The sequence below is a fragment of the Schistocerca piceifrons genome, chromosome 2 (assembly GCF_021461385.2).
Source record: "Schistocerca piceifrons isolate TAMUIC-IGC-003096 chromosome 2, iqSchPice1.1, whole genome shotgun sequence".
Lineage (NCBI taxonomy): Eukaryota > Metazoa > Arthropoda > Insecta > Orthoptera > Acrididae > Schistocerca > Schistocerca piceifrons.
In genome coordinates this window covers 94,870,137-94,942,225 of record NC_060139.1, presented here as the reverse complement: position 1 = coordinate 94,942,225, position 72,089 = coordinate 94,870,137, and the positions used below count along the sequence as shown (strand labels likewise).

At 42.2% G+C, this 72,089-nt stretch overlaps 12 non-coding genes across 12 annotated transcripts; 8 read left to right on the top strand and 4 right to left on the bottom strand.

The window, feature by feature from the left end:
* Positions 1 to 21,577: 21,577 nt before the first annotated feature.
* On the top strand, positions 21,578 to 21,649 carry Trnaq-uug. Its single transcript has one exon. It is a non-coding gene; the product is annotated as a tRNA-Gln (tRNA).
* Positions 21,650 to 27,887: 6,238 nt separating this feature from the next.
* Trnaq-uug lies at positions 27,888 to 27,959 on the top strand. The gene has a single exon. It is a non-coding gene; the product is annotated as a tRNA-Gln (tRNA).
* A 1,225-nt stretch (positions 27,960 to 29,184) lies between these two features.
* On the top strand, positions 29,185 to 29,256 carry Trnaq-uug. Its single transcript has one exon. It is a non-coding gene; the product is annotated as a tRNA-Gln (tRNA).
* A 507-nt stretch (positions 29,257 to 29,763) lies between these two features.
* Positions 29,764 to 29,835, bottom strand: Trnap-ugg. The gene has a single exon. It is a non-coding gene; the product is annotated as a tRNA-Pro (tRNA).
* A 3,851-nt stretch (positions 29,836 to 33,686) lies between these two features.
* Positions 33,687 to 33,758, top strand: Trnaq-uug. The gene has a single exon. It is a non-coding gene; the product is annotated as a tRNA-Gln (tRNA).
* Positions 33,759 to 34,894: 1,136 nt separating this feature from the next.
* On the top strand, positions 34,895 to 34,966 carry Trnaq-uug. The gene has a single exon. It is a non-coding gene; the product is annotated as a tRNA-Gln (tRNA).
* A 507-nt stretch (positions 34,967 to 35,473) lies between these two features.
* Trnap-ugg lies at positions 35,474 to 35,545 on the bottom strand. Its single transcript has one exon. It is a non-coding gene; the product is annotated as a tRNA-Pro (tRNA).
* A 3,851-nt stretch (positions 35,546 to 39,396) lies between these two features.
* Trnaq-uug lies at positions 39,397 to 39,468 on the top strand. The gene has a single exon. It is a non-coding gene; the product is annotated as a tRNA-Gln (tRNA).
* Positions 39,469 to 39,975: 507 nt separating this feature from the next.
* On the bottom strand, positions 39,976 to 40,047 carry Trnap-ugg. Its single transcript has one exon. It is a non-coding gene; the product is annotated as a tRNA-Pro (tRNA).
* Positions 40,048 to 43,898: 3,851 nt separating this feature from the next.
* On the top strand, positions 43,899 to 43,970 carry Trnaq-uug. Its single transcript has one exon. It is a non-coding gene; the product is annotated as a tRNA-Gln (tRNA).
* Positions 43,971 to 45,106: 1,136 nt separating this feature from the next.
* Trnaq-uug lies at positions 45,107 to 45,178 on the top strand. The gene has a single exon. It is a non-coding gene; the product is annotated as a tRNA-Gln (tRNA).
* A 501-nt stretch (positions 45,179 to 45,679) lies between these two features.
* On the bottom strand, positions 45,680 to 45,751 carry Trnap-ugg. The gene has a single exon. It is a non-coding gene; the product is annotated as a tRNA-Pro (tRNA).
* Between the last annotated feature and the right edge of the window lie 26,338 nt (positions 45,752 to 72,089).

The following is a 72,089-nucleotide window of genomic DNA, read 5'->3' as shown; positions in this document are numbered from 1 at the left end:
TTGATTAAATAAAATTAATGTAGTCGAAAATATAATAAATAGGGAGAATCATATGAGAGGGGATATTTGAGGGATTTGGATTGAATTCCCCATCAGAAGTAGTCGTTAATTTACTATTTTTTGGTTTAAGAGACCATTACTTACTTTCAATCATCTGATGTATTTCAAGGTGTACTAATTATTTAGTTATTTTAGATTGACACTCTAATGTTATATATTTTAACTAACTCCTTAGATTATCTTAGATAATCACTTGATAAATAAGTTTACTGAAGTTCTTTCAATTACAATTGGTATAAATCTGTGGTTTGCTCCACAGATTTCTGAGCATTGTCCAACGAATAGTCCAGGCCAGTTTATTGTAAATGTTCCTTGGTTTAGTCGACCTGGCGTTGCGTCAAATTTAACTCCTAATGCAGGCACTGCTCATGAGTGTAGAACATCTGATGCTCTTGTTAATACTCGTACTTCTGTATTTATTGGTAAAATTGTTCGGTTATCTACATCTAGAAGTCGAAATCCGTCGTTTTCTAGGTCTTGTTCTGGTGTTATATAAGTGTCAAATTCTACATCTATAAAGTCTGAATATTCATATCTTCAATATCATTGTCGTCCAATTGTTTTAATTGTAATTATTGCGTCTACTGAATCATCAAGTAAGTATAGTAGTCGTAATGATGGTAGTGCAATAAAAATTAGTGTAATTGCTGGTAGTGCTGTTCAGATTGTTTCAATTAAATGTCCGTGAAGTATGTTTCGGTTTGTATAGGCAATGAATAATATGTAACTTAGGGCATAGCCTACAATTACTGTAATTAATAATATTACGACCATAGTATGATCATGGAAGAATGATAGTTGCTCCATTAATGGTGAAGCTCCATCTTGAAGGGATAAATTTGATCATGTTGCCATTAATTAATTTTTCTAATAAAAGGTCAAACCTTTATTTGTAGAGCTTAAATCTACTGCACTAATCTGCCATATTAGAATCTAGAAATTAATGGTAGCTCTGAGTAACTGTGTTCCGCAGGTGGGTTATTTTGTAGTCATTCTGTTGATCTTCTTATATTAGCTCTAAATATGATTGCCCGGTTTGTAACCATTCTTTCTCATATAATTACAATGAATATAATGATTCCTACAATAGAAATTGTGGACCCGATTCTTGATACTACATTTCATGATGTATATGCGTCTGGATAGTCTGAATATCGTCGTGGTATTCCTGCTAGTCCTAGGAAGTGTTGAGGGAAAAATGTTAAGTTTACTCCAATAAATATAATTGTAAATTGGATTTTTAATCATGTATTATTTATAGTTAATCCTGTAAATAATGGGTATCATTGAATAACACCTCCTATGATTGCGAATACTGCTCCTATGGATAACACATAATGGAAGTGGGCTACTACATAATATGTATCATGTAATACGATGTCAAGTGATCAATTTGCTAATACTAATCCTGTTAATCCACCAATTGTAAATAGAAAAATAAATCCTAAAGCTCATAATAATGGTGGATTGAATTTGAATTTAGTTCCATATAGTGTAGCTAATCATCTGAATACCTTGATTCCTGTAGGTACAGCAATAATTATTGTTGCTGATGTAAATTATGCTCGTGTGGCAACATCTATTCCTAATGTGAATATATGATGTGCTCATACAATAAATCCTATTAGTCCAATTGATAATATAGCATAAATTATACCTAATGTTCCAAATGATTCAATTTTTCCTCTTTCTTGACATACAATGTGAAAAATAATTCCAAATCCCGGTAGAATTAAAATGTAAACTTCTGGGTGCCCAAAGAATCACAATAGGTGTTGATATAAAATTGGGTCACCTCCTCCCGCAGGGTCAAAGAATGATGTATTTAAATTTCGATCTGTTAATAGTATAGTAATAGCCCCTGCTAATACTGGAAGCGATAAAAGGAGGAGAAGGGCTGTAGTAGCTACAGATCAGACAAATAAAGGTGTTTGATCTAGAGTTATACTTTCTGATCGTATATTAATTGCTGTTGTAATGAAGTTTACTGCACCAAGAATAGATGATACACCTGCTAAGTGAAGTGAAAAAATAGCTAGGTCTACAGATGCCCCCCCATGTGCGATAGCTCCTGCAAGAGGAGGGTAAACTGTTCTTCCTGTACCAGCACCATTATCTACTATAGAAGATGTAATAAGAAGGGTAAGTGAAGGCGGTAGTAATCAAAAACTTATATTATTTATTCGTGGGAACGCTATATCTGGTGCACCAATTATTAATGGTATGAGTCAATTACCAAATCCACCAATTATAATAGGTATTACTATAAAAAAAATTATTACAAATGCGTGGGCTGTAATAATTACATTATAAATTTGGTCATCTCCAATTAGAGATCCTGGTTGACCAAGTTCAGCACGAATAAGTATTCTTATTGATGTTCCTATGATTCCTGCTCACGCTCCAAATAAGAAGTATAAAGTACCAATATCCTTATGGTTTGTTGAGAATAATCATTTTTGCGGTAAGATGGCTGAATTTAAGGTGGTAGACTGTAAATCTACTTATGAGATGTTTCTCTCTTACCATACTTTAGGTCTTATATTCAATTATGATTCTAGACTGCAATTCTAGAGGTGTAAAATTTTACTAAGGCCTAAAAGATTATTCTTTTATTATAACTTTGAAGGTTATTAGTTTGTTTAACTTAAGTCCTTAGTATAATGAGATTAAGGTTGATGTTGAGATTAATCCTATTGTTGAAATTATTACTGTTATAGGAAGAATAATTCTTGATTTTTGAGACTTTATTTTTATAGATCACGAATTTTCTGTGTATGATATAATTAGGGCTGAGAATCTAATATGTATATAATAATAAAGTGTAATTGTAGTTAATACAACCATAATTGTTATAATAGTTGTTATGTTATTTTCCATCAATGATTGTATTACAATTCATTTTGGTAGAAATCCACGAAATGGTGGTAAACCACCTAAGGATAAAAGGGATAAAAATATTATGAATTTAGTTTCAGTTTTTATATTTCTGGCTGATTAGATCTGATTTATAAAAAATAGATTTATTTGCTTAAATAATAGGACCATAATTAATCTTAATAGTGAATAAATAATAAAGTATAGTTCTCAAATGTTATCTCTAACTGTTAGGGATCTAATTATTCACCCTAAATGTCTAATTGAGGAATATGCTAGAAGTTGTCATAGCGATGTTTGATTTAAACCACCTATTGCCCCAATAATAATTCTTAGAATAATTATTGTTCAAATGAAAGTTCTTAGTTGAATACAATAAGATAATACTATTATTGGGGCAATTTTTTGCCATGTTATTAGTGTTAAACAGTTATTTCATCTTGAAGCTCCTATTACTTCTGGAAATCAGAAATGAAAGGGTGCAGCCCCGATCTTTAATAATAATCTAGATCTAATTATTATTGATGGAATAAATTCTGTTTCTCATCCTATTAGATACTTTATTTGAATCAGCAAAATTGAAAATAATAGTATTGTCGATGCTATTGCTTGGACAATAAAATATTTAATTGATGATTCATTTATTATTATATTTTTATTTCTTGTTAGGAGCGGAATAAATGAAAGTAAGTTGATCTCAAGTCCTATTCAAACTCCAAATCAGGAGTTTGATGAAATGGACAGGATCGTTCCTATCATTAATGTTGATAGGAAGAGAAGTTTTGTAGAGTTGTTGGTCATTAAAAAGGAGAGGATTGATACCTCTATAAATGGGGTATGAACCTATTAGCTTGTTTAACTTACCTTTTTACATTAAGGTGTATGATGCACGTTAGTTTTGATACTAAAGGAGGTAGTTTAATTCTGTCTTATGTAATTTTTAATGAAGGTAATTATATTTATTTGATTTACCCTATCAAGGTAAACCTTTAATCAGGCACTTCATTTATATTTAATATATAAATTAAACATTTTTTTTATAAATTTGTTTATGTATTATTTTGGTTATTTCTAATTAATTTATCTCGGTTAGGATAATCTGAATATATATTAAATATAATAAATAATTTATATTAATATATTACATTTAATTAAATTTAAATACCTATAATGTTATTTTATAATTATTAAATGATTATTTTAATACATTTATTTACCTAGGATCATAACTACTTATGTTTTTAGCTTAAAATAGGAAATTATATTATAAATTATATAATAATATGTAAATTAATATTAAATATTATTATAATTGGATATAATAAATATAATGAATATTATTAAATATAAAATTTTATATTAATATAAATAATTATATTAATTATAATAATGTAATTTAATATATTATCTATAATTAGATTATTTAACTAATTAATATTTAAGTTAACTTAATATAAAGTTAATTTTATATTAATACCATATTACATTAATTTACATAATTATATTAAATATATTTATTATATTATTTAATCTTTCTTTATTATTAGTGAAAAGAAAGATTAAATAAGAAAGAATATAATACATTTATTGGTATACATGTTCCATATTAATCTTTATTTATATATAATAGAGAAGTTGTTGTGGTCATTCTAGGGTGCGTTTCTTTTTTTTTGTCATTTCTTTTCTTTTTTTTCTTTAAATATTTGAATCTTTTATTTTTTCTTATTTTTATAAATTTTTAAATTTCTTATTTTGTTTCCAAAAGTTTTGTTCTTGCTTATTTATTCACTTTTTCTTTGTATTATATGTAAGTTTTGTTAAACTAAATGTTCCATTTTGCAGTAATTTGATTTAATTATCAAGTGATTTTGGATTTAGCAATTGATTTAGTATCAGCATAATTTGTGCCAGCAGCCGCGGTTAATACGATTGATACAAGTGAATATTATTGGTTAAAACAGTTATTTATATTTTAGGGTTAAAATATAAATTTGTAAGGTGAAATGTTAAAATTTATTTATAGCTCTTTTTATGAATCTGTGAAATTTGAATAATAAACTAGGATTAGATACCCTATTATTTTAAATGTTAATTATATTTACCAGGGTACTATTAGTTAAGGTCTTTAAACCCAAAGAATTTGGCGGTATCTCATTCCATTCAGAGGAACCTACCCCATGATTGATAATACACGATTTACTCTACTTAATTTATTTGTTTGTATATCTCCATTATCAGAGAATCTTTTTAAAGTTATAATTCTCAAGATTTATAATTATAAAATATTTCAGGTCAAGGTGCAGCTTATAATTAAGAGGAGGTGGGTTACAATAGATTTTTGTTTATAACGGATTTGATGGTGAAATACTATTAATGAAGGTGGATTTGATAGTAATTTAATTTATTTAATTTAACTGATATTGGCTCTGAGGTGTGTACACATCGCCCGTCGCTCTCATTATTGATTATTCTATTTTATTATTTTAATTTAGCTTCAATTTAGATGAGATAAGTCGTAACATAGTAGATGTACTGGAAAGTGTATCTAGGAAGAGTTTCAAGATATAACTTATTAGTAAAGTGTTTCATTTACACTGAAAATTTTTCTGTGCAAATCAGGATATCTTGATTATTTATTTTATTATATTTATTTTTTGTTTATTTAATTATTAAATAAAAATAATTTTGTCGAATTTTGTCTTAGTATATTTTGTAGAATTGATTTTTTGTATTATAGTTTATTGGTAATGTAATTGCTTTATGAAATATTATTTTAAATTTTTTAAAAGTAGATTTTATTTATTGTACCTTTTGTATCAGGGTTTATCAAAATTTTAGTATTTACTTTACTTGTCTCGATTTGGGTTGATTTATAAATAATTTATAGTTAATGTATCATAATTATTATTAAATTATTTATAGAAATGAGATGTTAATCGTTTCCCAAGATATCTAGTTTCTTAAGAAAAAATTTAATTTTTTGAAGTTAATTGTTTTTATTTAATTTTTTAGGTATAAATATTAATTTATCTATTCTTTAAGGGATAAGCTTTGAAGTTAATAACCTGTAATTTGTTTTATAAAATATAATAGTAAGCTTTAAACCAGCTATCTCTAAGATTACGTTTTAGTTCATTATTTTTATATTTGATTTTATAATTATTTTAGGCTTTTTATTAAGATTATAAATTCAATTTTGAAATTTTTTTATAATGATAGAATTGGTATATTTATTTGTATATAATTTTTACCTTGTTAATTTATTATAAGGAACTAGGCAAAATTGATTTCCACCTGTTTATCAAAAACATGCCCTCTAGAAAATACTTTGAGGTCTGGCCTGCTCACTGAGCAGATTTTTAAAGAGCCGCGGTATTTTGACCGTGCAAAGGTAGCATAATCATTAGTCTCTTAATTAGTGGCTGGAATGAATGGCTTGACGAGAAATCAACTGTCTCTTAATAAATTTTTGAATTTAACTTTTGAGTCAAAAGGCTTAAATTTTTCTTTAGGACGAGAAGACCCTATAGAGCTTAACATTTTATTTTTATATAGTTTCTTGTTTGTCTTTCTATATTTAATGATAATGTTTTGTTGGGGTGACATGAAGAATAAATAAACTCTTCATCATTAAATCATTTATTTATGTTTGTTGTTTTGATCCATAATTTATGATCATGAGATTAAGTTACCTTAGGGATAACAGCATAATTGTTTTTGAGAGCTCATATCGACAAAGCAGATTGCGACCTCGATGTTGGATTAAGAAAAATTTTGGGTGCAGTAGCCCGGTAATTAGGTCTGTTTGACCTTTAAATTCTTACATGATCTGAGTTCAGACCGGCGTGAGCCAGGTCGGTTTCTATCCTAAGATTATTAATTCATATTAGTATGAAAGGACCATATGGTTGAAATATTTTTTATTTTATTGATTAATACTAATTAAATTACTATTTTGACAGATTAATGTGTTGAATTTAGAATTCATTTATGTAGATTTTTTCTACAAATAGTATTGATACTTTATGATTTATTTATGTTTATTTTGAATTTTCTTCTATTAGTTATTTGTGTTTTAATTAGTGTTGCTTTTTTAACTTTATTAGAGCGTAAGGTTTTAGGTTATATTCAAATTCGAAAGGGTCCAAATAAAGTAGGTTTTGTTGGAATTCCTCAACCCTTTAGTGATGCTATCAAGTTAATTTGTAAGGAGCAGCCAATTCCTATTATATTTAATTATTTACTTTATTACTTTTCTCCTGTTTTTAATTTAATAATTTCCTTGGCTGTTTGAGTGATTTTCCCCTACTTAACTTATATATGTTCTTTTTCTTATGGGTTTTTGTTTTTTTTATGCTGTACTAGATTAGGTGTTTATACTGTTATAATTGCTGGTTGGTCTTCTAATTCAAATTATTCTTTACTAGGTTCTCCTCGTTCTGTTGCTCAAACAATTTCATATGAAGTTAGTTTGGCTTTAATTTTATTATCTTTAATTATTTTAATTGGTAGTTTTAACATGTTTGATTTTATAAATTATCAGCTTTATTGTTGATTTATTATTATTTCTTTTCCTATAGCTTTAGCTTGTTTTGCTTCTTGTTTAGCTGAAACTAACCGTACTCCTTTTGACTTTGCCGAGGGTGAATCTGAGTTAGTTTCAGGTTTTAATATTGAATATGGTGCAGGAGGTTTTACTTTAATTTTTTTAGCTGAGTATACTAGAATTGTTTTTATGAGAATGTTATTAGCTTTAATTTTTTTAGGTGGTGATTTTTATTCTTTTATATTTTTTATTAAGCTTGCTGTTATGTCCTTTGGTTTTATTTGAGTTCGTGGCACATTACCACGTTTTCGTTACGATAAGTTAATGTACTTAGCTTGAAAAAGTTTTTTGCCATTATCTTTAAATTTTTTTATTTTCTTTGTTGGTTTAAAGATTTTATTTATTTCATTTATTTAGTGAAATTTTTTAAGAAACGTTAATAGAAGAGTTAAACTTCTAGTTTTATGTTTTCAAAACATATGCTTTTCCTAAGCTAATTAACTTATTATTCCTTAATTAGTTTATCTCATGCGTTTGCAACATGCACATTAATTAAGAAGTATGTAAAGTAAATAATTGTTAAGATTTGTCCTGTTATAATGTAAGGTTCTTCAACAGGCCGTTTTCCAATTCATGTTAATAAGCATACAACAACTACTATAATTCAGAATAAAATCTGGTTGATAGGATAGAATTGAATACCTCAGAATGGTGTTTTATTATAAAATGGTAAAATTATTAAGATTCTAATTGATAAGAATAATGCAATAACACCTCCGAGTTTATTAGGGATTGACCGTAGAATTGGGTATGCAAATAAGAAGTACCATTCTGGTTGAATATGGACGGGAGTTACTAATGGGTTGGCAGGTACAAAATTATCTGGATCTGCTAGGAGGTAAGGATTAATCAAGCACAGTATAATTAATAATGATGTCATTAATACAAATGTAATAGAGTCCTTGAAAGTAAAGTATGGGTGAAATGGGATTTTTTCAATATCTCCATTTAGCCCTAAGGGGTTATTAGACCCTGTTTGGTGGAGGAAAAATAAATGAATTGCTGCTATTGCAGCAATAATAAATGGTAGTACAAAATGAAATGTAAAGAATCGATTTAATGTTGCATTATCAACAGCAAACCCTCCTCATACTCATTGAACTAAATCTGTTCCTAAGTATGGGATTGCTGATAATAAATTAGTAATTACTGTTGCACCTCAGAATGATATTTGACCTCAAGGTAAAACGTATCCTGTAAATGCAGTTGCTATAACTAAAAATAGGATTACTGTACCAATTATTCAGGTGTGTATGTATATATAAGATCCGTAGTAAATTCCTCGTCCGACATGTAAATAAATACAAATAAAAAATATAGAAGCTCCTTTTGCATGTAAGGTTCGAATAATTCATCCATTATTTACGTCTCGGCAGATGTGAACTACACTACTAAATGCTATTTCAATATTTGATGTATAATGTATAGCTAAAAATAGTCCAGTTACAATTTGAATTACCAAACATAACCCTAGTAGGGACCCAAAATTCCATCAAAATGAAATATTTGTTGGTGTGGGTAAATCAACTAAAGAGTTATTAATGATTTTAATTAAAGGATGTCTCAATCGTAAGGGTTTATTCATTAGTAAATTATCTTATTTTACGAATAGGCCCCTGGTTAATGTTGGTGATTTTAACAACTGCTAATAGTGCTAAAAATAAATAAATTATTATTATTATTGTAATAATGAATGTTGGTCTATTAATTAGTTTTTCTAAAGATATTGTTATTTCTTGATAATTGATTGAATTATCAATATTTAAAGTTTCAGTATTTTTGAAAAAGTCTATAAATATTGTTATATCTAAAATAATTAATGTTGATATGATAAATATTCATATTGTTAAGGTAATAATTATTGTAATTGATTTAGGTTGAAATATTTTGTTTGATGCAATTCTCGTAATATAAATAAATAGGACTAATATACCACCAAGAAATGTTAAAAATAAAATATATGATAACCAATATCTTTCCCTTATTGTTCCTGTTATTAGTCCAACTAGAAAAGTTTGTAGGATAATGAAAAGCATTATTGATATTGGGTGTCTTAATTTAATAAAATTAATATTTATTACATTTGATAGTGATATAATTATTATTTTGATCATTTCAGGGGTTAGTTTCTTTAAAATATCGGTTTTGGGGACCGATGATGGATAGCTTTCCACCTCTGAAGTTTTAAAAGCGGGGCCAGACTTATTTCCGGTTTACAAGACCGGCGTTTTTTTTAAACTATTAAAACTAATGTTTATTTCTCTGTCTTTACTTCTTTATTGATTTATTTTGCTGGTGTTTATGTTTTTTCTTCTAAACGTAAGCATTTATTAATGGTTCTTTTGAGATTAGAATATATTGTTCTTTCTTTAGTTATGTTGGTTATTGTTTTTCTTATTGAGTTTGATTATGATTATTTTTTTCCTGTTATTTTTTTGGTTTTTTCTGTTTGTGAAGGTGCTTTAGGTCTTTCTATTTTAGTTTCAATAATTCATTCTCATGGTAATGATTTTTTTAATTCTTTTGGTTTATCTTTATGTTAAAGTATTTATTTATAACTATTTTTTTGATCCCTCTTTGTTTAGTTAATAATTGTTGATGGTTGGTTCATTCTTTAATGTTTCTGTCTAGTTTTGTTTTTATGATTTGTGTTTATTCATATGCAGATTTAAATATGATTAGATATTATTTTGGTATTGATTATTTTTCTTTTAGTTTGATTCTGCTTAGTTTTTGAATTTGTTCTTTAATAATTACTGCTAGAGGTTCAGTTTATTTAAGTTCTTATCATTCTAATTTTTTTGTTTTTATAGTTTTAATTGTAATGATTATGTTTTATTGTTCATTTGCTAGATTGAGTCTTCTTTCTTTTTATATTTTTTTTGAGGCTAGATTGGTTCCTACTTTACTTTTGATTTTGGGTTGAGGCTATCAACCTGAACGGTTGCAGGCTGGTGTTTATTTAATTTTTTATACTCTGGTTGCTAGATTGCCTTTATTATTAGTGTTATTTAGGGTTTATGATTTTTCTAATACTTTATACTTTCCTTTATTGGTTGATTTTGGTTCTTATTATTTTATATTTTATGTTTTTATAATTCTTGCTTTTTTAGTTAAGATGCCAATATTTTTGGTTCATTTGTGGCTTCCTAAGGCCCATGTTGAGGCCCCTATTTCAGGTAGAATGATTCTTGCTGGTGTTTTATTAAAGTTAGGTGGTTATGGTATTTTCCATGTTATAAAGGTTATTTCTTATTTGGGTTTCAAGTTTAATTATTTTTGATTGTCTTTAGGTTTATCTGGTGGGGTTGTTGTTAGATTTATTTGTTTTCGTCAGGTTGATTTAAAGTCTTTAATTGCTTATTCTTCTGTTGCTCATATAAGAATGGTTATTGGGGGATTAATAACTATGAATTGATGAGGTTGTATAGGTTCTCTTTCTTTAATGGTTGGTCATGGTTTGTGTTCTTCTGGTTTATTTTGTTTATCTAATATTATTTATGAGCGTTTAGGTAGACGAAGATTATTAATTAACAAGGGTATAATTAATTTGATGCCAAGAATGGCTTTATGATGATTTCCTTTGAGACGAGAGAGGAGTGGTTGAAGGGAGAGAGCATAAAGGGTCATGGATAAAGGGCTACCTTGCGGGACGCCACATTTAATATCAATGACCTTCGTTAGCTGGCCATTAATGTCAATCTTAGCAGAAATACCAGTCGTCATATTCTTAAGTACCAGCAGCGCCTTTTCATTAAAACTGAGTCGGCGCAGCAGAAGCTCTAAAAACGAATGGGACACACGATCAAAAGCCTTACTAAAATCAACAAATAAAAGCGCACAGGAAATATTGGTGACAGCGACAATCGACACGACATCACGATACCCCGCCAGAGGAGTCAATATGGAGCGCCCTGGAAAGCAGCTTTGACAAGGAGTTATCACAGGTGTAAGCAAGAGGGATAGACGTGCATTAACAGCACTAGCAGCCGTCTTATAATCAAATTTTAAAAGGGTTAAAGGACGAAAGTCACTAGCTGTCTTCAAACCAGCAGATTTTGGTATCAGGACAACCGTACCTCTCTTGAAATCGGCTGGAATTGTGCCACCATTCAAGATTTCATTTACAATATCCGTAAAAACAGGCCCTATAATAGTCCAAAAGCGAACAAAAAACTCCTTAGGAAGGCCATCCGGACCAGGAGATTTGTGAGATGGTGAACAAGCAATGAAAGCTGAAATTTCGTCTGCAGTAAAAGGAGCTAAAAATTCCATATTATGGTCCTCTGTTAAAACTGATGGGATAGCAGTTAAAATCTCGTCAACATCAAGCGGATCAGAATCAGCCACAGCATATAAGGTCTCATAGTAGCAGGTAAGTTCATGGGTTATTTGATTCTGTAAGGTAAGCCGGCGACCATCAGCTGCCATTAGGCCGTCAATCAATACACGTCGACGGTTCTTGTGGTGACGAAACAGATGGTACATGGAAGTCATTTCATGTGCTAAGGTGGACGGCGGTTTAGATTTAATCTTCAATCCTTCCATCTGAAGCCGTTTAATACTAAGGAGCTTGGCTTTAATTTTCCGAAACTCAGAAAGGTGGGCACATGTCATTCGAGAAGTATCATAAAGTTCGCGAAGCACCGAATAATAATACTCAAAAGTCAGTTTCAGATCTCGCGCTCTATTATAACTGTAGGGCATTAAAGTGCGACGTAGTTTTGGCTTCGCACAGTGGATCCACCAGTGAAGCTTAGACGGATAGTATCGCAGAGAACGTAAACACAAGTCCCACGCCGTCTGTATTAGAGGTTCGATGTCAGGGTCATCGAGCAAGGAGACATTTAATTTCCACAGCGGCCGATAAAGTTTAAGAGGCTGACGCCCCAAATTAATTATAACCGCAAGGGCACAATGATCCGTAAAACTGGCTGGAATAACATCTACATTTAAAACAGAAACACTAAGGGGATCAGAAATATACAATCGGTCCAGTCGACTACTTGACGTAGCAGTAAAAAATGTAAATTTAACTAAAGTGGGGTGTTTAACCTCCCACGCATCGCGTAGTCGTAGTTGACGTACAAGAGAATGTAGCTCGAAACAATAATTAAAATGAGGGGATTGGTCCTTAGCTTGTAATACACAATTAAAATCACCCCCCAATATCAAAGTCGCAGGATTTTTGCGTAAAAGATAAATCAGATCCTCTTTATAAAAACGAGACCTTTCCTGCCGTTTGCTGGAACCAGAGGGGGCGTAAATATTAACCAAGATTGTGTCAAATAACCGACAACCAATACCCCTTCCCGAGTCTAAGAGCTCAATTTCGGTAACGGGGATACCGTCACGAATTAGTAAGGCAGTACCTGTGGAAAACTCAGGCGCAAAATTTATAATAGTGCGAAAGCCAGGAACAAACAGGTGTGCAATGGAGACTTCCTGCAGGAAAACAACATCAGCTGCAGAGTCATAAATGAACTGCTGCAGAGACGCTAACTTCAGAGCAGATTGAATGCTATTTATATTTAAGGTAATAAACGTGTACGCCTGCAACATCAACCAAAAAAGGGAAAATGAACCCTAATTACACCACATTAGAAGCAACTACATCCAGATCATCAACATCAGACATGGCAGAGGGTGATTGCCCGGAATCAACGGAATCAGAGTCATCCTTTGCATGCTTGTGTTTTTTCCGCACCGCGTGAAGATTGGGGGGCACTTTCACCCGACGGCGTATCTGATGCACACCAGATTCAAGAGCAGGTGGAGTGGGGGGTTCGAGATCAGGCACGTCAACCAAGGCATCCGAAGGATTAGCAGGACGAGAGGAATCAGAAGAAGGAGCAAGCAAGGGGAAAACTGCATCAGGAACATCGGCACCGGCATCAGAAGGTGTAGGTATTGGAAGTGTAGGAGGTGGAGAGATAGGTGTGGAATCCGCTGAAGCGGAGCGCGCAGTTCTAGAAGCGATTTTCCGACAAACAGCTGTCTGCACCGAAGTGTCGTCAACATGTTGTGATGCATGTGTCGGGGGGGGGATGTCAACACCACCTCGACCGAATGTTGGGGCTCTTGCGCCGACGGCGTGACAGCATGTTTGACGTCACCAGGCAAAGCAGGAGACACAGTGGGAACAGAATCCGAAACAAGCATGGGAGATTCCGGAATTCTCTCGTCAGATTCGCAAACCGGCTGCGAAACAGCAGCTCCGTCATCAGTGCTACCGGTATCACTAGCACGACGGCGTTTGTTATTGGAAACAGACGGGATCGGTGTAGAAGCAGCCGATACATCTGGGCGAGTGGGTAACGGGGGAAAACCTGCATCAGAGGAAGGTGTCACCCGTTGTGAAGAATCTACTGCAGGAGGCTGACAGGAGACAGTGGAGGAAGCTGCTGGCACAAGATCGGCAACCGTTAATTTGCGGCGTTGTGCTAGCCCATTTTTAAGCACAAACACCCGCTTAGGGCAATTAACACGAACATGACCGTTTTCATTACATAGAAAACACGTACCAACTTGCCCCTCATAAGTAAGATGAACACGATAACCACATACAACCAGATGGGACGGTATATTCGACTTAATATGCATTTCAACCGATCTGATACCATTATAACATTGCAGCTTATGTTGTGCAGACCAACGTTCATTTCGAATGGACCGAACGGTACCATAACCAAGCAAAGCTTCCTTGAGATAACTGTTTTCAACTTCAGGGGGTAAATTATAAACCCGAACTGTGGTATACGTAATTTCCGCATTTGAAACAGTAACACAGCTGACAGAACCATCTCTATGACGGAACGACACTTGCTCACCATGTTTAAGTAAAATCTTATCTAGCAAAACCGGGTTCAACAATTTCACAAAAAACCAGTAAAGTTCTGTGTCAAAATACGCCGTATGTACCTGGTCCGATGTAATGCCAATCGTATCCACAATCCATTCGTGAATTTCCAACGAAGTTGGTTGAACATTCCTGGTAGCCTTGTTAAACTTAAAACTGAGAGTACACTTCCGCGGAAACAACCGGGAAGCCATAACACTTAATTAATGCGGCAATGCCGTACCCCTAGACCAACAGGCCGCACAAGTAAGCAGGTCTGCACCCCGCCATCTACTGAGATCTTGCCGCACTTGCTAGTTGCAGCATCCGATCTGGACCATATTCTCAAAGAGGTTTCTTAATCTGACACCTACAACATGCGCTGTGCTGAACACCAGTGTATGTGAATGCTGAAAGAGCCGCTTGAGTTGTGTGACAGTATTTCGACCGTGTGAAGTGCAAATGTTATCGTGTCACGCACAATCCGCCCACTACGTAGCGTTCTGTGTCAGCACGCAGTTTTCGACAGTACTCTGTGTCCATAGCTGTTTTCATAGCTAGGCTGCTTCCAGCACAAAGCATCCACCATACGAAAGTGACTGTTTCGCGATTTTGATTACCTGATCCTTCGACATCACTTCATGTACGAATACTGGCAAGAATTCTCGCTACATTCGAAGGTGCTCCTTCCACTTCCAGCCTACTTGGTTGCTTCATTTGCCACGCAAACACTTCCTGAGGACCCTACATGTAATAACATCGCATCTTATCGGCTTAATTACATGATACTACTGAATTAAGGAGCGCCACAGGCATCCGGTTCCATGGTGTAATGGTTAGCACTCTGGACTTCAGTTCCGTTTTAGACGCCGTGCAGTGTGGACGTGCCTAGTCTTCCGCTCCGTCGTAGCGTTACGTATAGTGGACTATCGTTTTAGTTTACGTGTTGTGTTGCAACTTCTGTGAGTGTTTCTCCGCCGTTGTTTCGTACCTTGTGTTACTTTCTGTCCTTATTTCAGTGTGTTGTGTGTAGCGGTTTCGACCGCATATTTTGAAAATGTCGTCCCAGGTTATTCCTCGTCAGGCTACAGTTAGATTTACTTTCGACAAGTCAACCCGCAATGTGCAACCTAGTTCCCTTGAGATTCATGATTGGTTGGTAGATACCTTTGGTGTTCATTCGGATCAGGTGCACACTGCTTATTTTGATACCGAACTGTATGTTTTCTTTGTTAAGTTCATGGACCCACTTCAGGTTGATAAAATTCTTTCTAAATATGGTCATCAAGTTCTCTTTCGGCATCGCCTGCAATGTTACAGTGGTATTCGTTCAGTCGAAATGCACGTTAAGCAGAATATTCCATCTCACCTGCAGATCGGTGGATATCGTGTCCATGTAACATATAGTGGTCAGGTTAGCACCTGTTTTTTGTGCAATGAAAGTGGTCACGTGCGTACTGACTGTCCGCGGAGGGTTTTTGTTTTAAAAAATTCTCTCGAACAGCGTCGCAAGTTAACGGTCGCTGACCTCGTTGCAGGTGGTTCTGCTCTTGGTGTAGCACAGTCCAGTGGTAGTAGCGCCCCGCCACAGGTTTTGCGCACCCCTGACACAGAATTTCCTCCTTTGCGTGCTAAATCTGATGTTGTTCCGTCTGTCCCTCAGGTGGGTGTGCCACTTTTGAATAATAAGAGGCGTCGCCCACACGATGGAAATAGTACGGATGAGGATCTCCCTGAGATGCCCCAGTCGGAGCGACCGGCATCCTCGGAGCCACCGTGTACTGTAGATGCTCCCTGCCCTCCTGAGGTAGCGGTTCCGGTGGCGGCTGCTGGCGCCCCTCCGGCCTCCGACGCAGCTTCTCTCGAGTCGGGTCGTCGGTCGGGCCTGTTGGCGCCGTCATCCGAACCGACTTCGCTGTCACAACAAGTGGTGCCGCGACAACTTCCTGCTTCGCTGCCCCATACCTCTGCCAGCGGAGCTGCTCCGCTTCCTTCCAACTTTGCGGCCTCGGACCTTCCTGTTCACGTTTCGCCTCCGTGCAATCCATGTTTGCCGGAAGCTAGTGTAGGTGTTGACCATTCCGTTTTGTCGGATGTTTCCCCCGCGACCCCGGATCCCGCATGTGGACCGGCGCGGGTGGTGTCGGACACAGAACTTGACCCTCCTACGTCACCGGCGGCTGAAGCTTCCTTGCCCGTCAGCCGACGCAAGTTACGCGTTCAGCCGAACGTTAATGCTGTTCGTAAAAAACCGAAGCGTAAGGGATCCGCGGAACGGGGTAGCAGTCCCCCTCCCTCGGATGCCTCCGTCTCCCCTGCTATGGACTGTGACGCTGGTGCGTCGGTGTAGGTGGTTTCTTTTCTCGCTATTCTCTCTATGGTTCAAGCATACACCTTTCTTACCTTAAATGTTAACCGTATTGAGTCCGACGTTCGCATTGCCTCTTTGCGGCAGTTTATTTACGACGCCTGTGCGGACGTAGTGTTTTTGCAGGAAGTGTTGTTTTCTGATCTCTCTCTACCTGGATTTCAAACTGTTTTTAATGTCGCGCCGGAATATTCAACAGGAACTGCTCTTTTCTTTCGAGAGGGCATTCCTATTACTGACATTGAATTCCTTGACTCTGGCCGTGGGATTGGTTGTCGTCTTTTTGATCTCCGCCTCGTTGTTTTGTATGCCCCCTCTGGTTCGGGTCACACTGTGGCTCGATCGCGCTTTTATAGAGAAGAGCTTATTTATCTTTTGCGCCAGAGTCCTCGGAGTCTCCTGCTCGGAGGCGATTTTAATTGTGTTTTACGCCCTGATGACCAGTCCCCCAATTTTAATTATTGCCGTGATTTACATGACTTAGTTCGTACGATGCATCTGCGTGATGTTTGGGAACACAAATATCCAACCCTGGTGAAATATACGTTTTTTTACCGCGTCCTCATGCAGTAGACTCGACAGATTCTATTTATCTGATTTTTTGTGTGATAAAATTCTTTCTGTCGATGTTATTCCTACTAGTTTTTCTGACCATTGTGCTTTTACTGCAACTGTAAATCTTAGTCACCAACCTGCAAAACTTTATCGTTCCCAATGGATGTTAAATGTTTCCCACCTTGCCGACAGTGCTATAGATGATGTTATAAGTGCGGTGTGGGAGCGATGTCTTCGCTCTGTTCCGCGTTACCCCTCTTTGCTGGTTTGGTGGACTGCGCTTGCCAAGCCCAAGATTCGTCAGACTTTGATTTTTTACTGTGCTGCAAGGGCGCGTGATTTTAAGAACACGTATGCATTTTACTACTCTGTCCTGCGTGAACTATATGACGCGGCGGGTACCTCTCCTCTGCGGATCCATGATGTTCGTCGTATTAAAGCCAAGCTCTTGAGCCTTAAACGACGACAGATGGATGGTCTGCGAGTTAAGTCGAAACCTCACTCTCTTGTTGAAGGTGAACTGACATCCTTGTACCACCTGCTACGGCATCAGACTCGTCGTCGTCGCTCCTTCATCTCTTCTCTTACGGTGGATGATGGACGGCAGCTTATTGCACAGGAGGAAATGGTTCGTGCTCTCCATCAGTATTACGCCAGTCTCTATTCTGCCGATGATTCTGGTGAGTCTCTTTCGGATGATGTCCTTGGGGATCTAGCTGCGACGATCACGCCTGACGCGAACGGCGAATTTCTCCGGGAATTCCAGGTAGATGATGTTTTCGATTTTATTGCTCGCTCTCCGTCCAGTAAATCGCCGGGTCCAGACGGCCTGCCTAAAGAATTTTACCTCCGTTTTTGGCCTCTTTTGGGTGGCATTTTTACGCAGATTTTAAATGAGATTGTCAGGGGGATGGATGTGCCTGCCGATTTTAAAATAGGTAAAATTGTTTTAATTCCAAAGTCCTCTGGTCGTTTATCTGCTGCCAATCTTCGTCCGCTCACATTGCTGAACTTTGACTACAAGACAGCTGCTAGAGCGCTCAATAGCCGATTATCTTCCCTGCTTCGGGGTGTGATTGGTGCACATCAATGTTGTTTTCATGATCGATCTATTCTGACACCAGTAGCCGATTATCGGGATGTTGTCTCGGTTGCGGCGGTTACAAACGTACATTGTGCCTTTGCCTTCCTTGATTTTTATAAGGCTTTTGATCACGTCAGTCATGTGTTTTTAGATCGTGTTTTAGGTACAATAGGTTTTAACGCTTCATCACGTGGTGTTCTTGGCAATTTGTATAGGGGAATAACAGCTCGGGTGTTAGTCAATGGGCAGCTGACGCCGCCCATTGCTATCCGCCGCGGGGTGCCTCAGGGTAGTCCGCTCTCTATGTCTTTATTCGTATTGTCCCTGGAACCGCTGCTTCGGACTATTGCTCTCAAGCTTCAGAGTATGTCCCTCTCTGGTGGGAAGCTCTCTATTAAGGCATATGCGGATGATGTCGTTGTTCTCCTCCGTCAACGTGATGATATCCCGTTGTTGAAAGGGGCAGTTGATGGATACTGTCGTGTCTCTGGAGCGCGTCTCAATCAGGGTAAATGTAAGCTCCTTGATATTCGAGAATTTCGCGAAGCTGATGTCCCTTGGGCCACTTTTGTCGATCGCCATACGTCCTTCGGGATTATCATTGATCGGTGTCCTCTAAAAATGGCGGCTCTCAATTGGAAATCTGTCACCGAGAAGATACAGGGGGCTCTGATGGTCCATGAGCAGCGCTCTGCTACCATTTTGCAAAAAGTCAGAATTTTAGACACCTACGTTCTATGTAAAGCTTATTATGTTGCTCAGCTGTTCCCACTCCCCATGATGGTGGCGAAAAGGTTGCGCCAATTGTCTAGCAGGTTTATATGGAAGGGCCATCTATTCAAGTTACGTTACGAGGTTATGACGAAACCGCGTATCTCCGGAGGCTTGGGCCTCTCTGACATTACTCGCAAGGCGTCTGCTTTGTACGTCCGCCGAACGACTCTAATTGTTACGCAAGAAGTGACTTCAATTACATCCAGGCTTTTTACTGTTGTGCGTCCGGCGAGCCTTGCTCCACCTGTCGATGTCGGACGCCTAAATTTTAAGTTGAAACACATTCGGGAATTTTACATTGCGGTGAGTTACCTCGGTGAAGTCTTCTTGCGGCGACCGGTGCCAACGACCAAGGGCTTGATTGCCCGCTGGGAGGGGCTGGCCGGTCCCAATCCAATAGAACTGGCGTCTCCATCCGTGTCCTGGAGGAACGTCTGGAAGAATGTTAGTCTGCCGATCCACTCTATGGCCGTGGCGTCCACGTGGTATAGGGTAATAAATAATTTGGTTTCCACCAATGTACGACTGCACCGTATTGGTCTTTCTGACACGGACACCTGTACTCGGTGTGGTCTCCTGGATACCCTTGAACATCGATTCACCTGCTGTGGGCACCTTGCTAATTGGCGTTGGCTCAGGAAACAACTTGCTTTTGTCACTAGGTCTGCTGAAGCCGCTTATACTATTGACATCATCGTCCGGCCCGATTCTTCCTTTTTTCCACGAACGAAGCTCAATACCGTCATGTGGTTGATTGGTCATTTCGTACATTTTGTCATCAGTTGTCATGAAGAGGATGGACACCTAGCGTTTCGGCAGTACATGCTTACTGCTTACTGGCAGCGCTTGCGATTGCCAGGCCTCCGTGATGATTTTGCACATATGCTTCGCCTGACATTTGAAAGAGAGTGCATTGGCTAAGGTCACCTGTGAGAGCCATTTTCTTTTATACTGTTTCTGCATTTGCCGCCATTATGTATGTTTCTTCTCTACACCAGGACTGAAGTTTTCGTGGACCTTTAGGGCGCCTAAGTTAAAAAAAAGAAAAAAAAAGGGGTATGATTCCTGCTTTGGGTGCCGGAGGTCCCGGGTTCAAATCCCGGACGAGCCCTGCCATTTTGACCGTGCTGAAGAGTAGGTGGAACTCAGCTCCGGTTGCAGCTCCTCAATGAAGAGTAGACGCCTGTTATAGCACATGGATATAACAAGAATGCGGCACCAGTAAAGTACGTAGGTAACTTTGAATCCAGCGATCCGAGTTCGAGTCTCGGTGGAACCTGACGCTGTGTTTTGCGATCGTTTCTAGAAATGTGTACGAGACGGTGGTTGGAATTGTATCTGCAGAAATGTAACTAGGATCATGAAATGCAAAATGTTAATAGCAGTCCACACGTGAATGGGGAACGCTCCAAATGCTTATGCTTTTGCTACTAGGATCAATAACGGGACGTAAGGGGTTCAACTGCGAGAAGACGACCTCAGCTGTTCCTCCCCGCAGGAAAGACATCTCACCGTTTTGGGTGCTGCATGCGCATGCATATAACAAACTTGCATGCGATGTACTAGTTCCTGGGGAACGAATGGAATCGTTGTACGTGCCACTCTTTACGTATAGATATAAGTAAGCGAAAACGGCTTAATCCAGCCACGTAGATTGCTTTCCATAAGACGCACCTGAGAGTCTCATGGGCCGGTGGCCCGACATGCAGTTTGTCCTGCTGCATGGCTTACTTTCAGAGACTCGCAAGTTTATCGTAGTGCTGGGTTGTCGCGAAATTGAAAAGTAGGGCCTGTTCGGGATTTGAACCCGGGACCTCCTGCACCCAAAGCAGGAATCATACCCCTAGACCAACATGCCGCACAAGTACGCACGTCTGCACCCCGCCACCTACTGAGATCTTGCCGCACTTGCTAGTTGCAGAATCCGATCTGGACCATATTCTCAAAGAGGTTTCTTAATCTGACACCTACAACATGCGCTGTGCTGAACACCAGTGTATGTGAATGCAGAAAGAGCCGCTTTAGTAGTGTGACAGTTTGTCGACCGTGTGAAGTGCAAATGTTATCGTGTCACGCAAAATCCGCCCTCTACGTAGCGTTCTGTGTCAGCACGCAGTTTTCGACAGTACTCTGTGTCCATAGCTGTTTTCATAGCTAGGCTGCTTCCAGCACAAAGCATCCACCATACGAAAGTGGCTGTTTCGCGATTTTGATTACCTGATCCTTCGACATCACTTCATGTACGAATACTGGCAAGAATTCTCGCTACATTCGAAGGTGCTCCTTCCACTTCCTGCCTACTTGGTTGCTTCATTTGCCACGCAAACACTTCCTGAGGACTCTACATGTAATAACATCGCATCTTATCGGCTGCATTACATGATACTACTGAATTTAAGATCGCCAAAGGCATCCAGTTCCATGGTGTAATGGTTAGCACTCTGGACTTTGAATCCAGCGATCCGAGTTCGAGTCTCGGTGGAACCTGACGCTGTGTTTTACGATCGTTTCTAGAAATGTGTACATGCCGGTGGTTGGAATTGTATATGCAGAAATTTAACTAGGATCATGAAATGCAAAATGTTAATAGCAGTCCACACGTGAATGGGGAACGCTCCAAATGCTTATGCTTTTGCTACTAGGATTAATAACGGGACGTAAGGGGCTCAACTGCGAGAAGACGACCTCAGCTGTTCCTCCCCGCAGGAAAGACATCTCACCGTTTTGGGTGCTGCATGCGCATGCATTTAACAAACTTGCTAGCGATGTACTAGTTCCTGGGGAACGAATGGAATCGTTGTACGTGCCAGTCTTTACGTATAGATATAAGTAAGCGAAGACGGCTTAATCCTGCCACGTAGATTACTTTCCATAAGACGCACCTGAGAGTCTCATGGGCCGGTGGCCCGACATGCAGTTTGTCCTGCTGCATGGCTTACTTTCAGAGACTCGCAAGTTTATCGTAGTGCTGGGTTGTCGCGAAAGTGAAAAGTAGGGCCTGTCCGGGATTTGAACCCGGGACCTCTTGCACCCAAAGCAGGAATCATACCCCTTTTTTTTTTTTTTTTTTTTTTTTTTTTAGTTTAGAGAAGAAACATACATAAAGGCGGCAAATCCAGAAACAGTATAAAAGAAAATGGCTCACACAGGTGACCTTAGCCAACACCCTCTCTTTCAAATGTCAGGCTAAGCATATTGGCAAAATCATCTCGGAGGCCTGGCAATCGCAAGCGCTGCCAGTAAGCAGTAAGCATGTACTGCCGAAACGCTAGGTGTCTATCCTCTTCATGACAACTGATGACAAAATGTACGAAATGACCAATCAACCACATGACGGTATTGAGCTTCGTTCGTGGAAAAAAGGAAGAATCGGGCCGGACGATGATGTCAATAGTATAAGCGGCTTCAGCAGACCTAGTGACAAAAGCAAGTTGTTTCCTGAGCCAACGCCAATTAGCAAGGTGCCCACAGCAGGTGAATCGATGTTCAAGGGTATCCAGGAGACCACACCGAGTACAGGTGTCCGTGTCAGAAAGACCAATACGGTGCAGTCGTACATTGGTGGGAACCAAATTATTTATTACCCTATACCACGTGGACGCCACGGCCATAGAGTGGATCGGCAGACTAACATTCTTCCAGACGTTCCTCCAGGACACGGATGGAGACGCCAGTTCTATTGGATTGGGACCGGCCAGCCCCTCCCAGCGGGCAATCAAGCCCTTGGTCGTTGGCACCGGTCGCCGCAAGAAGACGTCACCGAGGTAACTCACCGCAATGTAAAATTCCCGAATGTGTTTCAACTTAAAATTTAGGCGTCCGACATCGACAGGTGGAGCAAGGCTCGCCGGACGCACAACAGTAAAAAGCCTGGATGTAATTGAAGTCACTTCTTGCGTAACAATTAGAGTCGTTCGGCGGACGTACAAAGCAGACGCCTTGCGAGTAATGTCAGAGAGGCCCAAGCCTCCGGAGATACGCGGTTTCGTCATAACCTCGTAACGTAACTTGAATAGATGGCCCTTCCATATAAACCTGCTAGACAATAGGCGCAACCTTTTCGCCACCATCATGGGGAATGGGAACAGCTGAGCAACATAATAAGCTTTACATAGAACGTAGGTGTCTAAAATTCTGACTTTTTGCAAAATGGTAGCAGAGCGCTGCTCATGGACCATCAGAGCCCCCTGTATCTTCTCGGTGACAGATTTCCAATTGAGAGCCGCCATTTTTAGAGGACACCGATCAATGATAATCCCCAAAGACGTATGGCGATCGACAAAAGTGGCCCAAGGGACGTCAGCATCGCGAAATCCTCGAATATCAAGGAACTTACATTTACCCTGATTGAGACGCGCTCCAGAGACACGACAGTATCCATCAACTGCCCCTTTCAACAACGGGATATCATCACGTTGACGGAGGAAAACAAGGACATCATCCGCATATGCCTTAACAGAGAGCTTCCCACCAGAGAGGGACATACCCTGAAGCTTGAGAGCAATAGTCCGAAGCAGCGGTTCCAGGGACAATACGAATAAAGACATAGAGAGCGGACTACCCTGAGGCACTCCGCGGCGGATAGCAATGGGCGGCGTCAGCTGCCCATTGACTGACACCCGAGCTGTTATTCCCCTATACAAATTGCCAAGAACACCACGTGATGAAGCGTTAAAACCTATTGTACCTAAAACACGATCTAAAAACACATGACTGACATGATCAAAAGCCTTATAAAAATCAAGGAAGGCAAAGGCACAATGTACGTTTGTAACCGCCGCAACCGAGACAACATCCCGATATTCGGCTACTGGTGTCAGAATAGATCGATCATGAAAACAACATTGATGTGCACCAATCACACCCCGAAGCAGAGAAGAGAACCGGCTATTGAGCGCTCTAGCAGCTGTCTTATAGTCAAAATTCAGCAATGTGAGCGGACGAAGATTTGCAGCAGATAAACGACCAGAGGACTTCGGAATTAAAACAATTTTCCCTATTTTAAAATCGGCAGGCACATCCATCCCCCTGGCAATCTCATTTAAAATCTGCGTAAAAATGCCACCCAAAAGAGGCCAAAAACGGAGATAAAATTCTTTAGGCAGGCTGTCTGGACCCGGCGATTTACTGGACGGAGAGCGAGCAATAAAATCGAAAACATCATCTACCTGGAACTCCGGAAGAAATTCGCCGTTCGCGTCAGGGGCGATCGTCGCAGTTAGATCCCCAAAGACATCATCCGAAAGAGACTCACCAGAATCATCGGCAGAATATAGACTAGTGTAATACTGGTGAAGAGCACGAATCAATTCCTCCTGTGCAATAAGCTGCCGTCCATCATCCACCGTAAGAGAAGAGATGAAGGAGCGACGACGACGAGTCTGATGCCGTAGCAGGTGGTACAAGGATGTCAGTTCACCTTCAACAAGAGAGTGAGGTTTCGACTTAACTCGCAGACCATCCATCTGTCGTCGTTTAAGGCTCAAGAGCTTGGCTTTAATACGACGAACATCATGGATCCGCAGAGGAGAGGTACCCGCCGCGTCATATAGTTCACGCAGGACAGAGTAGTAATATTCATACGTGTTCTTAAAATCACGCGCCCTTGCAGCACAGTAAAAAATCAAAGTCTGACGAATCTTGGGCTTGGCAAACGCAGTCCACCAAACCAGCAAGGAGGGGTATCGCGGGACAGAGCGAAGACATCGCTCCCACACGCCACTTATAACATCATCCATAGCACTGTCGGCAAGGTGGGAAACATTTAACATCCACTGGGAACGATAAAGTTTTGCAGGTTGGTGACTAAGATTTACAGTTGCAGTAAAAGCACAATGGTCAGAAAAACTAGTAGGAATAACATCGACAGAAAGAATTTTATCACATAAAAAATCAGATAAATAGAATCTGTCGAGTCTACTGCATGAGGACGCGGTAAAAAACGTATATTTCACCAGGGTTGGATATTTGTGTTCCCAAACATCACGCAGATGCATCGTACGAACTAAGTCATGTAAATCACGGCAATAATTAAAATTGGGGGACTGGTCTTCAGGGCGTAAATCACAATTAAAATCGCCTCCGAGCAGGAGACTCCGAGGACTCTGCCGCAAAAGATAAATAAGCTCTTCTTTATAAAAGCGCGATCGAGCCACAGTGTGACCCGAACCAGAGGGGGCATACAAAACAACGAGGCGGAGATCAAAAAGACGACAACCAATCCCACGGCCAGAGTCAAGGAATTCAGTGTCAGTAATAGGAATGCCCTCTCGAAAGAAAAGAGCAGTTCCTGTTGAATATTCCGGCGCGACATTAAAAACAGTTTTAAATCCAGGTAGAGAGAGATCAGAAAACAACACTTCCTGCAAAAACACTACGTCCGCACAGGCGTCGTAAATAAACTGCCGCAAAGGGGCAATGCGAACGTCGGACTCAATACGGTTAACATTTAAGGTAAGAAAGGTGTATGCTTGAACCATAGAGAGAAAAGCGAGAAAACAAATCACCTACACCGACGCACCAGCGTCACAGTCCATAGCAGGGGTGACGGAGGCATCCGAGGGAGGGGGACTGCTACCCCGTTCCGCGGATCCCTTACGTTTCGGTTTTTTACGAACAGCATTAACGTTCGGCTGAACGCGTAACTTGCGTCGGCTGACGGGCAAGGAAGCTTCAGCCGTCGGTGACGTAGGAGGGTCAAGTTCTGTATCCGACACCACCCGCGCCGGTCCACATGCGGGATCCGGGGTCGCGGGGGAAACATCCGACAAAACGGAATGGTCAACACCTGCACTAGCTTCCGGCAAACATGGACTGCACGGAGGCGAAACGTGTGCAGGAAGGTCCGAGGCCGAAGAGTTGGAAGGAAGCGGAGCAGCTCCGCTGGCAGAGCTATGGGGCAGCGAAGCAGGAAGTTGTCGCGGCTCCACTTGTTGTGACATCGAAGTCGGTTCGGAAGACGGCGCCAACAGGCCCGACCGACGACCCGACTCGAGAGAAGCTGCGTCGGAGGCCGGAGGGGCGCCAGCAGCCACCACCGGAACCGCTACCTCAGGAGGGCAGGGAGCAGCTACAGTACACAGTGGCTCGGAGGATGCCGGTCGCTCGGACTAGGGCATCTCAGGGAGATCCTCATCCGTACTATATCCATCGTGTGGGCGACACCTCTTATTATTTAAGAGTGGCACACCCACCTGAGGGACAGACGGAACAACATCAGATTTAGCACGCAAAGGAGGAAATTCTGTGTCAGGGGTGCGCAAAACCTGGACTGTGCTACACCAAGAGCAGAACCACCTGCAACGAGGTCAGCGACCGTTAACTTGCGACGCTGTTCGAGAGAATTTTTTAAAACAAAAACTCTCCGCGGACAGTCGGTACGCACGTGACCACTTTCATTGCACAAAAAACAGGTGCCAACCTGACCACTATATGTTACATGGACGCGATATCCACCGATCTGCAGGTGAGATGGAATATTCTGCTTAACGTGCATTTCGACTGAACGAATACCACTGTAACATTGCAGGCGATGTTGGCTTGACCAGCGTTCAAGGCGAATGCTCTTTACATCACCATACTTCTGTAGACCCTCCTTAAGATAGACATTATCCACCTTCGGTGGAAGGTGGTAAACACAAACACTGGTGTACGTAATGGAAGCATTGGAAAGCAGCACGGTACTTGCAGAATCATCCCGATGCCGAAAGAGAACTTGATGACCGTATTTAGAAAGAATTTTATCAACCTGAAGTGGGTCCATAAACTTAACAAAGAAAACATACAGTTCAGTATCAAAATAAGCAGTGTGCACCTGATCCGAATGAACACCAAAGGTATCTACCAACCAATCATGAATCTCAAGAGAACTAGGTTGCACATGGCGGGTTGACTTGTCAAAAGCAAAACTAACTGTAGCCTGACGAGGAATAACCTGGGACGACATTTTCAAACTATGCGGTCGATACCGCTACACAAAAAAACACTGAAATAAGGACAGAAAGTAACACAAGGTACGAAGCAACGACGGAGAAACACTCACAGAAGTTGCAACACAACACGAAACAAAAACGATAGTCCACTATACGTAACGCAACGGCGGAGCGGAAGACTAGGCACGTCCACACTGCACGGCGTCTAAAGCGGAACTTACCCTAGACCAACAGGCCGCACAAGTAAGCAGGTCTGCACCCCGCCACCTACTGAGATCTTGCCGCACTTGCTAGTTGCAGCATCCGATCTGTACCATATTCTCAAAGAGGTTTCTTAATCTGACACCTACAACATGCGCTGTGCTGAACAAAAGTGTATGTGAATGCTGAAAGAGCCGCTTGAGTTGTGTGACAGTATTTCGACCGTGTGAAGTGCAAATGTTATCGTGTCACGCACAATCCGCCCACTACGTAGCGTTCTGTGTCAGCACGCAGTTTTCGACAGTACTCTGTGTCCATAGCTGTTTTCATAGCTAGGCTGCTTCCAGCACAAAGCATCCACCATACGAAAGAGGCTGTTTCGCGATTTTGATTACCTGATCCTTCGACATCACTTCATGTACGAATACTGGCAAGAACTCTCGCTACATTCGAAGGTGCTCCTTCCACTTCCTGCCTACTTGGTTGCTTCATTTGCCACGCAAACACTTCTTGAGGACCCTACATGTAATAACATCGCATCTTATCGGCTTAATTACATGATACTACTGAATTTAAGATCGCCACAGGCATCCGGTTCCATGGTGTAATGGTTAGCACTCTGGACTTTGTGTCCAGCGATCCGAGTTCGAGTCTCGGTGGAACCTGACGCTGTGTTTTGCGATCGTTTCTAGAAATGTGTACGAGCCGGTGGTTGGAATTGTATATGCAGAAATTTAACTAGGATCATGAACTGCAAAATGTTAATAGCAGTCCACACGTGAATGGGGAACGCACCAAATGCTTATGGTTTTGCTACTAGGATTAATAACGGACGTAAGGGGTTCAAATGTTAATAGCAGTCCACACGTGAATGGGGAACGCACCAAATGCTTATGGTTTTGCTACTAGGATTAATAACGGGACGTAAGGCGTTCAACTGCGAGAAGACGACCTCAGCTGTTCCTCCCCGCAGGAAAGACATCTCACCGTTTTGGGTGCTGCATGCGCATGCATTTAACAAACTTGAATGCGATGTACTAGTTCCTGGGGAACGAATGGAATCGTTGTACGTGCCAGTCTTTACGTATAGATATAAGTAAGCGAAGACGGCTTAATCCTGCCACGTAGATTGCTTTCCATAAGACGCACCTGAGAGTCTCATGCGCCGGTGGCCCGACATGCAGTTTGTCCTGCTGCATGGCTTACTTTCAGAGACTCGCAAGTTTATCGTAGTGCTGGGTTGTCACGAAAGTGAAAAGTAGGGCCTGGCCGGGATCTGAACCCGGGACCTCCTGCACCCAAAGCAGGAATCATACCCCTACACCAACAGGCCGCACAAGTAAGCAAGTCTGCACCCCGCCACCTACTGAGATCTTGCCGCACTTGCTAGTTGCAGCATCCTAGCTGGACCATATTCTCAAAGAGGTTTCTTAATCTGACACCTACAACATGCGCTGTGCTGAACACCAGTGTATGTGAATGCTGAAAGAGCCGCTTGAGTTGTGTGACAGTATTTCGACCGTGTGAATTGCAAATGTTATCGTGTCACGCACAATCCGCCCACTACGTAGCGTTCTGTGTCAGCACGCAGTTTTCGACAGTACTCTGTGTCCATAGCTGTTTTCATAGCTAGGCTGCTTCCAGCACAAAGCATCCACCATACGAAAGTGGCTGTTTCGCGATTTTGATTACCTGATCCTTCGACATCACTTCATGTACGAATGCTGGCAAGAATTCTCGCTACATTCGAAGGTGCTCCTTCCACTTCCAGCCTACTTGGTTGCTTCATTTGCCACACAAACACTTCCAGAGGACCGTACATGTAATAACATCGCTTCCTATCGGCTTAATTACATCATACTACTGAATTTCAGAGCGCCACATGCATCCGATTCCATGGTGTAATGGTTAGCACTCTGGACTTTGAATCCAGCGATCCGAGTTCGAGTCTCGGTGGAACCTGACGCTGTGTTTTGCGATCGTTTCTAGAAATGTGTACGAGCCGGTGGTTGGAATTGAATATGCAGAAATATAACTAGGATCATGAAATGCAAAATGTTAATAGCAGTCAACACGTGAATGTGGAACGCTCCAAATGCTTATGCTTTTGCTACTAGGATTAATAACGTGACGTAAGGGGTTCAACTGCGAGAAGACGACCTCAGCTGTTCCTCCCCGCAGGAAAGACATCTCACCGTTTTGGGTGCTGCATGCGCATGCATTTAACAAACTTGCATGCGATGTACTAGTTCCTGGGGAACGAATGGAATCGTTGTACGTGCCAGTCTTTACGTATAGATATAAGTAAGCGAAGACGGCTTAATCCTGCCACGCAGATTGCTTTCCATAAGACGCACCTGAGAGTCTCATGGGCCGGTGGCCCGACATGCAGTTTGTCCTGCTGCATGGCTTACTTTCAGAGACTCGCAAGTTTATCGTAGTGCTGGGTTGTCGCGAAAGTGAAAAGTAGGGCCTGTCCGGGATTTGAACCCGGGACCTCCTGCACCCAAAGCAGGAATCATACCCCTAGACCAACAGGCCGCACAAGTAAGCAAGTCTGCACTAGAGCTCTACATTTCGATGAAAACACCCGCTCGATCATTTCCCATTTCGTGCCGCTGCTCGACGGCTGGGAAAGGCTCACGCTACGATACGGCTGTGGCTGTCTAATGCACCATGTGGCCGGTTGTCCTCCACCTCTCGGTTATCGGTTGGACTGTCGAGCACTGCCGTGCGCTCGAGCGTACTCACAAACCCGGCCGGTGACAGTACAACCGCCGCGCGCTCTACAGTGCCGAATCGCATTAGAAACCGTGTGTAAACGCAGTGGACGACCTGGCTTTGAGCAGTGCAGACAGCGTTATGGATAAACCAAGGTCGTAAACGTTCCACTCATGAAACGAAGAGTAGTATTATGGATAGAATTAGGAGCGGCTCATTAGTCCTGAAGAAGAAAAACATGTCGGAAGAGGAGGCGAAAAGTGAAGCTTGGAAATCGTTTACACTTGTAGTGGGTCCTGTCACGCAGGCTTCTGCTGTTTTCGTGCAATGTACCACATGTGGTACCATACTTTCGTACCAGTCAAGCACAACAGGTATGATTCGGCACTGCAAAAGTAAATGCGGAGCAGGAGTCCACCGTCCACTTGCAGTACCAAGCAGCATAAAGAAAGTTGTTGTTGATAGGTTGGTCGATATGAGTGGAATAGATTTGCTACCGTTAAATACTTGTAGTAAGATTGGATTCAAGAATTATTCGCAGGAGCTCATCAATGTTGGCGCCACTTACGGCAAAGTCAGTATAGAAGATGTTCTTCCGCACCCTACCACTGTATCGCGGCATATTAAAGAAAAGGCAGACAAAATACGAGTGACAATGGTGCCCAAGCTAATATGTGCCTTAAAGAACAAAATGTACGCTTTAGACGCTGATCTGTGGTCAGATAACTACATGAAGAGAAATTTTTTGACTATGACGTCGCATTATGTGAATGATGAGTGGCAGCTAGAAACGCTTGTTTTGATAACAACCGAGTTTCCGGACGTACTTAAGAAAGGAGAGAACATACGGCACGAAATCGAAGAGCGGATGCTTGAGTTAGGAATTAACAAGAATGATCCTACGAAATGTTACTTTGTCACCGACCAAGGAGCTAATATGAAGAAGGCACTTGAATCTTACGACCGTTTGCCTTGCTTTGATCACTGCTTGATGACTGCGCTTCGTTACACATTTCAAGAGACGTGTTTAGAAGACGAAGCCGCTGAAATCCTGTCGTGTCTACTATCAGCAAGAGCTATAGTAGGCTATTTTAAGAGATTGGGTCACTCGGGGCGTCTGCGGCACTCTGTGAAGCAAGAAGCTGCAACTCGGTGGAACAGTATACTGTTAATGCTCAATTCAGTCATAAGTCAAATCGACGATATTCGAGATCTACTAGAATCCCGGGGGCAATCGACACTCTTAGAAACCTTCCAAGAAGGGTGCGTACGAGACGTTGTCGCTTTTCTAACCCCCTTTAAAGAAGCGAGTTTGGATTTGGAAACTGCAAAGATAACAACGCTGGAACGTGTGCTGCCGTGGTACAAAAGTCTGTTACATCATTGTGAACCAATAGACAGTGACAACGAGGTAAAAACACTTTCTATAGGTTACGATCCTTTATACAACTGTTGAATTATCAGAGTGCAGTTATGTATATTGAGTTTCCTTTTCAGCTCATGGTGAAAATAAAAAGGAGAGCAGCATACTTCATCACAGAGAAGTGCAAAATTGAGGCTATCCATTACGTTGCCACGGGTCTATGGCCACCACGGCGACATTTGAAGAAACTCACAGCAGACGAAAACCAAGCCGCGTATGCTGAAGTTCCACGATTGTACTCGGAACAGCCCGTAAATGGTAAGGTTCATTCACTGAAACCAATTAGTAAACATATGTTTGTTTGTCTAATCTGCCATCTTTCATTAGATCAACATTTATTACGTCTACAATGTGATATTTGGGAAAGGTTTCGCAACTTAAACATTCCACAATGCGTTTTGAAGTAATCTGTGCGATATATATAAAATGTCACCGTAAATATAGTCGTTTACTAACCAGTAATTCTAACTACGGTGTATACATATTTGAAGGTGACAGGAATATCTTACGGATGTTTTCATTCATGTTTAGAGTCAATTCAAGCAAACAGTGACCAAGTTCTTCCCATGAAAAAGTCCAGGATGGACTGGAGTTCGGATGAGGACGACGAAGGTGGACACACAGTTACTACCAATGAACTCGACAGGTACCTTTCGCTCTCCAAATCCGACTGTAGCTGTGCCGAAGGACAAATTTTTCAGTGGTGGAAGACGCACGCGGGGTTATTTCCAAGGCTGTCAGTAGTAGCCAGCAGAGTTCTCTGTATTCCTGCCACCAGTGCTGCCAGCGAGGGAAATTGTAGCCAGGCCGGTCACCTGCTGTCCAGCAAAAGATCGTGCCTGGTATCAGACAAGGTGGATGATCTCTTATTGATCCATCACAATTACGTATGTATTCACAACATACCACGTAACCACAAGGAAGGAAACATTCCTCAAACTCTATAAATGTATGATTCCACTTTCATTGACTTCACAGGAAGAAGTTCAAGCCGCCAGCTCTAGTAATAGCTCCAGGAACACAAGTGACACCTGTGTATCAGGGAGCACCAATGACGAAAATCGAATTGTATAGTCATGATTCACTTGTAACGTTATTAACAAGTCATAATTTGTTCAGAAATTAACGTTTGTGCAACAAAATTTCGTGAGTATTACTTTTAACTCCGTCATTCCTTCCCGATCCTGCATTCAAAATTAATACAACGTATACGTGGCCGAGTTTGGAGATAGGCTACACATAGTCCACGATTAGACTACTGTGTTCCCGTTTGTCTACCGAACGGAACAAAATACTAAATACAGACATTGCAGTTTTTAACGTTACAATTACTGGAATACGTGATAACCTCAAAGTCAAACTCCAATAGTCTGCAACATATTAACAAACATCAAATGTAACATATACAAGTGTATTATTTAGGTCATAGAACTGGTAGTAAACAACGAAAGACATTTGTAAAAGAAATAAGTGAGTGGTTAATGTGAAGCGGTGGCCTCTGATCTCAAGGAGTGTGACGAAGCGCCGCTCGCTGGCGCTGAGTCCACCGGTTACTGGCGACCGGCCGGGCGTTTGGCGCACTCGGCCGAGCGCTGGCGATCGGCTGCCCACAGCCGGCGGCAGAGGACGCTCGGCCGCATACTCCCGAGAGCCAGAGGGGCGAGCGGGACTCGCCGGTAAAAATCGGAGATAATGCAGACCTCTAGCCTGCACCCCGCCACCTACTGAGATCTTGCCGCACTTGCTAGTTGCAGCATCCGATCTGGACCATATTCTCAAAGAGGTTACTTAATCTGACACCTACAACATGCGCTGTGCTGAACACCAGTGTATGTGAATGCTGAAAGAGCCGCTTGAGTTGTGTGACAGTATTTCGACCGTGTGAAGTGCAAATGTTATCGTGTCACGCACAATCCGCCCTCTACGTAGCGCTCTGTGTCAGCACGCAGTTTTCGACAGTACTCTGTGTCCATAGCTGTTTTCATAGCTAGGCTGCTTCCAGCACAAAGCATCCACCATACGAAAGTGGCTGTTTCGCGATTTTGATTACCTGATCCTTCGACATCACTTCATGTACGAATACTGGCAAGAATTCTCGCTACATTCGAAGGTGCTCCTTCCACATCCAGCCCACTTGGTTGCTTCATTTGCCACGCAAACACTTCCTGAGGACCCTACATGTAATAACATCGCATCTTATCGGCTTAATTACATGATACTACTGATTTTAAGAGCGCTACAGGCATCCGGTTCCATGGTGTAATGGTTAGCACTCTGGACTTTGAATCCAGCGATCCGAGTTCGAGTCTCGGTGGAACCTGACGCTGTGTTTTGCGATCGTTTCTAGAAATGTGTACGAGCCGGTGGTTGGAATTGTATATGCAGAAATATAACTAGGATCATGAAATGCAAAATGTTAATAGCAGTCAACACGTGAATGTGGAACGCTCCAAATGCTTATGCTTTTGCTACTAGGATTAATAACGTGACGTAAGGGGTTCAACTGCGAGAAGACGACCTCAGCTGTTCCTCCCCGCAGGAAAGACATCTCACCGTTTTGGGTGCTGCATGCGCATGCATTTAACAAACTTGCATGCGATAAACTAGTTCCTGGGGAACGAATGAAATCGTTGTACGTGCCAGTCTTTACGTATAGATATAAGTAAGCGAAGACGGCTTAATCCTGCCACGTAGATTGCTTTCCATAAGACGCACTTGAGAGTCTCATGGGCCGGTGGCCCGACATGCAGTTTGTCCTGCTGCATGGCTTACTTTCAGAGACTCGCAAGTTTATCGTAGTGCTGGGTTGTCGCGAAAGTGAAAAGTAGGGCCTGTCTGGGATTTGAACCCGGGACCTCCTGCACCCAAAGCAGGAATCATACCCCTAGACCAACATGCCGCACAATTACGTACGTCTGCACCCCGCCACCTACTGAGATCTTGCCGCACTTGCTAGCTGCAGCATCCGATCTGGACCATATTCTCAAAGAGGTTTCTTAATCTGACACCTACAACATGCGCTGTGCTGAACACCAGTGTATGTGAATGCTGAAAGAGCCGCTTGAGTTGTGTGACAGTATTTCGACCGTGTGAATTGCAAATGTTATCGTGTCACGCACAATCCGCCCACTACGTAGCGTTCTGTGTCAGCACGCAGTTTTCGACAGTACTCTGTGTCCATAGCTGTTTTCATAGCTAGGCTGCTTCCAGCACAAAGCATCCACCATACGAAAGTGGCTGTTTCGCGATTTTGATTACCTGATCCTTCGACATCACTTCATGTACGAATGCTGGCAAGAATTCTCGCTACATTCGAAGGTGCTCCTTCCACTTCCAGCCTACTTGGTTGCTTCATTTGCCACACAAACACTTCCAGAGGACCGTACATGTAATAACATCGCTTCCTATCGGCTTAATTACATCATACTACTGAATTTCAGAGCGCCACATGCATCCGATTCCATGGTGTAATGGTTAGCACTCTGGACTTTGAATCCAGCGATCCGAGTTCGAGTCTCGGTGGAACCTGACGCTGTGTTTTGCGATCGTTTCTAGAAATGTGTACGAGCCGGTGGTTGGAATTGAATATGCAGAAATATAACTAGGATCATGAAATGCAAAATGTTAATAGCAGTCAACACGTGAATGTGGAACGCTCCAAATGCTTATGCTTTTGCTACTAGGATTAATAACGTGACGTAAGGGGTTCAACTGCGAGAAGACGACCTCAGCTGTTCCTCCCCGCAGGAAAGACATCTCACCGTTTTGGGTGCTGCATGCGCATGCATTTAACAAACTTGCATGCGATGTACTAGTTCCTGGGGAACGAATGGAATCGTTGTACGTGCCAGTCTTTACGTATAGATATAAGTAAGCGAAGACGGCTTAATCCTGCCACGCAGATTGCTTTCCATAAGACGCACCTGAGAGTCTCATGGGCCGGTGGCCCGACATGCAGTTTGTCCTGCTGCATGGCTTACTTTCAGAGACTCGCAAGTTTATCGTAGTGCTGGGTTGTCGCGAAAGTGAAAAGTAGGGCCTGTCCGGGATTTGAACCCGGGACCTCCTGCACCCAAAGCAGGAATCATACCCCTAGACCAACAGGCCGCACAAGTAAGCAAGTCTGCACTAGAGCTCTACATTTCGATGAAAACACCCGCTCGATCATTTCCCATTTCGTGCCGCTGCTCGACGGCTGGGAAAGGCTCACGCTACGATACGGCTGTGGCTGTCTAATGCACCATGTGGCCGGTTGTCCTCCACCTCTCGGTTATCGGTTGGACTGTCGAGCACTGCCGTGCGCTCGAGCGTACTCACAAACCCGGCCGGTGACAGTACAACCGCCGCGCGCTCTACAGTGCCGAATCGCATTAGAAACCGTGTGTAAACGCAGTGGACGACCTGGCTTTGAGCAGTGCAGACAGCGTTATGGATAAACCAAGGTCGTAAACGTTCCACTCATGAAACGAAGAGTAGTATTATGGATAGAATTAGGAGCGGCTCATTAGTCCTGAAGAAGAAAAACATGTCGGAAGAGGAGGCGAAAAGTGAAGCTTGGAAATCGTTTACACTTGTAGTGGGTCCTGTCACGCAGGCTTCTGCTGTTTTCGTGCAATGTACCACATGTGGTACCATACTTTCGTACCAGTCAAGCACAACAGGTATGATTCGGCACTGCAAAAGTAAATGCGGAGCAGGAGTCCACCGTCCACTTGCAGTACCAAGCAGCATAAAGAAAGTTGTTGTTGATAGGTTGGTCGATATGAGTGGAATAGATTTGCTACCGTTAAATACTTGTAGTAAGATTGGATTCAAGAATTATTCGCAGGAGCTCATCAATGTTGGCGCCACTTACGGCAAAGTCAGTATAGAAGATGTTCTTCCGCACCCTACCACTGTATCGCGGCATATTAAAGAAAAGGCAGACAAAATACGAGTGACAATGGTGCCCAAGCTAATATGTGCCTTAAAGAACAAAATGTACGCTTTAGACGCTGATCTGTGGTCAGATAACTACATGAAGAGAAATTTTTTGACTATGACGTCGCATTATGTGAATGATGAGTGGCAGCTAGAAACGCTTGTTTTGATAACAACCGAGTTTCCGGACGTACTTAAGAAAGGAGAGAACATACGGCACGAAATCGAAGAGCGGATGCTTGAGTTAGGAATTAACAAGAATGATCCTACGAAATGTTACTTTGTCACCGACCAAGGAGCTAATATGAAGAAGGCACTTGAATCTTACGACCGTTTGCCTTGCTTTGATCACTGCTTGATGACTGCGCTTCGTTACACATTTCAAGAGACGTGTTTAGAAGACGAAGCCGCTGAAATCCTGTCGTGTCTACTATCAGCAAGAGCTATAGTAGGCTATTTTAAGAGATTGGGTCACTCGGGGCGTCTGCGGCACTCTGTGAAGCAAGAAGCTGCAACTCGGTGGAACAGTATACTGTTAATGCTCAATTCAGTCATAAGTCAAATCGACGATATTCGAGATCTACTAGAATCCCGGGGGCAATCGACACTCTTAGAAACCTTCCAAGAAGGGTGCGTACGAGACGTTGTCGCTTTTCTAACCCCCTTTAAAGAAGCGAGTTTGGATTTGGAAACTGCAAAGATAACAACGCTGGAACGTGTGCTGCCGTGGTACAAAAGTCTGTTACATCATTGTGAACCAATAGACAGTGACAACGAGGTAAAAACACTTTCTATAGGTTACGATCCTTTATACAACTGTTGAATTATCAGAGTGCAGTTATGTATATTGAGTTTCCTTTTCAGCTCATGGTGAAAATAAAAAGGAGAGCAGCATACTTCATCACAGAGAAGTGCAAAATTGAGGCTATCCATTACGTTGCCACGGGTCTATGGCCACCACGGCGACATTTGAAGAAACTCACAGCAGACGAAAACCAAGCCGCGTATGCTGAAGTTCCACGATTGTACTCGGAACAGCCCGTAAATGGTAAGGTTCATTCACTGAAACCAATTAGTAAACATATGTTTGTTTGTCTAATCTGCCATCTTTCATTAGATCAACATTTATTACGTCTACAATGTGATATTTGGGAAAGGTTTCGCAACTTAAACATTCCACAATGCGTTTTGAAGTAATCTGTGCGATATATATAAAATGTCACCGTAAATATAGTCGTTTACTAACCAGTAATTCTAACTACGGTGTATACATATTTGAAGGTGACAGGAATATCTTACGGATGTTTTCATTCATGTTTAGAGTCAATTCAAGCAAACAGTGACCAAGTTCTTCCCATGAAAAAGTCCAGGATGGACTGGAGTTCGGATGAGGACGACGAAGGTGGACACACAGTTACTACCAATGAACTCGACAGGTACCTTTCGCTCTCCAAATCCGACTGTAGCTGTGCCGAAGGACAAATTTTTCAGTGGTGGAAGACGCACGCGGGGTTATTTCCAAGGCTGTCAGTAGTAGCCAGCAGAGTTCTCTGTATTCCTGCCACCAGTGCTGCCAGCGAGGGAAATTGTAGCCAGGCCGGTCACCTGCTGTCCAGCAAAAGATCGTGCCTGGTATCAGACAAGGTGGATGATCTCTTATTGATCCATCACAATTACGTATGTATTCACAACATACCACGTAACCACAAGGAAGGAAACATTCCTCAAACTCTATAAATGTATGATTCCACTTTCATTGACTTCACAGGAAGAAGTTCAAGCCGCCAGCTCTAGTAATAGCTCCAGGAACACAAGTGACACCTGTGTATCAGGGAGCACCAATGACGAAAATCGAATTGTATAGTCATGATTCACTTGTAACGTTATTAACAAGTCATAATTTGTTCAGAAATTAACGTTTGTGCAACAAAATTTCGTGAGTATTACTTTTAACTCCGTCATTCCTTCCCGATCCTGCATTCAAAATTAATACAACGTATACGTGGCCGAGTTTGGAGATAGGCTACACATAGTCCACGATTAGACTACTGTGTTCCCGTTTGTCTACCGAACGGAACAAAATACTAAATACAGACATTGCAGTTTTTAACGTTACAATTACTGGAATACGTGATAACCTCAAAGTCAAACTCCAATAGTCTGCAACATATTAACAAACATCAAATGTAACATATACAAGTGTATTATTTAGGTCATAGAACTGGTAGTAAACAACGAAAGACATTTGTAAAAGAAATAAGTGAGTGGTTAATGTGAAGCGGTGGCCTCTGATCTCAAGGAGTGTGACGAAGCGCCGCTCGCTGGCGCTGAGTCCACCGGTTACTGGCGACCGGCCGGGCGTTTGGCGCACTCGGCCGAGCGCTGGCGATCGGCTGCCCACAGCCGGCGGCAGAGGACGCTCGGCCGCATACTCCCGAGAGCCAGAGGGGCGAGCGGGACTCGCCGGTAAAAATCGGAGATAATGCAGACCTCTAGCCTGCACCCCGCCACCTACTGAGATCTTGCCGCACTTGCTAGTTGCAGCATCCGATCTGGACCATATTCTCAAAGAGGTTACTTAATCTGACACCTACAACATGCGCTGTGCTGAACACCAGTGTATGTGAATGCTGAAAGAGCCGCTTGAGTTGTGTGACAGTATTTCGACCGTGTGAAGTGCAAATGTTATCGTGTCACGCACAATCCGCCCTCTACGTAGCGCTCTGTGTCAGCACGCAGTTTTCGACAGTACTCTGTGTCCATAGCTGTTTTCATAGCTAGGCTGCTTCCAGCACAAAGCATCCACCATACGAAAGTGGCTGTTTCGCGATTTTGATTACCTGATCCTTCGACATCACTTCATGTACGAATACTGGCAAGAATTCTCGCTACATTCGAAGGTGCTCCTTCCACATCCAGCCCACTTGGTTGCTTCATTTGCCACGCAAACACTTCCTGAGGACCCTACATGTAATAACATCGCATCTTATCGGCTTAATTACATGATACTACTGATTTTAAGAGCGCTACAGGCATCCGGTTCCATGGTGTAATGGTTAGCACTCTAGACTTTGAATCCAGCGATCCGAGTTCGAGTCTCGGTGGAACCTGACGCTGTGTTTTGCGATCGTTTCTAGAAATGTGTACGAGCCGGTGGTTGGAATTGAATATGCAGAAATTTAACTAGGATCATGAGATGCAAAATGTTAATAGCAGTCCACACGTGAATGGGGAACGCTCCAAATGCTTATGCTTTTGCTACTAGGATTAATAACGTGACGTAAGGGGTTCAACTGCGAGAAGACGACCTCAGCTGTTCCTCCCCGCAGGAAAGACATCTCACCGTTTTGGGTGCTGCATGCGCATGCATTTAACAAACTTGCATGCGATGTACTAGTTCCTGGGGAACGAATGGAATCGTTGTACGTGCCAGTCTTTACGTATAGATATAAGTAAGCGAAGACGGCTTAATCCTGCCACGTAGATTGCTTTCCATAAGACGCACCTGAGAGTCTCATGGGCCGGTGGCCCGACATGCAGTTTGTCCTGCTGCATGGCTTACTTTCAGAGACTCGCAAGTTTATCGTAGTGCTGGGTTGTCGCGAAAGTGAAAAGTAGGGCCTGTCCGGGATTTGAACCCGGGACCTCCTGCACCCAAAGCAGGAATCATACCCCTAGACCAACAGGCCGCACAAGTAAGCAAGTCTGCACTAGAGCTCTGCATTTCGATGAAAACACCCGCTCGATCATTTCCCATTTCGTGCCGCTGCTCGACGGCTGGGAAAGGCTCACGCTACGATACGGCTGTGGCCGTCTAATGCACCATGTGGCCGGTTGTCCTCCACCTCTCGGTTATCGGTTGGACTGTCGAGCACTGCCGGGCGCTCGAGCGTACTCACAAACCCGGCCGGTGACAGTACAACCGCCGCGCGCTCTACAGTGCCGAATCGCATTAGAAACCGTGTGTAAACGCAGTGGACGACCTGGCTTTGAGCAGTGCAGACAGCGTTATGGATAAACCAAGGTCGTAAACGTTCCACTCATGAAACGAAGAGTAGTATTATGGATAGAATTAGGAGCGGCTCATTAGTCCTGAAGAAGAAAAACATGTCGGAAGAGGAGGCGAAAAGTGAAGCTTGGAAATCGTTTACACTTGTAGTGGGTCCTGTCACGCAGGCTTCTGCTGTTTTCGTGCAATGTACCACATGTGGTACCATACTTTCGTACCAGTCAAGCACAACAGGTATGATTCGGCACTGCAAAAGTAAATGCGGAGCAGGAGTCCACCGTCCACTTGCAGTACCAAGCAGCATAAAGAAAGTTGTTGTTGATAGGTTGGTCGATATGAGTGGAATAGATTTGCTACCGTTAAATACTTGTAGTAAGATTGGATTCAAGAATTATTCGCAGGAGCTCATCAATGTTGGCGCCACTTACGGCAAAGTCAGTATAGAAGATGTTCTTCCGCACCCTACCACTGTATCGCGGCATATTAAAGAAAAGGCAGACAAAATACGAGTGACAATGGTGCCCAAGCTAATATGTGCCTTAAAGAACAAAATGTACGCTTTAGACGCTGATCTGTGGTCAGATAACTACATGAAGAGAAATTTTTTGACTATGACGTCGCATTATGTGAATGATGAGTGGCAGCTAGAAACGCTTGTTTTGATAACAACCGAGTTTCCGGACGTACTTAAGAAAGGAGAGAACATACGGCACGAAATCGAAGAGCGGATGCTTGAGTTAGGAATTAACAAGAATGATCCTACGAAATGTTACTTTGTCACCGACCAAGGAGCTAATATGAAGAAGGCACTTGAATCTTACGACCGTTTGCCTTGCTTTGATCACTGCTTGATGACTGCGCTTCGTTACACATTTCAAGAGACGTGTTTAGAAGACGAAGCCGCTGAAATCCTGTCGTGTCTACTATCAGCAAGAGCTATAGTAGGCTATTTTAAGAGATTGGGTCACTCGGGGCGTCTGCGGCACTCTGTGAAGCAAGAAGCTGCAACTCGGTGGAACAGTATACTGTTAATGCTCAATTCAGTCATAAGTCAAATCGACGATATTCGAGATCTACTAGAATCCCGGGGGCAATCGACACTCTTAGAAACCTTCCAAGAAGGGTGCGTACGAGACGTTGTCGCTTTTCTAACCCCCTTTAAAGAAGCGAGTTTGGATTTGGAAACTGCAAAGATAACAACGCTGGAACGTGTGCTGCCGTGGTACAAAAGTCTGTTACATCATTGTGAACCAATAGACAGTGACAACGAGGTAAAAACACTTTCTATAGGTTACGATCCTTTATACAACTGTTGAATTATCAGAGTGCAGTTATGTATATTGAGTTTCCTTTTCAGCTCATGGTGAAAATAAAAAGGAGAGCAGCATACTTCATCACAGAGAAGTGCAAAATTGAGGCTATCCATTACGTTGCCACGGGTCTATGGCCACCACGGCGACATTTGAAGAAACTCACAGCAGACGAAAACCAAGCCGCGTATGCTGAAGTTCCACGATTGTACTCGGAACAGCCCGTAAATGGTAAGGTTCATTCACTGAAACCAATTAGTAAACATATGTTTGTTTGTCTAATCTGCCATCTTTCATTAGATCAACATTTATTACGTCTACAATGTGATATTTGGGAAAGGTTTCGCAACTTAAACATTCCACAATGCGTTTTGAAGTAATCTGTGCGATATATATAAAATGTCACCGTAAATATAGTCGTTTACTAACCAGTAATTCTAACTACGGTGTATACATATTTGAAGGTGACAGGAATATCTTACGGATGTTTTCATTCATGTTTAGAGTCAATTCAAGCAAACAGTGACCAAGTTCTTCCCATGAAAAAGTCCAGGATGGACTGGAGTTCGGATGAGGACGACGAAGGTGGACACACAGTTACTACCAATGAACTCGACAGGTACCTTTCGCTCTCCAAATCCGACTGTAGCTGTGCCGAAGGACAAATTTTTCAGTGGTGGAAGACGCACGCGGGGTTATTTCCAAGGCTGTCAGTAGTAGCCAGCAGAGTTCTCTGTATTCCTGCCACCAGTGCTGCCAGCGAGGGAAATTGTAGCCAGGCCGGTCACCTGCTGTCCAGCAAAAGATCGTGCCTGGTATCAGACAAGGTGGATGATCTCTTATTGATCCATCACAATTACGTATGTATTCACAACATACCACGTAACCACAAGGAAGGAAACATTCCTCAAACTCTATAAATGTATGATTCCACTTTCATTGACTTCACAGGAAGAAGTTCAAGCCGCCAGCTCTAGTAATAGCTCCAGGAACACAAGTGACACCTGTGTATCAGGGAGCACCAATGACGAAAATCGAATTGTATAGTCATGATTCACTTGTAACGTTATTAACAAGTCATAATTTGTTCAGAAATTAACGTTTGTGCAACAAAATTTCGTGAGTATTACTTTTAACTCCGTCATTCCTTCCCGATCCTGCATTCAAAATTAATACAACGTATACGTGGCCGAGTTTGGAGATAGGCTACACATAGTCCACGATTAGACTACTGTGTTCCCGTTTGTCTACCGAACGGAACAAAATACTAAATACAGACATTGCAGTTTTTAACGTTACAATTACTGGAATACGTGATAACCTCAAAGTCAAACTCCAATAGTCTGCAACATATTAACAAACATCAAATGTAACATATACAAGTGTATTATTTAGGTCATAGAACTGGTAGTAAACAACGAAAGACATTTGTAAAAGAAATAAGTGAGTGGTTAATGTGAAGCGGTGGCCTCTGATCTCAAGGAGTGTGACGAAGCGCCGCTCGCTGGCGCTGAGTCCACCGGTTACTGGCGACCGGCCGGGCGTTTGGCGCACTCGGCCGAGCGCTGGCGATCGGCTGCCCACAGCCGGCGGCAGAGGACGCTCGGCCGCATACTCCCGAGAGCCAGAGGGGCGAGCGGGACTCGCCGGTAAAAATCGGAGATAATGCAGACCTCTAGCCTGCACCCCGCCACCTACTGAGATCTTGCCGCACTTGCTAGTTGCAGCATCCGATCTGGACCATATTCTCAAAGAGGTTACTTAATCTGACACCTACAACATGCGCTGTGCTGAACACCAGTGTATGTGAATGCTGAAAGAGCCGCTTGAGTTGTGTGACAGTATTTCGACCGTGTGAAGTGCAAATGTTATCGTGTCACGCACAATCCGCCCTCTACGTAGCGTTCTGTATCAGCACACTGTTTTCGACAGTACTCTGTGTCCATAGCTGTTTTCATAGCTAGGCTGCTTCCAGCACAAAGCATCCACCATACGAAAGTGGCTGTTTCGCGATTTTGATTACCTGATCCTTCGACATCACTTCGTGTACGAATACTGGCAAGAATTCTCGCTACATTCGAAGGTGCTCCTTCCACATCCAGCCCACTTGGTTGCTTCATTTGCCACGCAAACACTTCCTGAGGACCCTACATGTAATAACATCGCATCTTATCGGCTTAATTACATGATACTACTGAATTTAAGAGCGCCATAGGCATTCGGTTCCATGGTGTAATGGTTAGCACTCTGGACTTTGAATCCAGCGATCCGAGTTCGAGTCTCGGTGGAGCCTCACGCTGTGTTTTGCGATCGTTTCTAGAAATGTGTACGAGCCGGTGGTTGGAATTGAATATGCAGAAATATAACTAGGATCATGAAATGCAAAATGTTAATAGCAGTCAACAAGTGAATGTGGAACGCTCAAAATGCTTATGCTTTTGCTACTAGGATTAATAACGTGACGTAAGGGGTTCAACTGCGAGAAGACGACCTCAGCTGTTCCTCCCCGCAGGAAAGACATCTCACCGTTTTGGGTGCTGCATGCGCATGCATTTAACAAACTTGCATGCGATGTACTAGTTCCTGGGGAACGAATGGAATCGTTGTACGTGCCAGTCTTTACGTATAGATATAAGTAAGCGGAGACGGCTTAATACTGCCACGTAGATTGCTTTCCATAAGACGCACCTGAGAGTCTCATGGGCCGGTGGCCCGACATGCAGTTTGTCCTGCTGCATGGCTTACTTTCAGAGACTCGCAAGTTTATCGTAGTGCTGGGTTGTCGCGAAAGTGAAAAGTAGGGCCTGTTTGGGATTTGAACCCGGGACCTCCTGCACCCAAAGCAGGAATCATACCCCTAGACCAACATGCCGCACAAGTACGCACGTCTGCACCCCGCCACCTACTGAAATCTTGCCGCACTTGCTAGTTGCAGCATCCGATCTGGACCATATTCTCAAAGAGGTTTCTTAATCTGACACCTACAACATGCGCTGTGCTGAACACCAGTGTATGTGAATGCTGAAAGAGCCGCTTGAGTTGTGTGACAGTATTTCGACCGTGTGAAGTGCAAATGTTATCGTGTCACGCACAATCCGCCCACTACGTAGCGTTCTGTGTCAGCACGCAGTTTTCGACAGTACTCTGTGTCCATAGCTGTTTTCATAGCTAGGCTGCTTCCAGCACAAAGCATCCACCATACGAAAGTGGCTGTTTCGCGATTTTGATTACCTGATCCTTCGACATCACTTCATGTACGAATGCTGGCAAGAATTCTCGCTACATTCGAAGGTGCTCCTTCCACTTCCAGCCTACTTGGTTGCTTCATTTGCCACACAAACACTTCCAGAGGACCGTACATGTAATAACATCGCTTCCTATCGGCTTAATTACATCATACTACTGAATTTCAGAGCGCCACAGGCATCCGGTTCCATGGTGTAATGGTTAGCACTCTGGACTTTGAATCCAGCGATCCGAGTTCGAGTCTCGGTGGAGCCTGACGCTGTGTTTTGCGATCGTTTTTAGAAATGTGTGCGAGCCCTAGGTTGGAATTGTATATGCAGAAATTTAACTAGGATCATGAGATGCAAAATGTTAATAGCAGTCCACACGTGAATGGGGAACGCTCCAAATGCTTATGGTTTTGCTACTAGGATTAATAACGGGACGTAAGGGCTGCGCGAATACGACCTCAGCTGTACCTCCCCGCAGGAAAGACATCTCACCGTTTTGGGTGCTGCATGCGCATGCATTTAACAAACTTGCATGCGATGTACTAGTTCCTGGGGAACGAATGGAATCGTTGTACGTGCCAGTCTTTACGTATAGATATAAGTAAGCGAAGACGGCTTAATCCTGCCACGTAGATTGCTTTCCATAAGACGCACCTGAGAGTCTCATGGGCCGGTGGCCCGACATGCAGTTTGTCCTGCTGCATGGCTTACTTTCAGAGACTCGCAAGTTTATCGTAGTGCTGGGTTGTCGCGAAAGTGAAAAGTAGGGCCTGTCCGGGATTTGAACCCGGGACCTCCTGCACCCAAAGCAGGAATCATACCCCTAGACCAACAGGCCGCACAAGTAAGCAAGTCTGCACTAGAGCTCTGCATTTCGATGAAAACACCCGCTCGATCATTTCCCATTTCGTGCCGCTGCTCGACGGCTGGGAAAGGCTCACGCTACGATACGGCTGTGGCCGTCTAATGCACCATGTGGCCGGTTGTCCTCCACCTCTCGGTTATCGGTTGGACTGTCGAGCACTGCCGGGCGCTCGAGCGTACTCACAAACCCGGCCGGTGACAGTACAACCGCCGCGCGCTCTACAGTGCCGAATCGCATTAGAAACCGTGTGTAAACGCAGTGGACGACCTGGCTTTGAGCAGTGCAGACAGCGTTATGGATAAACCAAGGTCGTAAACGTTCCACTCATGAAACGAAGAGTAGTATTATGGATAGAATTAGGAGCGGCTCATTAGTCCTGAAGAAGAAAAACATGTCGGAAGAGGAGGCGAAAAGTGAAGCTTGGAAATCGTTTACACTTGTAGTGGGTCCTGTCACGCAGGCTTCTGCTGTTTTCGTGCAATGTACCACATGTGGTACCATACTTTCGTACCAGTCAAGCACAACAGGTATGATTCGGCACTGCAAAAGTAAATGCGGAACAGGAGTCCACCGTCCACTTGCAGTACCAAGCAGCATAAAGAAAGTTGTTGTTGATAGGTTGGTCGATATGAGTGGAATAGATTTGCTACCGTTAAATACTTGTAGTAAGATTGGATTCAAGAATTATTCGCAGGAGCTCATCAATGTTGGCGCCACTTACGGCAAAGTCAGTATAGAAGATGTTCTTCCGCACCCTACCACTGTATCGCGGCATATTAAAGAAAAGGCAGACAAAATACGAGTGACAATGGTGCCCAAGCTAATATGTGCCTTAAAGAACAAAATGTACGCTTTAGACGCTGATCTGTGGTCAGATAACTACATGAAGAGAAATTTTTTGACTATGACGTCGCATTATGTGAATGATGAGTGGCAGCTAGAAACGCTTGTTTTGATAACAACCGAGTTTCCGGACGTACTTAAGAAAGGAGACAACATACGGCACGAAATCGAAGAGCGGATGCTTGAGTTAGGAATTAACAAGAATGATCCTACGAAATGTTACTTTGTCACCGACCAAGGAGCTAATATGAAGAAGGCACTTGAATCTTACGACCGTTTGCCTTGCTTTGATCACTGCTTGATGACTGCGCTTCGTTACACATTTCAAGAGACGTGTTTAGAAGACGAAGCCGCTGAAATCCTGTCGTGTCTACTATCAGCAAGAGCTATAGTAGGCTATTTTAAGAGATTGGGTCACTCGGGGCGTCTGCGGCACTCTGTGAAGCAAGAAGCTGCAACTCGGTGGAACAGTATACTGTTAATGCTCAATTCAGTCATAAGTCAAATCGACGATATTCGAGATCTACTAGAATCCCGGGGGCAATCGACACTCTTAGAAACCTTCCAAGAAGGGTGCGTACGAGACGTTGTCGCTTTTCTAACCCCCTTTAAAGAAGCGAGTTTGGATTTGGAAACTGCAAAGATAACAACGCTGGAACGTGTGCTGCCGTGGTACAAAAGTCTGTTACATCATTGTGAACCAATAGACAGTGACAACGAGGTAAAAACACTTTCTATAGGTTACGATCCTTTATACAACTGTTGAATTATCAGAGTGCAGTTATGTATATTGAGTTTCCTTTTCAGCTCATGGTGAAAATAAAAAGGAGAGCAGCATACTTCATCACAGAGAAGTGCAAAATTGAGGCTATCCATTACGTTGCCACGGGTCTATGGCCACCACGGCGACATTTGAAGAAACTCACAGCAGACGAAAACCAAGCCGCGTATGCTGAAGTTCCACGATTGTACTCGGAACAGCCCGTAAATGGTAAGGTTCATTCACTGAAACCAATTAGTAAACATATGTTTGTTTGTCTAATCTGCCATCTTTCATTAGATCAACATTTATTACGTCTACAATGTGATATTTGGGAAAGGTTTCGCAACTTAAACATTCCACAATGCGTTTTGAAGTAATCTGTGCGATATATATAAAATGTCACCGTAAATATAGTCGTTTACTAACCAGTAATTCTAACTACGGTGTATACATATTTGAAGGTGACAGGAATATCTTACGGATGTTTTCATTCATGTTTAGAGTCAATTCAAGCAAACAGTGACCAAGTTCTTCCCATGAAAAAGTCCAGGATGGACTGGAGTTCGGATGAGGACGACGAAGATGGACACACAGTTACTACCAATGAACTCGACAGGTACCTTTCGCTCTCCAAATCCGACTGTAGCTGTGCCGAAGGACAAATTTTTCAGTGGTGGAAGACGCACGCGGGGTTATTTCCAAGGCTGTCAGTAGTAGCCAGCAGAGTTCTCTGTATTCCTGCCACCAGTGCTGCCAGCGAGGGAAATTGTAGCCAGGCTGGTCACCTGCTGTCCAGCAAAAGATCGTGCCTGGTATCAGACAAGGTGGATGATCTCTTATTGATCCATCACAATTACGTATGTATTCACAACATACCACGTAACCACAAGGAAGGAAACATTCCTCAAACTCTATAAATGTATGATTCCACTTTCATTGACTTCACAGGAAGAAGTTCAAGCCGCCAGCTCTAGTAATAGCTCCAGGAACACAAGTGACACCTGTGTATCAGGGAGCACCAATGACGAAAATCGAATTGTATAGTCATGATTCACTTGTAACGTTATTAACAAGTCATAATTTGTTCAGAAATTAACGTTTGTGCAACAAAATTTCGTGAGTATTACTTTTAACTCCGTCATTCCTTCCCGATCCTGCATTCAAAATTAATACAACGTATACGTGGCCGAGTTTGGAGATAGGCTACACATAGTCCACGATTAGACTACTGTGTTCCCGTTTGTCTACCGAACGGAACAAAATACTAAATACAGACATTGCAGTTTTTAACGTTACAATTACTGGAATACGTGATAACCTCAAAGCCAAACTCCAATAGTCTGCAACATATTAACAAACATCAAATGTAACATATACAAGTGTATTATTTAGGTCATAGAACTGGTAGTAAACAACGAAAGACATTTGTAAAAGAAATAAGTGAGTGGTTAATGTGAAGCGGTGGCCTCTGATCTCAAGGAGTGTGACGAAGCGCCGCTCGCTGGCGCTGAGTCCACCGGTTACTGGCGACCGGCCGGGCGTTTGGCGCACTCGGCCGAGCGCTGGCGATCGGCTGCCCACAGCCGGCGGCAGAGGACGCTCGGCCGCATACTCCCGAGAGCCAGAGGGGCGAGCGGGACTCGCCGGTAAAAATCGGAGTTAATGCAGACCTCTAGCCTGCACCCCGCCACCTACTGAGATCTTGCCGCACTTGCTAGTTGCAGCATCCGATCTGGACCATATTCTCAAAGAGGTTTCTTAATCTGACACCTACAACATGCGCTGTGCTGAACACCAGTGTATGTGAATGCTGAAAGAGCCGCTTGAGTTGTGTGACAGTCTTTCGACCGTGTGAAGTGCAAATGTTATCGTGTCACGCACAATCCGCCCTCTACGTAGCGTTCTGTATCAGCACGCTGTTTTCGACAGTACTCTGTGTCCATAGCTGTTTTCATAGCTAGGCTGCTTCCAGCACAAAGCATCCACCATACGAAAGTGGCTGTTTCGCGATTTTCATTACCTGATCCTTCGACATCACTTCATGTACGAATACTGGCAAGAATTCTCGCTACATTCGAAGGTGCTCCTTCCACTTCCAGCCCACTTGGTTGCTTCATTTGCCACGCAAACACTTCCTGAGGACCCTACATGTAATAACATAGCATCTTATTGGCTTAATTACATGATACTACTGAATTTAAGAGCGCTACAGGCATTCGGTTCCATGGTGTCAGTTCCGCTTGAGACGCGCTGGAGTGAGGAAGTGTCGCGAGCTCCGAGTCCCTAGCGGTGTTTACGTTTTGCTGTTTGTCTCTCATCGCGTGTTGTGTTCCCGTTCCGTGTTTCAGTTTCGTGTTGAGTCGTTTGTCAGTTGTGTTTTGTCAAGTTTAAGTGCTATTCGCCCTTGGCGGGTTGATTAGCGACATGTCACGTTTATTTCCACGGAAGAATACAATCAAGTTTCAGTTTGACAAGTCCACCAGGTCCGTTCAACCAAGCTCCCTTGAAGTGCACGACTGGATTGTGGATGTTGTTGGCATTACATCGGAGCAAGTGCATACTGCTTATTACGATCTGGAGCAGTATTGTTTTTTCGTCAAACTGCTGGACCCTCTTGTGATGGAGCGTTTACTGGCAAACCATGGTGGCACGATCGACTTTCTTCACCGTGATGGAACAGTGAGTACTGTTACAATTTCTACTGCTGATCTCGAGTACAAAAATGTGAGAGTGTTTAACTTGCCACCCGAAGTAGAGAATTGCTATCCGCGAGAGGTCTTATCTGCATATGGCGAGGTTAGGACTATTAGGAATGAGTTGTGGTCTCGTGAACACCGGTTGCAATGCTACAGTGGAGTGAGATCTGTAGAGATGCATGTTAAAGTCAGCATTCCGTAACATATTATGGTTTGTGGGTACAAGCTACTAGCCACCTATGCCGGTCAGACGCCCACCTGTCATATTTGTAATGAGAGTGGGCATCTGCGTCAGGATTGTCCGCGTCGCGTATTTGTCCTGAAAAACACTCTGCAGAGGAGGCAGCGGCTGACGTTCAGTGACGTTCTGATGAATGGTAAAGTTGAACAGCCTGCTGATACTTCACCTTCCGCAATTAGTACCGAACCTATTACGCTCGATGGCAATCAACTTACGGCGTCGTCTGTCGACGCGCACTCTGACACGGCTGCTAGTGAACGGAACAATTCCAGTCAAAAGAGACCTCATGACTCAGTTAGTGACTCATCAGATGAGGAAGAATCTAACCAAGCGAACCCTGTTCAAAAGCAAAAATCCTGTTCTGGTGACTTCGGGTCAGAAGTGAACGTTATGGAAGTCGAATCCACGTCTCAGGGCGGGAATGTTAAGGTATCTGCGGTAGCTGTTGCGATGCCTGCAACTGCTACTGTCCAGGTTGGGACAGAAAGCTCTCCCAAAGCGACAGCAGAGGCCGAGGGGCAGGAATGTGAATCTTCTTTTCCCGTTACTGAGCGGCCTGATGTGGCGACTGCCAGTGACAGTTTCCAATACCGAAGAACGGCAACTTATGGCACAGGGTTTGCCAGGTCCCCCACGTGATAGTCACAGTAGGCAACAGGTTTCGCAGCATAAAGGTGTTTCTCAAACTCATGCCATGACTAAATGGTTCAAATGGCTCTGAGCACTATGGGACTTAACATCTATGGTCATCAGTCCCCTAGAACTTAGAACTACATAAACCTAACTAACCTAAGGACAGCACACAACACCCAGCCATCACGAAGCAGAGAAAATCCCTGACCCCGCCGGGAATCGAACCCGGGAACCCGCGCGTGGGAAGCGAGAACGCTACCGCACGACCACGAGATGCGGGCGTATGCCATGACTCAAGAACCTCAACGACGCCGGTTGAATCCTCCGCCGAACGTAACTCACAGTCGAAGTCAGATAAGGCGCGAAGCGGCTAAATTAGAAAGAAAATCACCTGAAGGCAAAGTAGCACCCCCCCAGGAGCACTTCGAGAACGCCGACGCCGATTGTCCTGCAGGTCCGCCCACGACCTCTATAGTTGCCACCGATGCACAAACTTAGCAGCATTACTACCTGAATTGAGCCTACATGATTATGTACACTTCGTTGGGCGTTCTTATACTCTCAGATGTATAGTGTACGGTGCCCCACATATGCGAATACAAGTGCGTGTCGCTAGTTTGACATAATGAGTCAAACTTATAACATTGTAACTCTCAATATCAACAGAACTACTTCGGACTTAAAAAAATTATCTTTGAAATAATTTATTTACGAATCGGGGGCGGACATAATTTTGTTGCAAGAAGTCATGTTTACTGGTTTTCATATACCTGGCTTTAACGCTTTTTTCAACGTCTCATCAGACGAAAGTACAGGAACTGCTATAATGAGTCGTGTCGGGATACCAGTAGTGATACTGGATAAACTTGAATCCGGAAGAGGCTTAAGTTGTCAAGTTTATGATGTCACGATTTTAAATGTTTATGTTCCATCGGGTACCACTAAAATGTCAGCGAGGGCCAAATTCTTCAATGAAGATGTTGTGTATTTGCTATGGAAGAATCCTATCAAGGTCATTGTTGGAGGTGATTTCAATTGTGTTGTCCATCGGAAAGACCAGACGCCACGTTTTAATTATTCTCAGGAGCTTCATGAATTACTTAAAACTATGCGATACAAGGATGCCTGGGAAGTCCTCTTCCCTACGTTAGTCAAATATACGTTTCTTACTTCGGCCTCATGTAGTCGCATTGATCGAATATATGTCTCTGAGAATATTAGCACTCACGTACTAAATGCGGACGTCATCCCCACGTATTTTTCCGACCATTGCGCTCTCTCCGTTTCCATAACATTGGTCAAGCAGTCCACTCGCGCATACCGCAACCAATGGACCCTCAATATCGCGCATTTAAAAGATGACGATCTTGAAGATTGCGTTCTCGACACGTGGACGAAATGTTTAAGATCAATTCAGAATTATGGAACCAAAACCGAGTGGTGGGTCAAACTTGCTAAGGTGAAGTTGAGACAAACATTAAAAAATTACAGTTTTCACAAAAGTATGGCAGAAAAAAGGACTATTGAATTCTACTACACGGTTTTACGAGAACTCCATGAACAGTCACATGGGTCAGACACTCACCTAGCACGGATCAAACGAGTAAAAGCCAAAGTTTTAAGCATCACACGGAAACGGTTAGACGGATTGAAAATCAAATCAAAAGCAAAATCTCTCTTGGAGGATGAAACAACCTCAATGTACCATTTGATGAAACATCAGTCTAATCGGCGACGTACTTTTCTTGAGGATCTCAAACTGGAAGACGGTAGAGTACTCACAGACCAAGGTGACATTGTCCGTGCACTCCATCGGCATTACGAATTGCTCTACAACGAGGACCAGTCTGATAACTGTGATGGCTTTGAAGTCATCAACTCATTACGTAATTTAATCACCATAGATGACAATAATTCCTTGTTTGTTGACTTCACAGTCGACGAGGTGTTCGACCTGGTAAAGACATCTCTTCCAAATAAATCGGCGGGTCCAGACGGTATTCCTAAAGAGTTTTATCAACGGTATTGGCATATCATTGGAACAGTGTTTACTGAGGTCGTTAATGAACTCGTGAGAGGAGGTGCAATTCCATCAGAACTCAAAGAGGGCAAACTTGTCTTGATACCGAAAAGCACGGGCCACAAGAAAATCGATAACTTTCGTCCTCTCATGCTCATGAATTATGACTATAAAACATTAGCAAGGGCGGTTAAAGAACGGATGACTCCCCTACTCCGGAAAGTTATCCACACCCATCAAGCCTGTTTTCCTGGACGGACAATAATGACTACCATCTCTGAATTTCGTGATTTGATTTCTGTTGCTGCAGTCACAAATATTAAATGCGTGATATTATTCCTAGACTTCTGCAAGGCCTTTGACCATGTCAGTCATCGATACGTGGAACTTGTTTTGCAGCAGCTGGGGTTTTCGGATCGTGCGGTGCGTATTATTCATCAACTGATGACTGGAATTACGGCGAAAATCATTGTAAATGGACAGTCGACGAAAGTTATTCATGTTCGGAGGGGCGTTCCGCAGGGCAGCCCGCTGTCAATGTTGTTATATGTTCTCTCGTTGGAACCTTTTCTACGACAGATCAATGGACGATTGACTGGAGTGACTGTTTCTGGGGCCACCATATCCGCCAGAGCTTACGCCGATGACGTAGGAGTTGTCATACGACACGGCGGTGAAATAGCCATCCTCAAAGCAGAGATTGATAACTACAATAGAGCATCAGGTGCGAAGATTAACGCACAAAAGAGTAAGTTGTTGAATCTTCGAGGCTTCGAGAACGTACACATCTCTTGGGCCACTCTGGTGGACCATCACAAGACGTTAGGCATAAGCTTCAACAAGTGCCCCATGAAGATGACAGCAACCAACTGGAGAGAGACAACCAACAAGATACGAGGAGCGCTGCGTGAACTTAGCTGGCGCTCTACGAATCTCCTGCAGACAATTCGAATCATAAACACCTATGTTTTCTCTAAAGCGTATTACATTGCACAGATCTTTCCAGTACCTAGAATGCAAGCCAAACTTATCATGACTAATAGACAAGTCTGGAAAGGGAATCTTTTTAAAGTGCGACTCGTCACCCTGACCCAATCGAGGGCAGCAGGGGGTTTAGAACTCACTAACATTGCGAGGAAAGCGAGAGCGTTGTACCTAAAAAGAACCTTATTTATGATTAATCTTGGCCACAGTAACGTCACTTCTCAACTATTCCAGGTAGTCCGGCCAGAATGCATGAAACCACCGATCAACGTGCGAAACCTAAACTATAAGTTAAAGCATATACGAGAATTTTACGTAGACATCAGCTACTTAGGTGATGACATTCTCCGCGCGACCAACATAACTTCCAAGAAACTATTAGAACACTGGGACACATCTGACATCCCAAGTAAAATCGAAGTACAATATCCGGCCATTTTATGGCACTATGTATGGACCAATATTAACCTCTCTATCCACTCCTCTGAGGTGACGTCCACGTGGCCACCAACGAAAAACTCCAAAGGATTGGGCTTAGTGACACGTATTACTGTTGTCAAAGTGGACTAGTCTACACTCTCCTCCATCGCTTTACGTGTGCCGGGCATCTGCGAAACTGGGATTGGACTAAGACCAAAGTTGGAATCCTCACCCGCCGTGGTGGACGAAATCACACAACAGAGATGCTTTTACGCCCGCTGGAAAAATACTACCCTGCAACCAAACACAACAGTGTGATGTGGCTCTTATGCCATTTCGCAAACTATGTAATAAACGTAAAGGGACCTGACAACATAATAGACTACAAATTGTACATGGAAACGGCCTACTGGAGAACGAAATCATTACGCCATTACAAAAGCCTCTTTGGGAACATGCTAGATATTGTTTTTGAGAAGACTGGTGTAGGGTAAGCGTCCATGACAAATTACGAGTACTTCGCTTGGCCTGACAACATGAAAAAAAAAAACAAAAAAAAAAGGAAAGAAAAAGTGACTAGGATACTTGGCTTTCACATAGGAGGATAACAATAAAAATTAAACAAATAAAGATGAATAAGGCGTCGGAATTCGGTATAAAAAAAAGAAAAAAAAGTGGTAGGACAAAAAATAAAAGTGGTTAAGGCGTAAAAAAAAAAACGTCGTAGAGCATTCGACTGCAGATCGAGAGGTAAAACAAAAAAAAAATGGTGTAATGGTTAGCACTCTGGACTTTGAATCGAGGGATCCGAGTTCGAGTCTCGGTGGAACCTGACGCTGTGTTTTGCGATCGTTTCTAGAAATGTGTACGAGCCGGTGGTTGGAGTTGTATATGCAGAGATTTAACTAGGATCATGTCAGCACGCAGTTTTCGACAGTACTCTGTGTCCATAGCTGTTTTCATAGCTAGGCTGCTTCCAGCACAAAGCATCCACCATACGAAAGTGGCTGTTTCGCGATTTTGATTACCTGATCGTTCGACATCACTTCATGTACGAATACTGGCAAGAATTCTCGCTACATTCGAAGGTGCTCCTTCCACTTCCAGCCTACTTGGTTGCTTCATTTGCCAAAATGTTAATAGCAAAATGTTAATAGCAGTCCACACGTGAATGGGGAACGCTCCAAACGCTTATGCTTTTGCTACTAGGATTAATAACGGGTCGCAAGGGGTTCAACTGCGAGAGGACGACCTCAGCTTCCAGCACAAAGCATCCACCATACGAAAGTGGCTGTTTCGCGATTTTGATTACCTGATCCTTCGACATCACTTCATGTACGAATACTGGCAAGAATTCTCGCTACATTCGAAGGTGCTCCTTCCACTTCCAGCCTACTTGGTTGCTTCATTTGCCAAAATGTTAATAGCAAAATGTTAATAGCAGTCCACACGTGAATGGGGAACGCTCCAAACGCTTATGCTTTTGCTACTAGGATTAATAGCGGGGCGCAAGGGGTTCAACTGCGAGAAGACGACCTCAGCTGTTCCTCCCCGCAGGAAAGACATCTCACCGTTTTGGGTGCTGCATGCGCATGCATTTAACAAACTTGCATGCGATGTACTAGTTCCTGGGGAACGAATGGAATCGTTGTACGTGCCAGTCTTTACGTATAGATATAAGTAAGCGAAGACGGCTTAATCCTGCCACATAGATTGATTTCCATAAGACGCACATGAGAGTCTCATGGGCCGGTGGCCCGACATGCAGTTTGTCCTGCTGCATGGCTTGCTTTCAGAGACTCGCAAGTTTATCGTAGTGCTGGGTTGTCACGAAAGTGAAAAGTAGGGCCTGTCCGAGATTCGAAGCCGGGACCTCCTGTACCCAAAGCAGGAATCATACCCCTAGACCAATAGGCCGCACAAGTAAGCAGGTCTGCACCCCGCCACCTACTGAGATCTTGCCGCACTTGCTAGTTGCAGCATCCGATCTGGACCTTATTCTCAAAGAGTTTTCTTAATCTGACACCTACAACATGCGCTGTGCTGAACACCAGTGTATGTGAATGCTGAAAGAGCCGCTTGAGTTGTGTGACAGTATTTCGGCCGTGTGAAGTGCAAATGTTATCGTGACACGCACAATCCGCCCACTGCGTAGCGTTCTGTGTCAGCACGCAGTTTTCGACAGTACTCTGTGTCCATAGCTGTTTTCATAGCTAGGCTGCTTCCAGCACAAAGCATCCACCATACGAAAGTAGCTGTTTCGCGATTTTGATTACCTGATCCTTCGACATCACTTCATGTACGAATACTGGCAAGAATTCTCGCTACATTCGAAGGTGCTCCTTCCACTTCCAGCCTACTTGGTTGCTTCATTTGCCACCCAAACACTTCCTGAGGACCCTACATGTAATAACATCGCATCTTATCGGCTTAATTACATGATACTACTGAATTTAAGAGCGCTACAGGCTTCCGGTTCCATGATGTCAGTTCCGCTTGAGACGCGCTAGAGTGAGGAAGTGTCGCGAGCTCCGAGTCCCTAGCGGTGTTTACGTTTTGCTGTTTGTCTCTCATCGCGTGTTGTGTTCCCGTTCCGTGTTTCAGTTTCGTGTTGAGTCGTTTGTCAGTTGTGTTTTGTCAAGTTTAAGTGCTATTCGCCCTTGGCGGGTTGATTAGCGACATGTCACGTTTATTTCCACGGAAGAATACAATCAAGTTTCAGTTTGACAAGTCCACCAGGTCCGTTCAACCAAGCTCCCTTGAAGTGCACGACTGGATTGTGGATGTTGTTGGCATTACATCGGAGCAAGTGCATACTGCTTATTACGATCTGGAGCAGTATTGTTTTTTCGTCAAACTGCTGGACCCTCTTGTGATGGAGCGTTTACTGGCAAACCATGGTGGCACGATCGACTTTCTTCACCGTGATGGAACAGTGAGTACTGTTACAATTTCTACTGCTGATCTCGAGTACAAAAATGTGAGAGTGTTTAACTTGCCACCCGAAGTAGAGAATTGCTATCCGCGAGAGGTCTTATCTGCATATGGCGAGGTTAGGACTATTAGGAATGAGTTGTGGTCTCGTGAACACCGGTTGCAATGCTACAGTGGAGTGAGATCTGTAGAGATGCATGTTAAAGTCAGCATTCCGTAACATATTATGGTTTGTGGGTACAAGCTACTAGCCACCTATGCCGGTCAGACGCCCACCTGTCATATTTGTAATGAGAGTGGGCATCTGCGTCAGGATTGTCCGCGTCGCGTATTTGTCCTGAAAAACACTCTGCAGAGGAGGCAGCGGCTGACGTTCAGTGACGTTCTGATGAATGGTAAAGTTGAACAGCCTGCTGCTACTTCACCTTGTAATTTTTTTCTTTCTTTCTACGTAATTCCGTAGCTCTCAATTCGTTCGAGCAATCAATCATTCATGATAGGAAATACAGTCATAGCTCAGTCACTCAAAATGATTCTGAAATTTTACTTGTTAGAATGAAATCAGGCGATGATTCTTCTTCTCTGCAGGCTCGTGCTTTGCGGCAGTCTGCTAATCTGCACAAATAAAATGCCTCGTAATTTTGGGAGCGTTGTATAATCAGTCGGGAAACCTCAGATCAAGCGGATATTTGGCTTTGATGAAGTTTAACCTTCCGAAGAAGCAATAGAGCTCTTGGATTATTAAGTGCAGGTTCGAATCCAGTCTTTCGGAAGTCCCTTCTGATTAACAACTACGCAATATATCGATAAATATCATTAATTCTCAAATTTAAAATACACACCATTTACTTGTAGAGCCATCTATATATATTTCCATTTAATCGTACAGTTCATATCACTTATCTTCTGTAATAAATCTCAATAATCAGATTACAGTTCTTCCAAACCAAGCACAGGCTAATCGGCACGAAGACAATCTCGGAAGCCCCCTTTCTTTTTTTTCTAACAACCACCAGAGAGAGTACTACATAGAATACTTATGCGCTCATGGCATAGCTATTGTATGAGCTACTTTTCGCATGGATTCCGCGAGCATGAAGATAGAAAATTAGTAAACGGCATTCAAGGGTAGAATTGTATCTGAATAATTCATCGAATATGAAGAGATATTACAATTGCCCCACGCAGCGAGCAAAGTTAATGGTAATACACTTTGTGAGCTAACAAAAAAAATTTGTTGGGTTGTTTATTCAAAAGAGGAATATTTTGAATTAGTAGAATTTTACTGTAGAGAGTATGGGTAACATGTTAAGACAATAAGTTACGAGAATACCTAAGCTGTAGCTTTTACATGTACCGGGGTATACCCGCATCCCGAGTACATAACCAGGGAAGATGTAGATTGGTGTAATTACGAAAAAGGTCTACCCATTTGGGAACTGGCCTTCACAGGGAAACCCTGGAAAACCCGGAAGAATAGACCCCAGCTCAGGTATTAAAGAAGATAGGAAAGCCTAAATCCAGTAATTTTGAAATATATAGAAGCTCTATAGATTAGATCGAAGGAAAAGTGCCTCATAGCCAAAAAAAAATTTTACAATACTGCTCAAAAAAAAAATTTTTATAAATTCTTCTTTCGACGATGTAGCCGGCGATCTCGTTGTGAAGTCGATGGAACAGGAACACTGGGTACGGACACCGGGTAGGCGACGTACAGCATTTGGTGGACGCGGCACGGAGGACAGGCAATGGCTTATGGTACAGGATAGAAGCTGGTAATGTGCCGTAGAAACAGGAAGATGATCTCAGGAACAGATGGTCAGGGACGTGAACATGAAACAGGTTTAAAGTGGAATAAGAAAAAGTTCTGACTGAATAAATCCCTGGAAGAGAGTGGATTAAGGCAACGAAGTCCATATTTCATCGTTGAACTCAAAATCGGAGTGGATCCGTATATTCTTCCATCTGTACTAGACTGGAACATCCATCAGTCCTGACAATCGCGAATTTTTTGTAGTCCTCCATACCAAAGTTGTTTTGCATTACAACTGCTGATTGTCCAAAACATTGTCAAATAGACTGTGGGCATTTAAATTTTGTTGTAGCTCATATCGAATGTATTCCTCTCAAAAAATTTTTTAATCTAATCTTCGTTTTGTTATAGTGCAGGTGGAAGTAGAGCATTGAATCTGTCCGAGGTTTGCTTTCAATTACGAAATTACGGATAAAATTTAAGTTTACACCTGATGAAAAATTTTAAACGTAGGCATATGACACTGACTCCACAAAAGGAATAATTTGAAAAATTTTCATTATTCTTATAATTAATTGATTTATAGATCCACTTGCAAATAAATATCATTAATGATGACGTATGTTCATTTAACAAATCATCCACTCGTAGAATCTTCTTCATCCTCTCATGAACATTTATGGAAATATATTTCAACAATTATGCCCATAATATGAAACACACAAACTGCTATTCTTAAAAAGTTAGTTAAAATTCTTAAATTAATTCTCCTGGTAAAGAAGGCATAGTGAAAAATCTAAAAATTATAATAATTTTCTCTCGCGCAACCAGAGAGTTTCATCAATTGTTTGCAACAGTGACATTATCGACTGTTGCTTCATTTCACAGTTCATTTGTTTTCTTGCGCGAACAGCGCATATCATACACACAGCGTATTTACCTACATATCCCACACTGTTCAAGTTTCACACGCAATTCTCACATAAGTGCCGCGTCTTGAGGAAATGTAGATGCACTTTCATTGTATATCACTGTGGCTTCTGCTCATAGTCCACACTTACAAACACTAGTAATTAACAAATTCTTCTACCTATCTTAAAAATTTTGTGCTAAACTATCACAGGAGTAATCTCACTGTCTCTTAACCTATCACAGGAGTAATCTCACTGTCTCTTAACCTATCACAGGAGTAATTTCACTGTCTCTTAACCTAGCACAGGAGTAGTCTCATTGTCTCTTAACCTCTAGACAACATAAACTTCTTGATATTTATATACACATTCGACTCATAGTCAAATTCCACACTAAATTCTTCTCCATATTTGGTATCACAGATCTACGATCCTTCACTAAATTTCTTAATATCATTATGCGGGAATAATCCCTTTATCCTTTTCGATTCGGGATGTGCCAACAAGTATGATCCAGGATTTGGTATATTTACGATAACATATGGTCCGGTATAAATAAGATTCCATTTCTTTATGTTCTTCATCAGTTTCGAGGAATGGATGTGTCGCCTCAATAAAACCTTTTCTCCAAGATGAAACGTCTGAATCCGGTGAATCCGTTTTTCATATGTCAATTTCCGTTGTATTGCCTTTTTAGTTAAATTAACAAGTGCGAGTCGAATCTTTTCTTCCCATTTTAAATTCTGGTCTTCATACTTTGGCAGATGGTTTATCCAGAAATTCTTTTCAATCTGACTAAACATAAGCTCTGTTGGAGTAAAGTTAGTTGAGGTATGTGTCAGATTACTAAATATTTGTTCAAATTCTGATAAATAATCAACCCATGATGTTAGTTCACTGTGACAGTATGTACGCACGGTTTAATTCTCGGAAAACTCGTTGTATTGGACTACCTTGTGCATGGTAACATGATGTCAAAATTTGTCGAATACCAAGCTGTGTTAATGTTTGCTTCCATTTAAATCCAGTAAAAATTCTGGCATTATCTGTAATTATGGATTTCGGTAAACCTACATGCGGAAGATAGTCACGCACTAATATCACTACAACAGTTCTGGCAGTAACACACTTTAATAGATATAGTTTTACATATTTTGTAAACACGTCAAAGAATCCAACAATGAATTTGACTCCTCCTCTTGATCGTGGGAGAGGGCCGCAGATATCACACGAAATTAACGCCCTTGACTCTCGTGGAATAATTGAATGCAGAACATGCTTACTACCTCTATTATCCGGTTTTGCCTTTTGACAGATTAAACAGTTTTGTATTGTTTGGTGCACTTTTCTCCGAATATTCGGAAAATAACAGTATGCTCCTATTTTATTGGCACATTTAATTACACCAAAATGTCCCCATGATAAGTGGGTAAACCAAATTAATTTTTCCTGATATTCCTTTGGGATACATACACACCACCGTGGATTGTTGTCCTTTCCACGTCTGAAGAATAATACTCCATTTACTAATTTATAATGATCTAATCTAGCCCTTGAATTTTGTTGTTCCTTTAGCTGAACTATCTTCTTCCATCGAGGGTCTTTTCGTTGTAAATTTCCCATATCTCTACAAAGATGTGCATAATAAGTCTTGTAAATATTGTCCTGCAACAGTAATACTGGAAAATCCGAAGTATTTACTGGTTCTATTTCCGGCGTCAAACCTTCTGGGGATCTTGACAGCGCATCCACAATAATATTTTCTTTGCCAGACACATGAATAATTTTAAATTGGTACTGTTGTAGTGTCATTGTCCAACGTGACAGTCTAGGATGTAATAATTTACATGTTTGCAAAAAGGTTAGTGCTTGATGGTCACAGTACACAATCGTTTTCGAACCATATAAATAATAGTTAAACTTCTTGAATGCCCAGATAACCGCAAGTGCTTCAAGTTCTGTGGTCGTATAAGCTCTTTCACAGGGCGATAACACTCGACTAGCAAATGCTATCGGACAGAATGTTGGTACCCCTTTCATTTTCCTTATTTGGAAGAGACAAGCACCTAATCCAACATCCGATGAATCCGTGGACAGACAGAACTCACAATTCATATCAGGGTGATATAATAAGGATGCGTTAACGAGTTGGTCTTTAATGTCTCGAAAAGCTAGTTCACATTCTTCAGTCCATTGCCATGGCACATCCTTCCGTAGAAGCTGGTTTAATGCCTCAGAATTCATGGCTTGAGTCTTTATGAAACGACGGAAGGACGATGCCATACCTATAAATCCCTTCAGCTGTCTTTTATTCCGTGGTGATGGAAAATTTCGAATTGCACTTATCTTCTTCTCGGTAGGCAGGATACCTTTCGCATCTATCATATGTCCTAAGAACTTGATTTGTGGTAAAGCAAAATGAGACTTTTGTAAGTTTGCTGTAATTCCGGTTTTCTTGAAAACAGCAAAAATCCTTGCCAAAATATGCAAATGCTCTTCTCATGTTTTCGTGGCTATTAATAAGTCGTCAACAAACACAGTTATACGACTACGCAATTCTGCTCCAAGAACATAATCCAACGCTGAAATAAATATTCCGGCACTAATATTAAGTCCGAACGGGACAACTCTAAATTGGTAACTTCTCCCAGCATAGATAAATGCGGTATATTTCCTAGATTCTTCATCCATTTGGACCTGCCAGTACGAACTTCTCAAATCAACACTAGTTAAGTACGAAACATCCTGGAAATTTTGAATTAATTCATCTATATTTTCCGGATGAGTTCTTACAGGTACTATTATTTTATTAATCTCTCTCGCATCCAGAACTAATCTAACGTTACCTCCAGGTTTTGGGACGACTAAGAGCGGAGAACAGTATGGACTAGTTGATGGCTCAATCAAGTTCCATTCTAACATTCTATTTATCTCCCTTTGAGCGGATTGTTTTAAACGCCAGGGGATCGGATAGTGCGTGTAACAGTAAGTCTCATGTGGCTTCACTTGTAGGTGACAAATATACCCTTTAATAATTCCTGATTTCTCATCAAAAATCTCTTCATATGCCTCTAACAAATAATGAAGCTGCTGCCTTTGTTCTCCGGTAAGCTGATTTGATTCACTAACTTTTATCATTGTTGTTTGGTTAAAGTCCTCCTGTTGTATCAAATCCTTTGAAAGCTCCTTCCAACGACCGTTTGTAGTGTCAATTAATTGAATTATGGCACCGCGACAATATTTCTCATGCACCGTTTCCTTTCTATTTAAATTCAGTGCTATCTCTTCTCCATTTAATCTAAATTTAACTATTCCTTCCAAAAAATAAATCTGACAATCGTACTCCTGCATACTCCCAATACCAAGAATACAGTCCACTAATAACTTCTCCACTACAAGGAACGTGCATTTTATTGCTACATTTCCCATTTTCATCTCTAATTGTGTTTGTATTTTGACATTGGGAGAGCGTGCTCCAACAGCTCCGATGATTTTGCAGTTCTGTACTGGCAAAATTGGTACCTTCTTCTTCCTAATAATTCTCCGAAAAAGAGCGCCTGAGATGACATTGGCGGAAGCGGCGGTGTCCAATATCACATTCGTTGGAACTTCCTCTATATCAACACATACTTCCGATACCGGAACACTCGATCTGTCATTTAGACACGTTATTAAATCCTTTGTTAACTCTTCAGTCAACAACTCACCATCATTATATCTTAACATTTGTAATTTTACTGTTTCGCCCCTAACAGATCCCCTGACCGCTCCTCCGGGGCACGATGCGGTCATGTTTAGTTTGACTGATTATTGGTCCGATTGGTATTTATCTCTTCAGCTACTTCAGTGATTATCGGTTGTTGTGGTGAATTCGGTCTATATTGTCTTGCTTGATTTGTGTAATTATTGTTGTTGTTCTGCTGGTGTTGGTAGAACTGTCCTGTGTTGCCATACATTGGATCATATCGATTAAAATTCCTACTGTTTCTAAAATAGCCCCTCGCTGCACCATTACCAATGTTTCCATTATGATAATAATTATTATTTGCATTTTGTCCATTTCTAAGACTCCTCGGAGAGTGTAGTTTGTTATGATTATTGTTACTGCTACCATTACTGCCATTCCCATTCGAGTTGCAGCTCGGATTCGCTTCTGTTACTCCTCTTTGATATGACATTTCTCTTGCCCTTTTATTGTCCTCCTCAATTATATCAATATGATCAAGCGTAGTCATAAATGAGTCTATATCCTTATCATTTATGTATAACAGCTGATTCCTTATACTGGTGGGTAGTCTGGACTTGAGTATTCTAAGTATATCCGGCAAAGGAATCGGTACATCCCAATACAAAGATTTATTAATGTATTTCTCAAAATATCTCTTTAGAGATCCTCTAGAAAATGAGAAAGGCTCAGGATATAATACTTCCTGCCTAAGTCTTTCTTGTATTCCAGCAGACCAATATTTTGCTAGAAAAGCCTGCTCAAATTCTTTGTAACATTTACAAGAACATGTTTGTTCGGATGCCCACAATGCTCCTGTTCCTTGTATATATCCAGATACAAAACTAATCTTTTGCCATTCTGTCCATGATCGTGGAAATAGACCTCTGAAACTTCGAATAAAGACTACAGGATGAACATTCTTTTTGTCAGGGTTAAAGATTTGAAATTGTCTCTGTTTAATCATCTTCTCCTCAACGATACTACGATTCCAAAATTCATCCTGTTCGTACTTTTCCCTGTGGCTCTCCGTTGTATCCAATCTAACTTGTGATGTTCCAGTTCTATCTACATCGGATCTTGACGTGGACGGAATGTCACGCGCAGATTGAGAGTTTTGTTTCCTACTTCTCGCTGTTTCTAAATCCTGCTGCGAGAGATTTAGTGATCTTTCGATATTTTCTTTCCAACGCGAGAATTCTTCGCCAAGTTGTTCTCGAACTTCCTTTAAACCTTTGTTAAAAAAATTATCCTCGGAACTCTCTGAAATTGACTGTAAAGCTACTTTCACAGTTTCTTCTATCGTTTCCGAAGGAGAATTTTGCCGCTCTAATGTCATTTCTGAAAACTTTCCCGCAAGTACATTCATTCTATGTTCCACTGTCTCCTGTTTTTCCTTCACTTCGTCAAATTGCTTCTTTAAATTATCTTGGGATTCTGTTATTTCTGGTATCATAGATACGGAACACTGTATGTCCTCTTGAGCTTGTATTACTTGAGGAAACAGTTCTACTTGTTTTTGTATCGTGTCAATTTTGACGGATACATATTCGGTTAGTTCCGCTTTTAATTTACTATTGTTTTCTTGGCATTGTCGGCGGACCTGCTCAATTCGAGCAATAAGATTCTGTTCGGTCTTTTCTGCCTGTTCTTTTATTTCCTGTGTCTGGGTATTTAATCTCTGATCTAATTCGGTAAAGGTTGCTCTTAACTGATTTTGTAATTCTGTTTGATTTTCGGCTAGTTGATTTTTGAATTCATTTTGTATAACGGATAAGTCTCGTTTTACATCTGCTTGGCCTTCGGCTAATAGAGACAACTGTTGCATAAAAACAACTAATGTGTCAACAACAGTCTGATCAGCTGTTGTATGAATGTTTTCTGAACCAGCGGGATTATTTATATTGCTACCGCTAGCCACAACAGTCTCAGAATTGTTATCCGTGGCCTCTGCTCCTGCGCAAACAGCTGAAGGCTGTTGCACGTCTCGTTGCTGATTCAATGACATTTTAAATGCCGCTCTAGTCAATACAATTAAATAACCGTCAATATCAGGTTCTAATCACTAAATACGGTTTCAAATTTACTGTCGTAGACACACTTAACTTTCAAATTACTTCACAGATGGCATAAAGTTCAATGTCCAGATACGAAAATCACACAATATACAATTCTACAATCTAACTACTATCTGGAAAAAAGTTCTTTCTAAATTGATTTCAAACTATTTTAACTACAGGATAAAAAAAATTAGATTTCTCTGGCCTTGTTCTGTAGTCTCGGTGTTGTCCAATAGTTGACATCGTTTCTTGGTATCAGCAATCTTTTACTATGGGCACCGAATCTCTCTTCAGATTAGTTACCTCTCGTTCTCGTTGGTTTTCATGACACAAAAAATACATATATTATATAACAATCCAAGAGAGTCCTGTCACACTGGCGCCACTGTAATTTTTCCTCATATCTTTCTTTCTACGTAATTCCGTAGCTCTCAATTCGTTCGAGCAATCAATCATTCATGATAGGAAATACAGTCATAGCTCAGTCACTCAAAATGATTCTGAAATTTTACTTGTTAGAATGAAATCAGGCGATGATTCTTCTTCTCTGCAGGCTCGTGCTTTGCGGCAGTCTGCTAATCTGCACAAATAAAATGCCTCGTAATTTTGGGAGCGTTGTATAATCAGTCGGGAAACCTCAGATCAAGCGGATATTTGGCTTTGATGAAGTTTAACCTTCCGAAGAAGCAATGGAGCTCTTGGATTATTAAGTGCAGGTTCGTATCCAGTCTTTCGGAAGTCCCTTCTGATTAACAACTAAGCAATATATCGATAAATATCATTAATTCTCAAATTTAAAATACACACCATTTACTTGAAGGAGCCATCTACATATATTTCCATTTAATCGTACAGTTCATATCACTTATCTTCTGTAATAAATCTCAATAATCAGATTACAGTTCTTCCAAACCAAGCACAGGCTAATCGGCACGAAGACAATCTCGGAAGCCCCCTTTCTTTTTTTTCTAACAACCACCAGAGAGAGTACTACATAGAATACTTATGCGCTCATGGCACAGCTATTGTATGAGCTACTTTTCGCATGGATTCCGCGAGCATGAAGATAGAAAATTAGTAAACGGCATTCAAGGGTAGAATTGTATCTGAATAATTCATCGAATATGAAGAGATATTACAACCTTCCGCAATTAGTACCGAACCTATTACGCTCGATGGCAATCAACTTACGGCGTCTTCTGTCGACGCGCACTCTGACACGGCTGCTAGTGAACGGAACAATTCCAGTCAAAAGAGACCTCATGACTCAGTTAGTGACTCCTCAGATGAGGAAGAATCTAACCAAGCGAACCCTGTTCAAAAGCAAAAATCCTGGTCTCGTGACGGCGGGTCAGAAGTAAACGTTATGGAGGTCGAATCACGTCTCAGGGCGGGAATGTTGAGGTATCTGCGGTAGCTGTTGCGATGCCTGCAACTGCTACTGTCCAGGTTGGGACAGAAAGCTCTCCCAAAGCGACAGCAGAGGCCGAGGGGCAGGAATGTGAATCTTCTTTTCCCGTTACTGAGCGGCCTGATGTGGCGACTGCCAGTGACGTGACAGTTTCCAATACCGAAGAACGGCAACTTATGGCACAGGATTTGCCAGGTCCCCCACGTGATAGTCACAGTAGGCAACAGGTTTCGCAGCATAAAGGTGTTTCTCAAACTCATGCCATGACTCAAGATCCTCAACGACGCCGGTTGAATCCTCCGCCGAACGTAACTCACAGTCGAAGTTAGATAAGGCGCGAAGCGGCTAAATTAGAAAGAAAATCACCTGAAGGCAAAGTAGCACCCTCCCAGGGGCACTTCGAGAACGCCGACGCCGATTGTCCTGCAGGTCCGCCCACGACTTCTATAGTTGCCACCGATGCACAAACTTAGCAGCATTACTACCTGAATTGAGCCTACATGATTATGTGCACTTCGTTGGGCTTTCTTAAGCTCTCAGATATATAGTGTACGGTGCCCCACATACGCGAATACAAGTGCGTGTCCCTAGTTTGACATAATGAGTCAAACTTATAACATTGTAACTCTCAATATCAACAGAACTACTTCGGACTTAAAAAAATTATCTTTGAAATAATTTATTTACGAATCGGGGGCGGACATAATTTTGTTGCAAGAAGTCATGTTTACTGATTTTCATATACCTGGCTTTAACGCTTTTTTCAACGTCTCATCAGACGATAGTACAGGAACTGCTATAATGAGTCGTGTCGGTATACCAGTAGTGATACTGGATAAACTTGAATCCGGAAGAGGCTTAAGTTGTCAAGTTTATGATGTCACGATTTTAAATGTTTATGTTCCATCGGGTACCACTAAAAAGTCAGCGAGGGCCAAATTCTTCAAGGAAGATGTTGTGTATTTGCTTCGGAAGAATCCTATCAAGGTCATTGTTGGAGGTGATTTCAATTGTGTTGTCCATCGGAAAGACCAGACGCCACATTTTAATTATTCTCTGGAGCTTCATGAATTACTTAAAACTATGCGATACAAGGATGCCTGGGAAGTCCTCTTCCCTACGTTAGTCAAATATACGTTTCTTACTTCGGCCTCATGTAGTCGCATTGATCGAATATATGTCTCTGAGAATATTAGCACTCACGTACTAAATGCGGACGTCATCCCCACGTATTTTTCCGACCATTGCGCTCTCTCCGTTTCCATAACATTGGTCAAGCAGTCCACTCGCGCATACCGCAACCAATGGACCCTCAATATCGCGCATTTAAAAGATGACGATCTTGAAGATTGCGTTCTCGACACGTGGACGAAATGTTTAAGATCAATTCAGAATTACGGAACCAAAACCGAGTGGTGGGTCAAACTTGCTAAGGTGAAGTTGAGACAAACATTAAAAAATTACAGTTTTCACAAAAGTATGGCAGAAAAAAGGACTATTGAATTCTACTACACGGTTTTACGAGAACTCCATGAGCAGTCACATGGGTCAGACACTCACCTAGCACGGATCAAACGAGTAAAAGCCAAACTTTTAAGCATCACACGGAAACGGTTAGACGGATTGAAAATCAAATCAAAAGCAAAATCTCTCTTGGAGGATGAAACAACCTCAATGTACCATTTGATGAAACATCAGTCTAATCGGCGACGTACTTTTCTTGAGGATCTCAAACTGGAAGACGGTAGAGTACTCACAGACCAAGGTGACATTGTCCGTGCACTCCATCGGCATTACGAATTGCTCTACAACGAGGACCAGTCTGATAACTGTGATGGCTTTGAAGTCATCAACTCATTACGTAATTTAATCACCATAGATGACAATAATTCCTTGTTTGTTGACTTCACAGTCGACGAGGTGTTCGACCTGGTAAAGACATCTCTTCCAAATAAATCGGCGGGTCCAGACGGTATTCCTAAAGAGTTTTATCAACGGTATTGGCATATCATTGGAACAGTGTTTACTGAGGTCGTTAATGAACTCGTGAGAGGAGGTGCAATTCCATCAGAACTCAAAGAGGGCAAACTTGTCTTGATACCGAAAAGCACGGGCCACAAGAAAATCGATAACTTTCGTCCTCTCATGCTCATGAATTATGACTATAAAACATTAGCAAGGGCGGTTAAAGAACGGATGACTCCCCTACTCCGGAAAGTTATCCACACCCATCAAGCCTGTTTTCCTGGACGGACAATAATGACTACCATCTCTGAATTTCGTGATTTGATTTCTGTTGCTGCAGTCACAAATATTAAATGCGCGATATTATTCCTAGACTTCTGCAAGGCCTTTGACCATGTCAGTCATCGATACGTGGAACTTGTTTTGCAGCAGCTGGGGTTTTCGGATCGTGCGGTGCGTATTATTCATCAACTGATGACTGGAATTACGGCGAAAATCATTGTAAATGGACAGTCGACGAAAGTTATTCATGTTCGGAGGGGCGTTCCGCAGGGCAGCCCGCTGTCAATGTTGTTATATGTTCTCTCGTTGGAACCTTTTCTACGACAGATCAATGGACGATTGACTGGAGTGACTGTTTCTGGGGCCACCATATCCGCCAGAGCTTACGCCGATGACGTAGGAGTTGTCATACGACACGGCGGTGAAATAGCCATCCTCAAAGCAGAGATTGATAACTACAATAGAGCATCAGGTGCGAAGATTAACGCACAAAAGAGTAAGTTGTTGAATCTTCGAGGCTTCGAGAACGTACACATCTCTTGGGCCACTCTGGTGGACCATCACAAGACGTTAGGCATAAGCTTCAACAAGTGCCCCATGAAGATGACAGCAACCAACTGGAGAGAGACAACCAACAAGATACGAGGAGCGCTGCGTGAACTTAGCTGGCGCTCTACGAATCTCCTGCAGACAATTCGAATCATAAACACCTATGTTTTCTCTAAAGCGTATTACATTGCACAGATCTTTCCAGTACCTAGAATGCAAGCCAAACTTATCATGAGACTGGCTAATAGACAAGTCTGGAAAGGGAATCTTTTTAAAGTGCGACTCGTCACCCTGACCCAATCGATGGCAGCAGGGGGTTTAGAACTCACTAACATTGCGAGGAAAGCGAGAGCGTTGTACCTAAAAAGAACCTTATTTATGATTAATCTTGGCCACAGTAACGTCACTTCTCAGCTATTCCAAGTAGTCCGGCCAGAATGCATGAAACCACCGATCAACGTGGGAAACCTAAACTATAAGTTAAAGCATATACGAGAATTTTACGTAGACATCAGCTACTTAGGTGATGACATTCTCCGCGCGACCAACATAACTTCCAAGAAACTATTAGAACACTGGGACACATCTGACATCCCAAGTAAAATCGAAGTACAATATCCGGCCATTTTATGACACAATGTATGGACCCTTATTAACCTCTCTATCCACTCCTCTGAGGTGACGTCCACGTGGCCACCAACGAAAAACTCCAAAGGATTGGGCTTAGTGGTACGTATTACTGTTGTCAAAGTGGACTAGTCGACACTCTCCTCCATCGCTTTACGTGTGCCGGGCATCTGCGAAACTGGGATTGGACTAAGACCAAAGTTGGAATCCTCACCCGCTGTGGTGGACGAAATCACACAACAGAGATGCTTTTACGCCCGCTGGAAAAATACTACCCTGCAACCAAACACAACAGTGTGATGTGGCTCTTATGCCATTTCGCAAACTATGTAATAAACGTAAAGGGACCTGACAACATAATAGACTACAAATTGTACATGGAAACGGCCTACTGGAGAACGAAATCATTACGCCATTACAAAAGCCTCTTTGGGAACATGCTAGATATTGTTTTTGAGAAGACTGGTGTAGGGTAAGCGTCCATGACAAATCACGAGTACTTCGCTTGGCCTGACAACATGAAAAAAAAAACCAAAAAAAAGGAAAGAAAAAGTGACTAGGATACTTGGCTTTCACATAGGAGGATAACAATAAAAATTAAACAAATAAAGATGAATAAGGCGTCGGAATTCGGTATAAAAAAAAGAAAAAAAAGTGGTAGGACAAAAAATAAAAGTGGTTAAGGCGTAAAAAAAAAAGTCGTAGAGCATTCGACTGCAGATCGAGAGGTAAAACAAAAAAAAAAAAAAATGGTGTAATGGTTAGCACTCTGGACTTTGAATCGAGGGATCCGAGTTCGAGTCTCGGTGGAACCTGACGCTGTGTTTTGCGATCGTTTCTAGAAATGTGTACGAGCCGGTGGTTGGAATTGTATATGCAGAAATTTAACTAGGATCATGAAATGCAAAATGTTAATAGCAGTCCACACGTGAATGGGGAACGCTCCAAATGCTTATGCTTTTGCTACTAGGATTGATAACAGGTCGTAAGGGGTTCAACTGCGAGAAGACGACCTCAGCTGTCCCTCCCCGCAGGAAAGACATCTCACCGTTTTGGGTGCTACATGCGCATGCATTTAACAAACTTGCATGCGATGTACTAGTTCCTGGGGAACGAATGGAATCGTTGTACGTGCCAGTCTTTACGTATAGATATAAGTAAGCGAAGACGGCTTAATCTTGCCACGTAGATTGCTTTCCATAAGACGCACCTGAGAGTCTCATGGGCCGGTGGCCCGACATGCAGTTTGTCCTGCTGCTTGGCTTACTTTCAGAGTCTCGCAAGTTTATCGTAGTGCTGGGTTGTCGCGAAAGTGAAAAGTAGGGCCTGTCCGGGATTAGAACCCGGGTTTCTTAATCCGACACCTACAACATGCGCTGTGCTGAACATCAGAGTATGTGAATGCTGAAAGAGCTGCTTGAGTTATGTGACAGTATTTCGACAGTGTGAAGTGCAAATGTTATCGTGTCACGCACAATCCGCCCACTACGTAGCG